Source organism: Medicago truncatula, chromosome 5, assembly GCF_003473485.1.
Source record: "Medicago truncatula cultivar Jemalong A17 chromosome 5, MtrunA17r5.0-ANR, whole genome shotgun sequence".
Lineage (NCBI taxonomy): Eukaryota > Viridiplantae > Streptophyta > Magnoliopsida > Fabales > Fabaceae > Medicago > Medicago truncatula.
In genome coordinates, this window is record NC_053046.1 from 27,963,424 (window position 1) to 28,035,512 (window position 72,089).

The following is a 72,089-nucleotide window of genomic DNA, read 5'->3' on the forward strand; positions in this document are numbered from 1 at the left end:
AAATCAAAATTAAACTTCATTATTATTTATTTTTTTGCCAACAATCGCTCTCTATTTTTCTTTTATCACCACACGCTCCCTCCCTGCTTTTGCAATTCTCCATTCCACTCGAAGGTACTTTAGATTTTCTTTCTTGATAATTGTCATGTTTTTTACGGTTAGCCTGTAGTTTTTCATATAAAGTTCATGCTTCAAAATTCTTATGTTTAATTGAAACAGTTTAATGTGTTTTCTTCTTAGTTTCTCGTTTGGACTCTGATAACTACTATCAAATTTGAATCCCTTTCTCTTTGATAATGAAATTAGGTGATTTGCTAGAATTCTATGGTTAAATCCCTAATTTGGGTTAGCAAAATGTATAATTTAGGTTAGCAAAATCCCCTTCCACAGATGAGGAAGAAAGAGAATGATTAAAAATGATTTAATTTGAGCATAAAATCGCCTTCTGCATATGAAGAAGAAACGACCAAGATGAAAAAAGTGAATAATTTGCAGATGATGAAGAAGAACAGACGACCAAAATGAACAGATGAAGAACAAAAATGAATTTATTTTAAATAAAATAAGTTAATAAATCAAAAGTAATTAATATTTTATACGAGGACTGATTTGCAATAAGATATAATTTAGTCTTACAATGGTCCATCACAAAGATATTAGCTGACATGACATCAACAATCATGCTATTGGCTAAATAAAATGACTTTTTCAAATAAGTCATTTTCTTGACTACACCATAGAGCCCCTGGATTGGAAAATTATATGATCGTGCTTTTAAAGATCAGTTAGTATTTATTAAAAAAAAATCAGTCAGTATTAATTTTTTTAAAGATATTTTTTTCAGAAGATATAACTTTTTATTGTGTTTTTTCTTCAAATATGTGATTTTTTATTGTGTTTTTCTTTCTCTTGAAAAAATTAAAATAAAATAAAAGGATCGAAAAGATTATAGTTAAAAGTAGTGTGTCCGTCTATTTGTTTTTATCAAATAAATTAAGACCATAGTTGGCTTCTATTATGTAAAAAAAAAGAGTTAAATATAAATTAAAAATGAATTAGGATTAATTTAGATTTGGTAAAAATGAATTAGGATTAATTTAGATTTGATTTGATGAGATTCGTTTAAGGATTATATTAGAATTGATTTAACAATAAATTAGAATTAGATCAAATCTAATTTGAGTTTAATTAAAGTTATGTAAATTCAATTATTTGATTAGATAAAGAAGACCAATATTGTGAATAACAAAGTTAAATATCATATGCTAAATTTGAAAAGAAAAAGAATACTGCACCAAAACCTAATATATAGATACAAATAACAATATACTCTAGTTACTTTATTGCGTGGTAGGGCGAAGTGGAGGTGGAGAAGACAGTTGTGGGTGTGGGAGAAGGAAATGTCAGGGGAGTGTATCACTTTACTTTGTAGTCTTTCTTTGCAGTTTAATGTGACAGATACTTGGAGATGGCAGCTGGACCCTTCCGTAGGTTATACAGTTAGTAGCGTTTATCGGCTATTAACTTCTCAGGACACCCCTCAGGTGGATCGCTCAGAGGCTCTCGTCTGGCATAAACATGTCCCACTTAAAATTTCAATTTTTGCTTGGGGGCTGTTACGAAACTGGTTGCATACAAGGTCGAACTTGGTGGATCATGGTATTATTTTTTATGCTGCGGCCGGTTGCTTGACAGGATGCGGTGATACCGAGACTTCTCAACATTTATTCATTACGTGTGATTTTTATGGCTCTTTGTGGCATAAGGTGCGGTCTTGGCTTGGTGTCTCAGGACCAGACCCTCTTAATGTCTCAGACCACTTTTATCAGTTTACTCATTCAGCAGGTGGCTTGCGAGCAAGGCACTCATTTATGCAACTTGTTTGGTTGGTATGTGCGTGGATCACATGGAATGACCGTAATCAAAGGTTGTTTAATAATATAGGAAGTTCCATAGATCAGTTGTTGGATAAAGTTAAGCGTTATTCTCTTTGGTGGTTAAAAGCTAGTAATGCCATCTTCGTTTACGGTTTTAACTCTTGTGGTAAAGTCCTATGGTTTGTTTTAGAATTGGCTAATATTTATGACTAGCTTTGTATATTTGTAATTATAGGGGTCTTCTTGGCTAATATTTTTGGAGATTCCTAACTTTGTTAATATATATTCCATTTTTTATTGTTAAAAAAAAGAACCAATACATTTTCTTCATATTTTTACTCGAATTTGCGATACTACTAGTTTGAAAACTATAGAAATGAATCACATTAGTCATTTTTAATCAAGAACTATGTTATTGCTTTAGGACTATAATAAGATTTTTACAAGAGCTTTAACTTACACTTTAGATTGTGTGATTTATGGACTATGATGTGAAACTTCTAATGAATGTTTACTCTTTATAGATTTTTGAGTGACCCAATTGTAGAAGTTGGAGTTATGATCTAATAAAGAACCATTGGCATTCAAGACCTTACCTTCAACTGTATACAGACACATAACATTAATGAACCGTGCCATATACTATCTTCTCCCCTTCCCTTCCTCACCGACTTTCTAACCATAAGTACCAAATCAATTTATAGCATGTCATGAAGAAGCCAAATTAATTTAATTTATACCAGTCCTCTCTGGTTTTGTTTTGTTGTGCTACATATGTATACTAGTTCAAATGTTGTTGCAAAAGGCATAGAAAGTATTCACATGTTTGACAAATATGATGATTAAAATTTCACATGTTATCTTGCTCTTATATATTACAAGTCCGTTTAGGTTTTGAGACATACTGTAAGCACATTAATTTTCCTATTTTCCTATTGAAGTTGTATTATCACATTCCCAATGTTTTCGAGTTGTGCAATGTTTTCCTAGTTAATGAGAGTGAGATCTAAGTTAATTTAGCATGATACCAAAGTCGGATTTTGTAGGATATATGGAATATGGACGCGAGCTCACATTAAGTGTGATCAGTGGCGGATTTTGAAATTTTTTTCTCAGTATTGTATGAAATATATATCAAATTGTTTGAAGGAAATATCATAATTGTTAACTGGTCCAGTGGTTTATTTTGCTTGATTGCAGAGTAGGGGTCCGGGTTCGAATGAAAAATAAAGAAAGAGGGGATGGCAGGTTCGATCACGCGACCTCCATATGAAAAACAAACTTCATTTCTGCTGCACCAACTGAGTACTAGTGTTAAGATTATGCCTAATTTAATATATATAGAAAACTTGGGGGGTACCATGGCACCTGCCTGTCCCAAGGAAGATCCGCCCCTGAGTGTGATGGTAGGCATTGAAGAAGTATTTTGAATCGCACAATATCATAGTATTTTGAAAGAGAAAATACCATTTTAACATTAAGTTGATATATATTTGGAATAAGTAGTAATTTGGCAATGAGCTTATATTGAGAGACAAAATAAAATCTAAGGGTGTGTTTGGATTGAGGGTTTAGGAGGAGAAGGGAGGGGAGGGTTTACTTTTCGTTTTTAAATTACGGACTATATGACATGTTTTTCTAAAATATATTAAGTGTGATTGAAGTATTATATGGTCGTTTATCATGTTAATATGTTAACTTTTTATAAAACATTTCATAGTGTCTGTAACTTAAAAATGAAAAGTAAACTCTCCCCTCCTTTCCCCCTCATAAACCCTCCATCCAAACACACCGTAAGTGTTGGAGGGAGTAAGTTACACCACCAAGCTCGTTAAGGGTTTAGTCTACATATAGGACAAATTATGTATAAAATAAGAGATTAACGTTAATTAATAATACCAGTAAGCAATTTCCTTTAATTTTTTAATGTAATGAAAAAAATTGAATTCTTCAAAATATCCTTATAAAAATATGTCTTATAAGAACATTTTTAACCGGCCCCTCCTGGAAAAAAGTACTTCAGATGTGGGAAAGTGTACTGCTCCATTGTTGAAACTACCCCTCCAGTTATACATTACCAGAAATAAACAATATCACACTAATAATCAGGAATATAATGTTTTTTCCTTCAAAAGAAAAAAGAATATAATGTTTTTTTTATTTATGTCATGAAAGATATAATTATATTGATCAAACAACCCTATCAGGTATTTAGAATAATGAAATTAGTTTATTAAAATTTACTTATATTTAAGTTCAACGACTTTATTCAAGCTTATATATATTCAAGTAAAAATTGCATACAGCCATAGGGGCTAATCGATATAAAGAAGCTTAGTGTAGTGCATGAGTTTGTGTACTATGAAACATTAGCCACTTGGACAACACGTCATAGTAATAAATAACCAAAGACCAACACCAATTTCGACCTTTCATGTCTTAAAATATTTCAACTACTATATAACCACCTAAAACACATCAAACACTTTGCACACAACTACTGGAGAGAAATTGAGAAAACCACTCTTGTTTATTTGAATATGGTCTCACTTCACAAAGCACTAGCCATGAGTCCAAAAAAAGAATCTTCTACAGATTTTGATGGTCCACAAAAGAAGAGAAAATGGGAAGAATCACCACTTTCTGATCAAGAATTCTTTAAGGATCTTACACATGATCTTGGGAAAAGAAAATCCATCTTTGATATTGAACTTCACCTCAAAACACCTTTGCCTTCAGATAAATGGCAACAATACCTCACTGTTCAGGTATATAATATATCTCACTCCCTTTTTATAAGCACATTTTCGCACTCTAATTTTTAATTAGAGTTCAGGTTAATATATTTCATTTTGACTTATTCAAAATAAATTAGAACCGAGGTAGCAATTATGTTCTTATGAAGTAATTTAATTAATACATATTCAATTTTTCTCATGCAGTCAGGACAAATACAATTGTGTAACACAAAGATGAATATGAAAACACAAGAATCAAAAAGAGAGTACCCTTTACCTGAAAAATCATCTCTTGGTCATTTAAGCTTAGACCTTGAGCTTAATTTGACATGTGAAACATTGAAGAAAAAAGAAGAAAGTTATTATGAAAAGAAGAATAATCTAGTGAATGAATCAATTAGCAAGAATAAAAAGGATTCTTCATCATGGTTATCATCATCATCATCAAATGGTGATGATTACAAAGAAATGATTGCAACAGTTTGTATGAAGTGTCACATGTTGGTAATGCTTTGCAAATCATCTCCTTCTTGTCCTAATTGCAAATTCATGCATCCACCACCAGATCAGAACCCTTCCAAATTTTTGAAGAGAACAAGGTTTAGTTTCTTGACATAATCAAGAACAATCACTTCTAATTGGTCCAATAAATAAGTCTATGTGATTTTTATTTTATATTTTTAGATTATTATTATTATATATTTAAAACAAAAGGGTAGTGTTTAATCTACCTCTAAGGAGTTGTAATTTGACTGGTAGAATGTCAATGTGTGACTTATTAGAAACTAACCTTGTGTATCATAATCATCAAATTTATGTATATATAAGAGTGTAGTTCTTGTTCATCCTAAATTTATGTATGTTCTTAACTCAGTAGTATGTTTCTTAAAGTTGTAAGGAAATGTTTTGTACTATACTACTATGATTTTATTTTCCAGTATAGTGTGAACAAAGTTTCAATATGCTGCAGGGTACTTTATCTTCAATCTCGTAAACTAATTAAGTTTTCTTTAATATGTAATATATAAATAAATTTCTTGTGAAATATATATATTATAATAGCTAGTCTGTGGAAAAATTAGATGCAACACATGTTAATAAAAAACATATACTAATTCTCATTCATTTTGTTCCCTGTCCTACAATAGAATAAAGTTAAATGATTTTCATGTCAAATTAAAGACACTAAATGAGAGTTTTAGCTAGAAAAAACTATCAATAAAATATTAAGAAAACTATTTTAAAAAAATACTGAGAAAATTAATGTTTCTGTAGTATGGTACTACTGCAGTATCTACTCATATTGATATGACAGTATAATCAAATGTAAATACTACAAAACTATGTTCCCAAAATTTGAAGAAAAATGTTGAGAGTGTGATTATGGTAATCCTTACGTTTAAAATTAGCCAATCTATGTACTAGTAGTATTTCTAAAGACCAAGATGATCACTTCACCGCAAAGTTGAGAAAAGACTTATAATTAATGAACGCAAATGAAGATAAAAAAATATGGCAATTGCATTAATTAGGTTACGTCGGTTATAGTACATTTCCATTCACATTAAATGCTTTATTGAGCGTTAAGGTGTTGCGTCATGTTCATTTATACGTTTTCTTGCTCCATAAATTCGAGAGGGTGAAGCAATAAATAGATAAACCTTACTACAAATTTCCACATTAAATAGCCATAATTTATAAGCTTCTATGTTACACAATTGTGGAAAAAGCTTATCTAAATGTAGGATCGTCAGAGTAGTAGCAAGTAGAAAGCCTATCATGATCATATTAATTAATTCATGAATTCAAAAATTTCAATATGATACTAGTGCACTATTGATTTTGTTCACCTTAGAATAGTTTTATTCATAAAATTCATAAACTCTTTTTAGGATGTATGAACTACCAAGGCAGCTACATTTATTGGATGCTTCATCCTCTGTGGTGACGGATAAATTTATGCTGCAGTTAGGCATCATTTTCTCTAGAATTGCTTTTTCTTTGGGCCAAGGAGTAATTAATTAGAAGCTACTGTACTAATTAATTAATGTTGCTTCAAACATGTGGGGCGACTCTAGATCAGTTAGGCATCATTGCTGGTGTTGGTTTCTAGTTGGAAGATCGTTCTTGCAACAAATTCAATCAAGGAAAACTATGTAGGTTTAGGATGTAAACATTCAATTTAATTTTATTAGCTTTTTTGTTTTTGTTTTTATTTTCTTTCCAACTATTAGTTTCAATAATAATAGATTCTTAATATATTCTTTTCTTATGAAAGCTCTCAACATTTAAAAATTCGAGTGTGAATGGTTAATCTCATATTGGCTATTAATGTTATATGAAAGATATATAGTATACGAGAGGAATGATTCATTCTTTAATGTTTCAATGAAAATATCTAGATGTCTTGGTGGTTCTTGTTTATGGCACTCCTTCAACTCCCAACAAGTAGTATCAAGTCATGGTTCGACATAACAAAGGAGCAAGAGTGTGTTCAATTGCAACAAATTCTAGTAGAGTGAATGTCTTTTCGATATCGCGGTATGTTTGATTAGTAATTAGTCATAGTGGTTCAAATATAATGATGATGTGCGAGACTCACACTTGAGGAGGAATTTGTTGAAAGAGAAGTGCTAAAGCAAGCGAAGGAATTCACCACGAAATTATCCCGAACATAAAAGCAACCAATCATATATGAGGATGAGCGGAATTCAAGGGATGCTGTGGAAATAGATGGAAGTAAAAAATAAAAGTTTGCCTAATGTAATACATTCGTTGTGTACTCGTGAGATACTTTTCGCTGTATATAACATTTTTCTTTGTTGAATTTTTTTTATTTTTTATTTTTTTATGGTGGTCGAGATTTGAACCCCAGACCTTGCATATATTATGTATTGACCTTACCAACTGAGCATGAGCTAAACTCACGGGGATAAATTGTTAAAATTATATTTTTTTTGGTAGTGTAAATTATTAAAATTATATAGTATTACATCAAACTTTACGGAAATGCTCAATTTACATTTAAGCGTGTTTTCTAAACATTGATCTCTCTCTGTTTTTTTTTTTTACTTTCTAAAAAAAAACTTATTTTTTTACGGTTACTAGTAGTTTTTATTCTAATTTTGAAGGATACGGTTACGGGTAGTTGTCATCTTGCAATCAAATAATTAAAACAATAAAAACAATTTTGGTAGTGTTATTAAAACAATAATTAAATAAACGCTAAAGAATATAAATAAAATTGGATCTCTCAAAAAAAATATATAAATAAAATTGGAGTATAACAGGTCTTATACTAGTAGAAATGTTTCCAAATGGAACACATTCTAAGAGAAAATGTTCATGACCCAGATTATGAACTTAACATTGCATCATAGAAAATTTGAGTTCTTTTAAAATCATTTTCATTCCTCCAACCGTAGTAGTTGAGGAATAGGAAATTATAATTGCCCATAACATGAGTCGTGAAAGTTTCTTCTACTGTGCTGTAAATCCAAGGCACAGACAATAAGACAAAACCTACTCCAGCCATTTCACCTGTGTTTATTTGCCACTTTGGCTTCAATTTTGGCTCTTCCTCTAGGTGGGATTAAATATTTATTGTGCTCTAGCGTCCACCAAATTTACATGCAACTCATTGAACTCTGGGGTCACGGTCTATTGTTAATCTTAATTCTGACAGAATTTATAGCGTTAGGTGATCCTTGCTAACCATCACACGTGATGAAAAACATCATTGTTTTTCAGTAAAAAAAGAGTTGAATTCTGAGTATTTACAGACGCAGCGATTGCAATTTACAGTTAATACAGTTATGTCAATATCATGAAAAAATTCAGGGGACCTTTTATTCTTTACAAGCGTACTAAGAAGAGACTGGTATGTAATGCAACCCAGCAACGTTGACAAATTACACGGGGAACTCGCATTAGTCAAATCCCTTGTGTGGACCAATAGTCTGCCATTCTGTCATCAGCGGCTGTAGATCAAAACTAACAGAAATAAAATTTCTTCCTGCTTGTGCTTGATGCTTTCAATCTCCACTTCATGCTCAGATCAGGTCTGTTAGCATCAAAAATAGGGAATTAAAAGAAGCCAAATAAAAATCACTTTGGCTCAAAATAAAGATATTTCACTCTCAGCACTGCATTGAGAATCACATGAAAATGTACAAGCATTCGAAAATATATAGAAAGAAGGGGTTAACAATTGTTGGAGATTGAGTGTGTGTGCGCGTGAATGAGTGTGTGTAAATATAAGGAAGACTAAATTTTAAAATAGTTTGTACACCAAATAAAGGATACAAAATTCATGAATTTTATTCCATTTTACCCAGGATAGCATTTGCCTGTCAGATGTACTTATTCAGAGAAAGAAATAAAAACTGGAGCCCTTCGAAGTCCGGGGACAACTATCCACGTGAAATTTGGAGTCAGGATAAACAATCTACTACGACAACTATTCGTTTAATTCCACTGCAATCTAAAACGAAGAATGGCCTACTCTTTTTTAAAGCGTGTCCTACAATTTCTGAGATGAACACAAGGTGTAATCCGAAATCCAATCTGACCCAAACAATTTTCATAAATAGAGATCCAAATGTGAACACAGCCTTTTAATTATTTAATCTCTCTCTCTCTCTCTCTCTCTCCCGCTCCCTCTCTCTCGTCATTAAGAAAGAGATAGAGAACTGTTCGGGGGTCTGGGGAGCGGCAATGGGCTAAACGTCCACGTCCCTAAGAGACCTAGGCACCATATCTTTACCAATATATCCAACATTTCCTCCATTTCTAGTCGATGTGGGACTTAACTACTCACACTTGAATTCCAACAAAAACATTGAGAAAGATTGAGGAAGGTTTGGATATTGATGGAATTCAAATCAGTTTTGGTTGGGATAATTATACAAGCGCCCACTACACCACCAGGTGAACAATCTTCCGTATAATACAGTTTAGGTGCTTGTGTATCACAATTACATGGAAGTCATAAAATCTATCAACAATCCTCGGAATTATGATGACATCTTCATAGTTTCCACTTGGTCTGGTTATTTTTTATGTCGGTAAAACTGTTCATTTATAACTTATTTGTCACTAGCATTTGAGAAAATAGCAGTCCATGCCTAATAGAAAATAATAGCTACATAAAGCAATCTTCAAAGGAAACGAGGACAGAAACTGAAAGACTATTTCTAGGAACCATGAGAAAGCCTTAAGGAACGGTGTATTGGCTAATTTTCCAGATAATTGACGCAAAACAAAAACTGAGAAAAATAAGTCGAGCAAAATAATCAGAAAAATAAGTGGACTTAAAATCTAGCAGGAGAACGAGAGGAGGGATGAAAATTAAGAGGTTTGGACTAGATGGAGTAAAATCACCATACAGTCACTACTTTCAGAAGCATAACGAGGGTAGGGATGAGAAATAAGAGGTTTGGATTAGATGGAGTATAAACACCATGCAGTCACTACTTTCAGAAGCATATGAGACTCAGGCGGGGGGGTGGGATTTGGAATAACCAAGTCTCATCTACAACAAGCCCGGGAACATATGAAGTGGGCAGATAAAAAGAGGATGATCAGAATTTTGAAAAAGTGATAGGATGATTTTGAAGCCACAGATGTACAGGTAGCAAAGTGTAGTTAGGATGATCAATCATAAGCTTGCTGCACGACTTTATGGACCTTGTCAAGTGATAGAAAGAATTGATCCAGTAACTTATAAGCTCGAGTTTCCTTGTGTGGAAATATGCACTCTTATAAAGGATCTACCCACATGGAAAATATTGGCTGCTTGATATATTGTGGAATAGGGACAGAGAACAACAAATTACTTAATCATTTGGAAAGACAATCTATAGGACACTATATGAGAAGACGCTTTGAAAAATTTTAGACTCCAGCCTCAAGAACATGACTGAAATTCAGGCAGGTGGCGCTCAGGGGATGGATGTGGAGAGCACAGGTGTGGAATAACATTAAAAGAATTGATTACTGGAAATATTGTGGAACAGGGGGAGAAAACTAAGTTAGTTATTCATTGAGAAAGACAATTCATAGAAGAGACTATATGAGAAGATGCTTCCAAACTTTAAGACTCCAGCCGGAGAAAATAGCTGAAGTTCAGGCATGTGGTGATGCACATTCAGGGACAGATTAATATTTTAGGGATAAAAAAGAACTCAAAGGAAACTGCAAGTGGAACTAAAATCTGGAGTACAAAAGTGAATATTGGGGAGGAATAAAATTGAAAAGGGCGATATGAGAATAGTGGTGTCAAGTGGGAGGAGTCAGTTGCGGGAATTTTGATGATGGGCACAAATTTCTTCTGAGTGAGGAGCTTTACTTCAGGTTTTGCGGGAATTTTGATGATGGCCATCAATTAGTTATACACTTTTTATCTTTTTCGTGCATGGGGTTCCTATCATAATATAACTTTAACAGACAAAAGATGCTAGAAATTCAGGTTTTCAAAATATTTTCTCATCTCTCATATGGCTGTTCAAGGATATATAGCCATAAAGAATATAAAATTCAGAAGATAAGCCGTAAATATCCAAAGGTTTAGATTTAAACCACTCAACTACAACCTTCAAGGTATTTATTCCCTGGCAGAGGATATGGCTGAGAAAGTCAGCGACAAGAAGTTATAGAATTTTTGGGAAAACTTAATATTCATTCTGTAATAGTTGGACTTTATATCTTTATTTAAGTATATGATTAAAACTTTATACCTTAGAGAAAAATTAGGAAGTTATGAAAGGGCTTCAGTAATTATAGTATGGCTTTTAGTAGGAGCAAGCATCCAGTTTAAACGGAAATAAATTTCAGGATTATAAATATTGATTATAAGTACCTCTAATCAAATGCATAGGGATCATCTGCATATGGATTTAGAGACCCTTCTGAAAACAAATCACCGATATTTGAAGGACGAGGATGGTCTTCAACCCTCTGACTCTGCATCAATGAAATGTAAAAAATATAACTACAGCACAATAGGAACAGCATAACATATGTAAAAGCACTTATTTGTCACCTTATACAAGGTATGTACAAAGATTAGTATTATATCTGATTTGGTTTATCCTAAAGTCTTACAGGAAAAGGGAGAAAATAACATTCATACAAACCTTTTCTTTTCTGTTCGCTTTTAATTATACTATGTCGGTAGCATTACACGAAGTAACTCAATATATATAAGGGTAAACTAATTGGCATAACAACATTTGAAAGCACCAGATTCTCAAAATATGTTATGAGTCTTGCATATCCAAATAAAAATAGTTTACAAATTACAAACCAACAAGGAAAATACTGAACTTCAAAAACAATAATTGGATTAGAATAAATAAAATCTTTAAACTAATAAGATCGTATATGTTCTTAACAATCGTCATTTTTAGTAGCACCAGCATAGTGTGGTAATGAAAATGAAAATATTTCTGTTTGAGATGATAAAATAAATTATCTTCTAATAATTCATCCATATTCATTAGAGTTGTGCATCTTGATTTGTTAAAGGAATAATGCTAAAAGCAATCTATAAATGACATGCCAATAAAAAGGAGAGTTTCAGCTGAGTTGATTACCTTAACAAAAGTTCTAGGGGTATTTGTTTTTGGTGTATTTATCTTTTGTTTTCTTGGATCCTGATAAACAGAAAAATTCAATATTTTCAGGCAAATAAGAAGTTTGCACTTGAAAGCCAAGCCATGTGGTGTGGAAATGTAATTCATGTGTACATCTATAGGATTGATTGCATTTAGAGAGAAACAGATACATGCCTCGAACAAGACAGTGCTTCTTGTTTTCCTTTTCTTTGTAATTGTTCTTCCATTAGAAGTCTCAACTTCATATTCATGGCGAGTTACCTGCTCATTGAGTATAGGAGCAAAGGTAATTTTTAAATATGATTTCAGACAACCATTAAAAGGCCTAAAACATTTGTCATTTTATAGAAAAGTAACTCACCTTTCTATGATGCTTAGGAATGCCTCCTGCTTTTCCTGGTTTTACGTTCTCCACTTTCTTCAACAACTTCGGCACTGGTGCTTCCGTTTCTTCAGAGTAAGGAGATTCCTATGGAGAGGAGATAAAAAACAAAACAAATGAGATGACTTGGATGTATTAAGGAGAAAAATAAATTGTCTATTCCAGTTAACATTCTTACTAGTTCATGCTGACTCCTTTTGCCACCAAAAGAACTCCTTCTTTTAATCGATGAAACGGAGTATTCCTGTCACACGAACAAAATAAAATGGTTAACTTTGCAAATTCATTCAACATTCATTGGAAAGATCAATTAAAAATGCACAAATTCAACTTGGATTAATGTATTTTAACATATATCTCCCATATTGTCATAATATTTATATATGTTCATTACATTTCCTATTAATGAAGACCGATTAGATCTTTTAATTACTCATCCTTAATGGAGAGCTTTTAATGATCAGAAAAAATATTATGGCTATACCATTACATGCAGGAAACTACCAAGACTCTTTCTTTGATCTTTTAATAAATCATATTTCATCTTTAAAGGTGAAAATAGAATATTTTAATCAAATTTCTCTTTATCTCTTAAAACAAAAAAATAGAATGCAGTCATTTTTTCGAAAATATATTTATTTTTTAAATTATAAAAAGTTAAAAATTCATGTAATTAAAAAAATATATATTTAAAGCTAATTTCATTAGCCAAATACATAATTAAGATAAAACATAATATAGAGCATATTCGCTTTTACAGAACAGAGAACATATCTTTATGTACCAAAACATGTTAAAATTATAATAAAAAATATTAGATGAACTTATCATTTCAATAATATCATCTCATTTCATTTGATAAAAATATTTAAAAATTATAAATAGTAAAAAATAATATTCCAATTTTTAAGATGATAAATAAGTTGAAATTAGTATAAAAATTAATAATTATATTAAATTTATTGTACAAAAATATAAACATTTCCTAAAACTTGAAATTATATCAACTTTTTTTCAGCTAATATCTTTTTGCTAAAACTTAATTGATCTACTATCAATTACCTTTATGGTTGTTAATTAACTTATCCTAATTGTACTAAACAAAGCCTACGTAGCGAATTCTACTACTTTACTGTAGCAGTTGTCTTTATACTTCAAAACTTGAAACAATTTATGACTAGTGACAAATACCATTATATAACAACTGATATGCACAAATGATAATCAAACCAATATCTATTATCATTATTTATCAAGAAAACAAGATTGCTGCTTGGGAGGGAGCTCTGTGTTAACCTACACCCTTTTATATGCAAAATCGTCCATAAAAATTTTCAACTTAAATTTCAATACAGCTGCAAGAAACCATCTAATAGCATGCTAGTAAATTGTCATTACAAAATAGTCAAGCTATAAGAAACCATATTATGCCTATATGTGACAAGATAATCATAAAGAATATAAATATGAAGCAGTGCATTCTTATTTCCATTATTATTCCGAGCAAATAAGTTCACAGCTGATAGGATTGCGTAAAAAAATATAAAGAAAATTGAAGCAATTTTAGGTTACAATTGAACAAAAAAATATCTTCTCATTTTCCTAACCTTGTCGTCATTTCCGGAACCTTGTCTACCAAAAGATCCCGCATTGGCCAGGTATAGCCAATGTACCCATTAATGACTTGGCCAATCGTTTAACTTTATATTAGGCCCAGTTAATTCATAATTCTAATACACTAAACTGACAGTATCCCTACTATTCCCTAGAGCCTGTTGAGTCAGACAGATCATTACCGCAGACAGTAGCGACCTTATGTGAATATAATACAAAATGACTATTCTTGATCCAATGCAGTTAGCAATCACTAGTTAATTTTCAATTCCAATAAATTAAACTAACCGGTATTCCTACTATTCCGTAGAGCCTGTTGAGTTGACAGATTATTACCAAAGACAGTGGCGACCTTATCTGAATATAATACAAAATGACTATTCTTGATCCTATGCAATCATTCAATCACTGAAATAATATATTCACATGATTTAAACATAGTTAAAATTAAAATAGAGCCACAATATGAAAATTGATTAGTTCAAATTATAATTGCATGATTAATTTGAATCATCGAGTTAGCTTCAGTGATATTTTTGGGTTACAGCAGACATATATATTACAAGATATAAAAATGATCTGACAAACATAATATATTTGTATACTAACATGCAAATAAACTAACGGAGACAGACACAGAGAGACTGGTTACACAAACCAACCTGTTTTGAATTAACTTCTGGGTCCTCTTTTGGCTTGTCACTCATCACTTTCCATTGCAACTGCAGCAAAGCCTTTTGCCTTTCTTCCTGGAAATATTGCAAAATAATATAAAAAAACACAGTTTGTGATGAGATTAATTTATCATAGGTATTCCATACTTTGGATTTCTGGAGATGCAACTCCTCTTCTAGCTTCCTACACTCATCTTCAAGTTCACACCTCAATGCTTTAATCTGAGCTTCATGGTCATTCCTCATAAACATTGTTTTCTACGTGTAATCAAGGTATCAGGATATCAGCAGATGAAGTAAATTTGTATACATATTATATAGCTCAGGTCTTATTTTGCGAGTGTGTGAATATTACACCTCTCTCAGTTCATTTTCAGCTTGCAGTTGAGCACGCTTTAACTTTTCACTGTGTTCAGCTTGCAGGCATAGTTGCCTCTTATCATGTTCCTGCTGCATATGAGTAACCTGTAGATTGGACAGGAAATAAGCTTACCTGGTGTTTGGATGTTTCTCAACTTAATGTTAAGCAAATCTCATACTAAGAAAGTAGTGATGCAATAACATCGTCTCGTCACAGCACACATGAGGTACATAACCACCCCAAAAAGAGTAATTTACAAACTCTAATTCACTTCGATCAAATTACACTATCACTTGATTGAATAGTGTAAGTACAAATTACGAAATATTTGAATTGTTTAAATAAATAGGGGTTATTTGAATTATTTTCATAAAGACAACTTTTAATCTTAATCAAACACCAAAATATTGTAAGAAGTCAATAATTTTAATTCTATATTTTTTTAATAGATACCAGCTTAGCATGTTCCTCCTGAATGTGCATCAACTGCTTCCTTGATTCTTCTTTGCACTCTGCAAGTTTTTGGTCACACCTTCCCTCAATTGCTGCAATAGCCTTGTCAGCCTGGTGGTTAAAATTGGTCAAAAATGTTTCAGTGGAGAGTAATTGCTGTAAAGACTAATATATCATATCAAACCTTGTCTGTTTCCAATTTGACAATCTCCATCTTCTCTAATTCATACTTCCTTTTAATGTCATTAATAGCCTGTTCAAATGCATGTTATGAGAACTTATTGCACAGTACATCAAGCACCTATTATAGGTAACCAGTTATATGCAACACCTGATCATTTCTTTGAGATATTTCTTTTAAATGCTTTGACAATTCCAACTGCTTATTCTCTACCATTTGATCGTATTGATTTCTAGCTTCTGCAAGTTTACTTTCAGCAGCAGTTAATAATGACCGGTTCTGCAAAGGCATGCAAAAAAAATTATATGGTATACAAACACCAGTCAGGAAATTGAAGCATGCACTATATTTTTCTCTAAAACCTCTGTGATCTGATCTTCCAGCTTCTTTTCCTCTTCTGTATGCTGCAAAATGCATTGTTCTTTTTCCTCTAAGATGTTCCGAAGCTGTAGGACTTCCTTGTCAAAAGAGTCTGCATTCTGCTCTATTTTCATCCTCTCCTTTTGCAGAGTATCAATTTCCTCTGATTTCTTCAATATGTCTGCCTGCATTCTTTCCATATTTTCTTTGCTTTCAGTCTCTAGAGCTGAAATTTTGAGCAGTAGACCTTGCTGCAAAGCATTAAATATAAAAATAACGAACACAATGTTTGTTGATATTCTGTTAAATAAAGCTGATTAACGATAATACCATTTGGTTCTCCGATGATGTAACACTTCCTAACAGAATTTCAGCTTTCTCCTCTAATTTGGAAATTGTGACTTCTGTTTCTGCCTTTTTTGAGATTAAAGCTTCAGCTTCTGACTCCAAACGCTGAATTCTCTCAGCAGCTAATCGACAATCCTCTGTATACTGTGCTACAGTGGCCTCTTGGACTTTACGAAGATCATTCAAACTACTTCTTAACTCTTGATTCGTCATATGAATTTCATCTTTTTCTGATGACAATACCAAGAACTTAGTATGAAGCACGTCATACTGGTTTTGAGCATGCTTCGAGAAAGTGTCTCTTTCGTGCTGGACCAAGTTGAAGCAGGAAGTATAGAGAGAGTTCATTTCATCAAACTTGTTAACAAGGTTCAAGCTTTCTTTGTCTAAATTCAATAAATGTGCAGCCATCTCCTGAAGTGATCCTTCAAGATTGTTTATTTTCTGAAGTGACGTGCCAAGCTTTTCAGCAAGATCAGCATTGCACAATTGCAGATCACTTTTTTCTTTATCCAATTTCTGTTCACTGTTTATGTGATGTGTAATTTCTTCATCTTTGACTTTTATTTGAAGGTGAAGCTCTCCCAACTTTAAGTTCAAATTCTCTGTAGCCAATCTACTAGAAGTTAACATGTCTTCTAAATTCTTTATCATGGTATCTGCAAACAAATTAGCATTCCATAAGACAATACAAATTAGTAGCAACTTGAAGATTATGAATATTCACTATGATGAAGTTATAAGGATTTAAGGGAAAGCACGAAAATATAAAAGAGACCAAATAGTTTAATATTAATATTGATTTGATGTAATATGATGTGGCACAGAAGGAAAATCCTGAACCTACTACCACGTGAGACATCTTGAACATTTACTATGTTATCTTAGTCCATGACATTTACTATGTGTCTCTCTAGAACATATAAGGAGACATCTTTATGTTTTTTTAACATTAAGTCAATTTTTAAACATCTTATTCAGCCTTTTCCAAGTAAACATCAAAGAGTAGTTTACTTTTACATGTCAGTTCTTAAGGAATGCAACATAGTATTAAGTTAGGAAGAAACTCTTACATGTAAAGGCATTATCAACTTGTAGTACACATTAAGCAGAGAATTTAAGTATTTGTTTAGTCATAATATCAATAGAAATAGAGTTATATGGTCTACACATGTATAAAACAATTCTAAATCTTTAACAAAATGACAAGAATTGTTTGGACTGAGGTGATGCTGTGAAAGTGTAGATCGTCCTTAAACCTCACTAAGAAATAAGAAGACGTATGATAGTAGATTGAACCAAATTTATGCTACATTTTTCGTCCTTCAAAAACATTTTATGATGCCTGGAAAAGGTTTAAAATGGTTATGCTAATGATATACTGCCAGCTGTATGAGTCAGGCCATAGCCTAGCACACTTAATATGTCTGACCGTGACCTACCTAGTTACCTGAACAAAGTACAGACCATCAATGGGGAGTTCTAGATGGCTCTGCTTGTTGATGAGGAGAAAGGTCATGTTTGAGATATTCATTCTCCATGGTCTCCAAAAATGCGCCAATTCAATTCAAAACCAGACTATCGGTAATTCTAACATCCGGTTCAGTACCCTCACCAGAAGCATTAGTTAAAGATGACTTTCAAACTACGTCAGTCTTCTGCTTCAGTCTCCTATTTAGTGTGTTTGAAGTAGCTAACGTTTTGATGCATATGCAAAGCATCCCAGATCAAGAGCTTTGATAGCAACTTGAACGGTTTGACTAATCTGAATATTATTGATTAATGATACAAATTACAGGCTCTATTTTATAGACTATTTCTATATTTTTACCTTGAATAAGTATGACAAAAAATACTTCTCTAACATGCCAACTCACAGAAATGTCTTCATGGTTTGAAATCCAGACAGAGAGATGATTAACACTACTTTATGCATTGGTCAAAAAATAAAAAAAATTAATAAAAACACTATTTTATGCGAACTTCCACTAGAGTTGCATAATGAAACCTTAGATTTTTATATAAGAAAGAGTATCCATACCACTAAAGCAGACTCACTAAAGAATAAATACTACATATGATAAACTATCAACAAACAATATATATTGTATGCAATTTATACAATAAAACTGAATGTAAGACCTTGGGTGACCAAAAGCTCAGTGACCTTTCTAACATGAAACTACTTAAATATATCTTTTATTCCTAAATTCATTAGACACACGCATACAGAACTTATGAACCTGCTGGACCAAAACTTTAAGACATGCTTCAAGTTTCACTATATCATTCATTGTTTATTCCTATTCTTGATATAAAACATTCAATACATTGCATATTATTTCTTCAAAATAGTCATTTGCAATTTAACTCTCACCCTTCTCTTCTATAACATTTGCAGCTCTGCACTTTTCATCACTGTGAAACTTTTCCCTTTCTTCAGCAGCAAATTTCAGCTTCACTAGCTCATTATCACCTTTAATAAGGATAACAATATATTTCATTAGAATTCAGAACCTCAAACCAATCAACTTTTCATATCAACTTTTTCACTAAATTTAAAACTAACAAAAAGAACTTACGAGCTTTAATTGTTTCCTCTGTAGAATCTAGCTTCAAGGACAAACCATTCATCTGTTCATTCAAACTCTCAAGAGCTTCTGAACTTGCTGAGAGTTTACTTTCCAACTTCTCTTTATCTTTTTCAGCTATAACAAGACGCAATAAAAGAAATAATTAACTAATTACATACTAAAAAAAGAACAAAAAGCAAAATAGGAAAAACCTAGTGAGTGAATCTTCATACTTACCATCTTGAACGATACCAGCCAACTGTTGAAGAGTCTCAGTAAGTTGATCACACAAAGTCTTAGTCGACGAGAACTTAGATTCAAGTCCTTTCCATAATTTCTCATCTTCCTTCTGCTTCACCTTAAGCTTCGCGTTTTCGTTAAACGCATTCTGCAATTTTTCTTCTAATGCACGAATATGCTCCAGAGATTTCTTAAGCTTAGTATTCTTCAAATTAACAGCAAGAAATTAATAACCGTTCATTACAACAACAAAACAAAACCCTGAGTTTCATACATTTCAAAATTCAAGCATTCTACTTCTTAAATTACATGCAGAATCACAAATTAGAATCATATCGTACCGCAATATCAAGATCTGTTTTCACCGAAGCTTGATCTTTCACTAATTTCTCTGCAGACGAAGAAATCAAACAACGCATTACAGCATTACGCTCAAATTTTCCGATTACGATCAATAGAAGCAGAAAGAAAACGAAAATCGAAGTGAAATCAGAATCAAAACCTGCGGTTAGCTTCAAATTCGCGAAACTTCCCGATGAAACGGAATCTGAAGATTGACGCGCAGAGATTGATGATGATAACGGTTTTGCGGTTCCGGACGCTGAACCGTACAACGATTTGAATCTATCGAGGCTCTTCGAGATTGGAAATCCTCCTAGCTTCTGCATTGCGATGGCGAAGATCGAAACGGAAAACGAGAAATGAAACCCTAGAAATCTGAATGAAAAGTTTCAGGGTTTATATTCTCTCTCACAGTATTCTGTTATCGCTCTGCAGAGAAGATTCAGTTCAGTGTTGTTGAAATGAAATTAGGCGCCATAAAACAGTGGTGAAGAATTTATATTAACGCGCGAGCGTTCTCATTTCGCTTTTTTGCTTTCCACTTCCACGTAAGCACTGTTCGTGGCATTAACTTGTGATGTTAGCACCGACTTTGCCACGTCAGTGTTGTTGCATTGACCTTTGACTTGTCAATAGGTCTCTTTGTTGACTTTAAACGATGGATGTTGATAATTATTTCTGTTTCAAAATGAACGTCATATAAAAAAATGTATAAAAAACACTTGTTAATAATTTTTATTTCTAATTATACAATAATAATATTATAAAAAATATTTAAAAATTAATAATTTTATTTATTTTAATTTTGTCTAGTGTGCGACATGGCGTGAAATAACTTTTCCACGCAACACACCGTTAGATTTAACATTTTTTTTTTAACTTGAAGTTAACAGAAAGACCAATGCCAAATCTTTTACAAAGTAAAGGGACTTAAGTCAAACAAAAACAATGCAGGGCTCAAAGACACAAAATGATGAAAGTGTATGGATCAATTTAAGCATGATTATTATTTTAGAATAACACTTGATACACTAACTTTAAGCATTTTAAATTAAGTAATTATTTTTTTAAAATAATAAACTTTTCAATTTCCAATGTACTGATTACACTAACTTTCATAAAAATTTACCATTTTAGGTTCTTAACTAATGCCTCGGGCCACCGATTAACATTTTCTTTTTAAAAATTATGGTTCATTCTTAAAAAATAAAATAAAAAATTATGGTTCAAATATTTTAGTTTAAATTAATACACTATCTTGTTACTATTATAAGCAAATATCTACATTTTAAGTTTATTCAATAAAAAAATAAATGATTTATATGGTCTTTAATAAAGGTCACATGCATAGTTCAATGAATAAATCTAAAATATAAATTTTTGATTATAACAATAATCGGATGTATACGATAAAAATAAAAATAAACAATTAAAAACAAAGTATGTTCGAACCTCGGATACTCTATTTCTCCACAATTTGATTGTATGAGCTCTAAACCACTAGATTACTTGAAGAAGAAAAAAAAAACACAAAGTAAGCCGCAAACGCAAAGGGAATGAAACAAACAAAATTGGCGAGGAGAAAGTCGATTATAGTCGCAACCCCAGTCAACATTTATGATTTATGGAGGAAGTGGAATTGGCGGTGAAGAAAGAACATGTACAAATTGGTGTGATTTTGTGGTGGATTCTAGGGTTGTGGATGAAGCAAAGAAGATTAATTGGTGTGATTTTTGAATGAATGAATGAGAGTGAAGAAGCTTTCTTCCAAGACTGTGATGATTCTTCAAGAATCACATTGTTTCAGCCTTAGGAGAGAATCTCAAATACTATTTGGTAAACGGAATAAAAAGGGGGAAGTTATCGGAGAAGATGGATATGCTATTTCGTAATAACATACAACCTGTTGAGAGCGATTTTTCATGATTCTGGTATCATGGTTCAAGATTCTTAAAGAATTACATTGTTACAGTCTTAGTGGAGAATCTCTAATGCTTCAGGTATTTTTGAGCTGCATAATATTTAATTATTTACATAGTATTTTTGTTGAGTAAATATCACTGTTCAAGTTGTTTATACATAGTTAAAAAGTTTCTCCAAATTAAATGAGTATTGTCCCCGCAACTACCTGATTGCTATATATCTGTCCATGTTTTGGATTTGCTATCAATGTGTAGAAATCTATCCGATTGCCTAGTTTGCTTTGAGATGAAACCAAAACCAACTGCTTAGTCTGAACTTTTTTGAAAGAAATCTATCTGATTCTTATTGAGACGTTTCATTTTATTCTCTTCGCAGTATCTGTTTAATACATTAAGAGCTACCTGTCTTACCTTGTGGGCATAGCATACATTTTGAGTGTCTTATAGAGAGAGATGGAAAAACATCATAGGTAAAGCCATTTATGTGTTTCTTATGGGTGATTGAGATGTTATATGGATCCTATCATTTAACACACAATACTGATCTTAGTGTTGTATACGTGTTGCGATATTTGGTATCCCAGAGAATCACTGTCAAAAGGTGCTGATGCAGCCTGTATTACGATTGTGAAGACATCAAAAGTCTAGATGTTGCAATACAAATTGTCGTTGTAGACCTATTATTTATTTAGGAGAAAATAGAGTCGCACTGTTTTGATATGAGACAAATAAGATGCTATTCCTAAGGAAAAGCAAAATTGAACGGTCAAGCATGTCATTTGGTTTCTTATAGTTTGATTGAAGGTCGAGATATCCAGTATTCTGCTCCGAGATTATTATTTTATCTAATGTGAACACAAATAGTATAGTTCAGGCGTCAACAGTATGAATCTTGCATGTATGCCACTCAATAGTTAGCTCAGTGCATCGACTGCAGCACAACTCTTTGTTGCTATTGAACATACATCATTTGCGAACATTAGATATAAAACCATCAACGGTTCATGCTCCTCCTTGTAATAGTTTTTGGATGCTTGCCATCTCATTCTTCTAAATAAAGCTGAATGGTTAGTAGGTCTATGCATTGTCTATGCTTAAAGCCTAATGGAATCTTGTGTGAGGGGTGTGTAAGAGATGAAAAACCATTCCTATGAGAAAGTAGTTTGTTGACAGGTTTAGTATATGTGTCATAGGTTAAAACGGTCCCTTGACTGTTAAAATCTTTAGTGACAAACATGCAAGTTCTTTTGCCTAAACCAAGAGCTTAAAATAGGAGAGGTAGTTGTCCAAAAGAAAATTGAGGAGGGATTACAAAGTAAAGCCACCAGGTTGGGAATAGACTGCAATGATTTCAGAGGATGAGAACTCCTTTCTTAAGAAAGAGGGAAAATTAATTAATCAATTTTGTTGACATTGCTATTTTAACCATATTCCACTGGCTTAGGCAAATTGCAACATTACATATTCTCATCATGTATCTGATTCCTGTTCTTAGAAGTTAGAATGATCTTCTTGTTATAAAATTTCAAACTTTATATGTCGATTGATGTGCTTCCTATATGCACTCTTACCCTATAATTGCTAGCGAATAGCGATTTGTTGAATGTGCAAAATGGTTTTGTAGGATGATGCACTGATCTGTTAAATCTAATTCTAAGATTTTAGGAAGCTACTGTTTGTTATGTAATCTTGTCTGTATTGCTTTGTGTCATATGGGATGAGACAAGCTCCAATGTTAGGGAATCAGACCTTATTTATCATATGATGGGTTCTGAACAATAGTGTATTGGGACTAATGGTTCTGGGTTTAATTTGCTTTCAAGATGATAGTTGTTGTAGTATATTGGATATAAATAAAAACTAGGCTGTACCGAATATGATATTGTAGAAGAGGGACATGTGTTTTTGGGCAATTAAACAATGGAGAAGCTTCAGGGTATCTTTTGGACAAGTATTAGTTATTTAAATTGCCATATTTTTATAATAAAATGTGTTTGCTTGTTTTTATAGTAACCTCTTATTATGATTTGATTTTACAAACTTTCACTACCCTCCTTTGACCATAGTGCAATTAAATTCGAGTTTCGGAGGACATAAAAACAACACCGTGGAAATGGTTGAAAGAGGAGTGTGGTGGATACTCTCTTTTTAACACTCTCTAAAATTCACTTTCTTATTGGATGAAATTCATGTGGGCACCGCACTTTGGAAAGAGTCTCACATAAAGTGGTGAGACCCACGTAAATTTCACCCAATAGGAGAGTGAGTGTTAGAAAAAGAGTGTTTCTAGCATTTCTCATGGTTGAAAACAAAATCAAAAGATTTTAACTATCAAATTACTCAATGGTGTAAGAATCCTATTGCATGCCTTGGCTTGAGAAATCTGTGAGGAATGAATGATTAGTGTGGTCAGGGAGGGCAAGGTTTCCGGTGCTGTTGGGACTTGGGATGCTAAAATGGTATATTTGGCCGTCTATCACAGTAGTACAGTCGCTTCTTGTCAGTAGCAAACCCGAAAAAGGAAATTGGAATTGTTATATAATTTCTCAATTGTGGCTGAGTTGTTCTCAGAAATGATCCAAATAGTTCAATTCGAGAGGGGGGTGTTTCACTTGTAGTTAGGATTAGACATGGATGAATTTATGCTTACTTGTATATATGTCTGCATACTGTAACTATTATGCAATGATACCATTCTTTACTACCTTTGCTTGGGTTTGTGGTGATTCACTCGTGATGGGTAATAAAATATGCATGTCCCGTGCTTGGGTTTTTGATGGGTAGTAAAATTTGCATTGCTTTTTCAAAATAATTAGAATTGCTTAATTCCTTTTTTAGACTTAACACTTTTTATACTCTAATTATGCAATTCTTTAAGAAGTTGAAATAGGTCCAAGAAGTAATTTGACTGTTTGCTTACACAAAAAAAAAAAAATTCTGACTGTTTGCTTATATCTTTATACTTTACGTAAGCATATTACATTTTATTTTTCAGAATTAGTTTTTTTTTTTTTTTTTTTTTTTTTTTTTTTTTTATCACAAAGGTTTTAATAGTGATAATGCAATATTCTCTAAGAATCAGTTTTGAAGTTTAAGAACCTTCTCACGATTTATTATCTCAATATCGTAGGATCGCTTGGATGAACCTGTCATCTCGCACAATTCAGTATGTGCCAATCCTTGGTAAAGATCAAAAGCCGGTTGAAAGCGACTTGCATGATTTTGGGATCAAGGGAGAGGGATGGCTGTAGGGGTTGCAATGAAATTGAAAAAAAATGGGTTTGTAAATGCTTGCTCCCAAAGTGAGTGTCTTCATTCTTCATAAATTGTATTATTGAACAAGTTATACTGGTTAGCTTGATTTATTGTTTGATTCAATAGTTGTAGACTTTGCAACTGAAATTCATTTATGAATTTTTCGCTTTGGTCTGTCTTTTGTGCTGGCACTTAAAGACAGGCAGGCAAGCATGAATATAGAAAACTGATTGCAACAAGATTGATCAAACCGACTTTTTTATATTTGGTCTAGTGTATGATTTTGGCATGAATATAGAAGAAACCATTATGTATACTTTTAAATTTCATATTTTCTATTTGGACCCTCTTCCATACTCGGATAATGGATTTTAAGGCTTACAAACTTAAAAGAGAAATTATAAATTCAAATTCTTTTCATTGAACTGACACTTATTATTTGATAAAAGAGAAATTATTATTAATAATTGTGGTAGCCATTTTACAACTAGTGAAGATTTGAACTATTTTATATGAAGTTACAAATTCAAATTATTTTCATTGAACTGACACTAAAATACAAATTCTATCCTCTTTTATTCGCGCGAAACTTTTGGCTCCTCCTCTTCCTTTGTATTAGACAGGCAATATCTTCAACAAACCAAATTAGCCATTGTGGTTTTTCAATTTGGAATACAATGTAACCCAATAGTATTCCAAATACCATTCCACTAGCATATCCAATAGCCACAGCTTTCCATCCAGATAAAAATTCTTCGTCATGCTCAAATGAACTTGAATCTCTTGGCTGTTCTTCATACTTGTGACATGGTTTTGACAAAGGAAGCCCACAAAGCTCTGGATTTCCCTTATAGGAATCATTCTGAAATGTATTGAACTGGTTCCCACTTGGTATGGCTCCCTCCAGCTGGTTCAATGAGAGGTTTAATACTGAAAGAGAGTAAAGATTGGTCAATGCCTCAGGAATCTCACCTGTGAGTTTATTTGAGGAGAGGTCCAACCATTCCAGATTTTCCAAACCAACAAAGGATTGTGGAATAGGACCAGTGATTTTATTAAATGAAAGATTAAGTCCTATGAGTGACTTCAACTCTCCAATGATTATTGGAATCTCTCCTTCAAATTTATTCTTTGATAAATCAAGAGTTGTGAAAGTAGTCAAGATCCTCTCTAGCTCTAAATCGAACCCTTTTATTGTGACCACAACAGAATCGTAGTAGCTATATCTATTTGAATTAATCATATATTGCAAGCCATCATTCACATTAGTCATCACCATTCCTTTAAAGTTTTTGATGTACGTTGTGGGCAAAGAGCCACTAAAATTATTGTTGGAGACATCAAAAACCCTCAACTTAGGAAATGTTTGGTTGGTTTTCAAACATGAGATGGTACCATTGAACCTATTCGCACGTAAAACAAGGACTTGCAACTCTGGGAGAGACTCTAACCAACTAGGAAATGAGCCCTCTATGTTATTTTCTCCTAGATCCAAAACTTCCAGTTTTTTCCATTTGGCAATAACATGAGGTAATGGTCCCGTCAATTGATTTCCATTCAAAATCATAGTCTCTAAAACTCTCATCTCAAAATAGATTTTGGGTATGATTCCAACAAGGTTGTTCTTTTGTAGATCTAAAACTGAAAGATTTTGGAAAGTTCCAATGCACTGTGGAAGCTTGCCAGTGAAGTTGTTGTGAGACAGGTTGAGTATCTCGAGGGATCTAGCATTGCAAATTCTTGAAGATAAATCTCCAGTCAACTTGTTGTTTGAGATTGAAAAGAAAGAAGTGCCAAATGGTGGAAGTGGAATTTCTCCTTCCAACATGTTAAAGCTTAGATCAATATAAGAAATGTTCATATGTGAGAGATTCCCAGTTGATGTAAGAAGGTTATGAGAAAGGTCTAAAGAAGACAAAGTTCCATTTCCCAAATTATTAAACCAGCTTGGAACCCTTCCATTGATTTGGTTGTAAGATAGATCTAAATTCTCAAGAGTTTTTAACTCATTGAGGAAGCTTGGGAAACTCTTGAGTTTGCATGATGATAAACTTAATCCAAGAAGGTTGGGTAAGGTGAAGTCACTTTCATTGTGTAAGCTAAAAGGGATAAGATTAATTTGAGAAAGGTAAAGGTAATGCAGAATCCATAGCTTTGAAAATTTGTGAAAAGCTACACTCAAGTTATTTGATGATAGGTCCAATAATACCAGATTTTTCATATCAAACATTGAGTTTGGAATATTACCATGTAGCCTATTATGAGAAAGATCAACTTCTGTCAAAGAATAAGCAGAGAATTCACCAATGGGCCCTGTAAACTGGTTTCCACTGAGATATAACTCTAATAATGATGATAAAGAATAACACCATTGTGGAATTGTACCATTCAGTAAATTATTGGACAAATATAAATATTTTAAATTTGAAAGTCCGCTAATTTTATTTGGAATAGGGCCAACCAATTTATTGTCCCCACAAGATAAAAGTTCAAGTTGAGTTAGACCAAACAATGATGATGGCAATTGGCCTACCAATTGGTTTTGGTAAAGACGTAACAGTTGTAGTTTGCTAAGCTTACCAAATGAATCAGGGATCTCCCCTCTAAAGTTGTTTGCTCCAAGATTCAAAAAAGTTAGTTGGGTTATGTTCCCAAAAGACGGAGGAATGACTCCTGACAAAGAAGTTTCATAGAGATCCAAGTGCACGAGAGAAGTACTCCAATTAACTTTTGAAAGTTCACTTTTGAGATTAAAATTCGAAGCTAGATTAAGAAATTGAAGATTAGGTAAATGAAGCAGGTTGCTTGCTAACTTCCCTTGCAATTTGTTACCTTCTAGACTAAGGGAGACTAGAGAGGCTGAATAATTTACAAGCAAAGACAGAGAGCTTGGTTTAATTGAAGACATGTCTATGTTGTCAAGCAAAAGCTCCTTTAAGTCAGTTGTATTTTTAATGAACTTTTTGAAGGTTGATTGTTCAAATATAGTTCCATCTAACTCTGAAAGATCAAGCGAAACTAATTTTGACAAACGATAGATTTTGGTAGAAATAACACCATGAAAACAAGAGGAAGATAAGTTTAGATGTGTGAGAGCTTTAAGATTACTGAATCCAAAAGATATTTGAGACTTGGAAAAATCATTGAAAGCTAGGTTCAATGTTTGAAGATGATGAAGATGGAAGAGAGTGCTATTGGGATGAAGTTTACCTTGAAGTGAACCGCAAGTAAGGTCGATGCCAATCACGTAGCCTGATTTTGTGTCACAACTCACTCCATCCCACAAGCAACAATTCGTACCATTTTTCCATGATTTTGTCCTTGGATTGTAAGCAGGCTCACATTCCTCCCTAATGAAGGAAACATTAGGACTAAAAGAATTCTTGAATTCAAGCAAGGCAGAGGAATCATCATGGTTGCACAATGGCACCAATGAAGAAACCCATGAAGGAAAAACAAAAAGAAACAAACACATGGAATGAAACACAAACCACCCCATATGTACGTAAAATAATATTTTATAGAACAAACTTTAGAGCTTTTCTTATACTCTGGTTTTCGAAGTTGTAACAAAAAATGATGGCTATGGAATGTATAAGCAATTGCTGAACGAACATTTGCTTATAACAAGGAACATATGGAATGTACTATTAAAAAATGGGAAATGTTAACGAGTGTCTTTGTTAAGGAATTATAAAATGAAATATCTTTTTAGAAATTGTGTATTCTACTTTTTAAAAGTTAAAAAAGTGTTATTTTTAATGCAAAATTTGACTTTTCTTTCTACTTTTAAAATCTTAACTAGTGCCCCGGAGACACTGCATTTAAAAAATTTATTGCGAAAATTCCTTTTTTTAATCATTATGTTTTTTTTTTCTGGCACATTAATCATTATGTTTTTTAATCATTATATTTTTATCAAAAAGGTCAACAATTTACTCAATGTTACTTTGAAAAGAAAAGAAAAACATTTTGCTCAATTTTGAGAATTGGACTCTAGCAATTGAAAAGACGCGTCAAAATAGTCTATAGGTACGGTGCTTTAAAACAAATGAAAAGATATTTCTTCAGTTTTATATTATGTGACACTTCTGTCACGTATGTCAATGTACAACTTTGAACTTAAATATTTTTTATTATCTATTAAAAAAAATTATGAAAATTTGATATATTGATAATATTCATCGAGATGAATCCAACACCATCTTATATCCTATATTTTGTCGTTATATATTAGTAGAAAAATAAGGTTAAAGCATGTTAAATGAACAATACATATTTTCAGATTAGATCATTTAAAATGGGACTGAGGAGTAGTGTTCTAAACAAAATTCAACTAAATTGTTTTCTTCATAATTAGTGCTTGGGACACTCTTTAAAAATTTTAAATTAAGAAATTATTTTTTTAAAAATCAAATATTCCCTCCGGTTTTTATTATAAGAAGAAAAACTAAAAAAACATCAAAACCAATACAATTTCTTTTTTGAAAATTTTCTTACATATAGAACCGGAAGGAGTATTACAATTTTTTTTTAATCGAATACCCAAATTTCCATATAAAATTATTCATGCAAGGTTTTAAAGAGTGTCTCGACTACGCTAGTTAACGTTTTCGAAAGGTAATAAAACCCCTATTCAACCTATAACATAGTAAAAATCTACTACAAATTTAGGATGTTAATATTTTTATTTTTTTGCTCCGATCAACTACTTTTGATGATAATATCTTGATTTATAGATATCATTTTGAGATAAAAATAAAAAAATAACGTCATTTTGAAGGTAGAAACAATGTCTATAATACGTATTAACATGATTCATAAAAATAAAACAATATTTGCTGGAAATGAGTTTGTAGCAATTATATTGACATGTGGAATTATGAGGCTCATTGTTTTTGGTTTAAACGTTCATTACACGACGCATATAACGACTACACACATTACATTGAAGACTTGATAGCTTTAAGGGGAGACTTTAGTTGTTTCTTCTACGATGATCTTTGCAAATGAGTTTCTAGAAATTTAAATTGACATGTGGAATAATGTTGCTTATTGTTTTTGGTTTATATGTTCACGAGTTACACAAAGCAAATTGTTGACTATAAATGGAAGACTTGAATAACTTAAGACGGAGACTAAGAATTATTGGTTTCTTTTGCTTTATGAAACAAGAACACATCCTATAAAACATGTGGAAAGAATATTTTGTTTTAGCGAGTGACAAAAATTCACCTCTTAAATTGCTTAAGTGATAAAAAAAAAAAAAAAATCATTTAAGATGAATATACAGGGAATTCATAGTTTAAACCTTAACGTTGCATAATACAATATCCCTGTCAGTTGATTCATGCTCACAAAAACCAATGAAAAGAGTATTATAAACTAAAAATTGCCTTTCTTTTTTCCTAACATTCTCATGAATACTTTGGTCATAAATACTGAAAATTGTAAATATTTTTAAAATAATATATGATTAAGTAAACTTTCATTTTTTCTGAAGAGGTTGGTAATATGATTTAAAAAAAAGTCATCATTATGTTTTCTAAAAAGTCATAGAGTGAACATCCAAATTAGTCTTTAAGGGGAAATAAAAGTCAGATTTAGTACTTGGAGAAAAGAAAGAATATAAAGTAAAAAGCAACAATCAATACGTACAATGTTTCAAATTTAATTTTCAATATAATAAACTTATAAGATATAAGGATGACTTGGTGATTGAGATTGAGGACTCACTTAATAGTGTGATTAGGAGGTTCTTTAAAAAAAAATAGAGTGATTAGGAGGTCATGAGTTCAAATCCCACTCTCATACTAAGAACCCATTTGAAAATTATTCTTTAAATTTTTATTAAAAACATAAATTATAGATGAAAAAGCATCCAATTAAAAAACTAAATAAGAAGAAACTATGCACGTTAAAATAGCTTTTCATTTACATGATTAGAGAAACAGAGACACTATGAATTATGTTTCCTTGTCTGTTCTATTATTTTGTTAAGTTAATCAAAACAGTTATTTCATTTTTTTACTCAAAATTCTTGAAAACAATTATTTTTGAAAAACTTTTATGCACACACATAATTAAAACTTCTAGTATATTTTATTTTTAAATCCAAAACAACACGGCACTTAGTAGCATTTCATGACTTGTTGAGGAAAGATCGCAACACGTCGAGCTCTTTTCTGCCAAAGAATTAAGAGTCCGTTTGGTGCGCAGGATATGATTATCATATCCTGAGTCAATCCGTCGTTGGGTGCACCAATAGAAAAGAATAAATTTAACCTATCTTTATTATATATATTTGCCTTAATTTTTTTGAAGAGTACACTTGGTACTCTTCTATGTAAAACTTCATTTAATGTATTACACACCTAGGCATCACCAATACACATGTGCACCTCATCATCTAATTCTGTAATCATTGTCTCACATTAACACATATTTGACCTTGCAATTTATTACAATTGATACCGATATGAATGCCAATACAAAAGTGGCATCCTATAAGAATATGCTCTCTATTAAACCTAAGACTTATTTAATTTTGTATGTGTATTTCCACCGATTAAACAATCACCCTTTAATGTCCATAAATGTCTTATAATTACATGTGAAAAAAGTTCTAAATTAAGATCTGCATCAACAATTGTATTGCTCAATTTTTCTCTATAAATATTGTTTCAACTTTCACCATTTCATATTCATTCAAAGAATTCATAATTATTTCCACATGTCGGAACGTAAGTTGTATATGATCGTGGTTCTGGTAAAAAGGTGTTTTCATTTATACTATTTTGTGTTCATTTTTTCTCATTGCATTGTTTTTTATCCCTTTTTGACAATATTTTTGGTCTCATGTACCTTCATGTGCTGGTTTTGTGCTTCACGTGGCGTGATATCTTTCAGATGTACACAGGCTGACGTTAGTGGAATTTCTATGTCATTGTAATATCATTGACCAATTGCAATAGGCGCATTCTCTTCGGCTCCGAAATTAACACTGCCTAATACATTAAGGTGTTTATCTACTGAGACTTCAGTTTTTCTATTATCTGATAGAGCAACTCCAATATTCTGATACTCAGTTTAATTTTATTTATAATGTCAGTGTTATCATGGTTTTTGGGTGCCAAGCCATTAATTGGACTTGAACCTTTTGACCGTTGATATTCTCTATTTTTTCTTGGGAAGGGCAAAATTGAGAAAAACCCTTAGATTCTAAGTTCGGGGGTCGTTTTCGCTACGGGAAGGTGTTAGGCACCCGGAGCGATTATGGTATTCCATAAGAACCGCTCTCCTAAGTTTATTTCTACGCTTATTTTTACTTACTTTTGAAGATGGGAGGTTTATTTAGTTAAGAATGGGGGGAGAGAAGTTGTAAGACTTTTGATTTTATTTCGGCTTGGATGAGTTTTGACTCATTGCCTACGTACCCTTTTAAGGGATCAAAACCGTTCGTAGTTCTTACTAAACAAACTTGTTTTTTGTTTTAATTGTTTGATTTTAAGTTTTGAAAAAAAAGTTTTGAAGAAGGAGATTGGGAGGCTTCATGAGCATTAGATTTAGCAAAAAAGTGAGGTTTGATTAGTGATTAGAAAGAAAGTCTAAATGATTAAGATGAATTGAATTTTTTCTTAAGAGAAAAGAAAGGAAAAAATGAAGTGTTGACTTCATATTTATTATGAAAATTTTTGAAGTGAAGTTCAATTGTTTTTTTTTGAAAAAAGGATGGATTTTCTCTAAGTGTTTAAAACCTAAACGCTTATTTAACCATACAATCCTATACATACATCTAAGGTGAGTGTGTGCGTGTCGGTGCGCCATAGTGTCCATAGTCCATATTACAACATTTCCTAAATACATTCTATGGCCTCTTTGCCAAGCTACAAACCAATGGTAAATTACATCTCTAAGTGAATTAAAACTTGCAAAAATAAATGCTAGGCTAAAGAAGGCAGAGGGAATACTAAATGAGATGCATGAAACATGGAAATAAACTTGTTAGTGAAGAGAAGAAAAAGAAAAAAAAAAAACATAACAAGTACTAAGAAATAAAAGCATGCAAGATGGCACAAAAAGTTAACAAAATGACATTAAACCCTAAAAACTTAGGTATGAAACCTAAAGCATTCTTGGCCTCTAATTCTCATGCTCTAACAAATTTTGAAAGAGTTTTCTTTATCTCAAGTTATAGCATGGAATTATTGGAAATATGCAAGCATGGTTTCATGCCATATTTTCTAGAATAAACTTGGCATTTCATATCTTTCAAAATATGCATATATTGTTCATAAAATCAAGAACTTATGAACCAAATCAAAACAGCAAATCAACATGAAATTATAAGCACAAATCTCTCATATTATCATATCAAGTAGCTTTTATCACATATTCTCACATCAAGGACAAATGTGTGAAGAAGAATCCATAACAAATAATTCAAAGAGAATTAAAATGCTATGAATTAATTATACAAAAATTTCATAGATCCTTAATGTTCAAAAATGTCATAAAAACACTAAGAAAATATCAAGAAACATGTGATAATTTTTCTAGGAATTTTATCACAATTTTAATCAAGACATAGGTGCAGGTAGCAAAAAATAGGGGTGTGAATAGCACAGGAAAGACAAAAACGTAAAAAAAACTAAGCCCAGACCAAAGCCCAATCCTCAAAAGGTCCGGATGCACAGGGGACGTACGATTGATCCAGGGTTCTGAAACCCTAGATCAAACGGCCAGGAACAAAGGGACTGGACCGGTTCTGGACCGGTCCGGTTCACTGGCTATAAAAAGGGAGGAGCTCCGGTTTACTTCATTTTGCTGCCCTCATTCTCTCTCTAACTCTTCTCTCTTCTCTCACCTCCCTCCTCTCACCGGATTCTGGAAAAGATGGAAGATCTTCATCTTCCCCGGTGAGGCTTGTTCCTCCGGCACGGTGGCCGGCCGCCCAAGGGTGGCGGCGCCGCCGCCGGAGTTGAACGAACTTCACCATTTTTTAAAAAAACTTACATTTCCGGACATCCTTTTTCATCCTAAACACGAATATGGCATTGGATTCTTCATGCAAGGCGTGAATCAACGTAGATCTACGTTTTTGTGTCACGGTTTTGAGAATTTTTTTTTAGGTTTTCAAAGAGTTTTTAAAAGAAACTTGTAACACTTCAAGATCTACATTGATTCTGTGTTGGCTATCTCTCTGGCACTCGTCCTTGCTTACGACTTCTGGATTTCTATGGATCTATGTTTTGCTTACGGTTATGATTTTTTTTATGATTCTGGAAACTTCTTGGATTCTGTTTGCAGGTTTAACTATGATTAACACTTTTTGAGGGAGGAAACGAGTTTTACGTGTTTTTACCTGTGGTTTTCGATTCGGAGACTCTGTAGGAAGAGCTTCTGGAAACTTTGATCTGGTTCTTTTGTGACTTTGTTGCTTTGAAACTGGAAACAACACGGTGTTTCTTCACTGATTCATGCTTTTTCTTCTTCTCCACCGGTTCAATCTTCTTCGTTTTCTTTCCCTCTTCTTCTCACTGTTATCTCTGCGATCGCGCCTGGATTCGTTGCCAAACGGTGACGGAGCTGCGCTTGAATTGCAGAGGAATTGGTTCTATGATGATGATTCCTCAGGAATCTCTGAGAGTCAATGGAAAATTCAATGAATTTTGATGATTTTTTTGGTTTTCTGGAAATCTAGGGTTTGGATTTTTGTGCTGTGTTCTTGATGATTTCTGTTTTGATCTGTAACTGCTAAGAGAGAGAGAGAGTTCTCTGTTTGTTGAGGTGGCGTGTGATTAATGGCTTTGAGTGGCACTGTGCACCTTTTATAGCATGACATGTGTGCCTCTGAACAAATGAGAAAGTGACACCTGGACCTGGAAAAAAAGAATGACACGGCCTTGGACAAAAATGAAATTTGGACCTTCTTGCAAAAAACAAAACTTAAGGACTAAACTGCAATTGACCAAAAAAGGACTAAAATGAAAATTGGAAAAGAAACTGGACTGAAATGTAATTTTGGGACCTCAATTGAGGGACCAAAATGTAATAAAAAATAAAATTGAATAAAAACGTAATTTGACCAAACGTAAAGCGAAACAAAAATAAAATTGACAAAACGGACTAAAACGAACCAATGGCCTAAATGAGGTACTTCAAAGTAACCTCCCCATGCCAAAATTTCATGTGAAATGACCAAAATGCCCCTAGGGCTAAAAATGACCTAAACCAACTCAAATTGACTTGACACTGACTCAGATGCAAGTCTGAAATGAATTTAACAAGGTTTACTGATGAAATGTTAAAAAAACAATCTGAAAAGACTCAGAGACAGTCACAAGGATGAAAATGGGTCCCACTGCAGGAAATGACCAAAATACCCTTCTGTATGACCTTTTGCAAATTTTGAAATAAACTGTAGAAAAAGCAATGTAATGATTCAGAGACACTTTTGAATGACTTACAAGACAAGTAAAGACATTTTGAAAGGTTTTATGCAAGAAAAACATAGGTAAAAATGTGATTGAAAACACTGCGTAGCAGAGACAAATTGAACTGTGCAGTTGAAATTTGACATTTGACAAAGTTTGAAATGAAATTGGGCCCAGTATTTTTAGGTCCAAAAACAGGGTATAACAGTCAGTATCATTCTGATCTTTCTCATTTTTTCTAATGTAAGTTGTGCTCTTTCTGTGACCATATTATCAACTATATTTTTTCTCATTTATACAATCTGCTATATATCCGTCTTTTTTTTTCTTTGTTCTTTGGAGCGCCTATGTCTATGTGCATGCACATGACAATTTTGTAGTCCCTTTTTCAAGCCTTTTCTGTTGTGTTTTTGTTGATGGCTTATTTTATAATATGCTTAGTTAAAAAATGTGATAGATAGTTGGTGTCTGTGTCGTTGTTTGTTATACTTATTTGTTACACGATTGAATAATTACAAATTCGTGTTGGATGTTAAGATGAATCTAGTGCATGAACGATATTAACTTTGTATATATAAAGGTATCTACGATTGAAATCATGGAATTTGAAAGAAAATATATATAAGGGCATCTGGTAGAGACGATTCGTTGGGTAGGGACAATTAATTGTATATGCAGTGGTAGGCCTCGAGACTCCAACACCCCCAGTTATATGCAAAACATCTAAAAAAAAAAAAGACTCATGTTTCCGTGATTAATTTTAGACATCCGTGTAAAATATTCTGGCATTAAATACTAATATTTCGACGTTACATCCGTTAAATCATTCCTGTTTAACGACACTATACGAAAATCCTAATAATTGTATACGCATTGATATTTGTATATAATATGCAATTGAAAATACGATAACGATGCGTTCTATTGATATATTGTGTATAAAATAATGAATTTGACGTTTAATTAGATTTTATAAAAATAAAAATAAAAAATAGTCGTAATTCTAGCCCGTGCCGGGTTTCCAAGCTAGTTTCTTTCTAATCATATCCCACTCCCTCTTTGATATTTTTATCCTTAGTTTTTAATGGGTTAGCAACATGATAGCATATAGCTATCACACGCGTATCCAATGTTCACCACAATACATGCTTAGACTCCCACCACTGCTTCTATTTCTTCATGTTTTGTTATTTTTTTATTCTTTTTCCCAATTTCCTTGTTCCAACATTTCAATTCCAACGATTTCTTTCCACAACTTCTGCCTTTCTTCCCAATCGATTTGAATTGGCAACACATATCAATTCCTAGTCTGATTTCAATTGATATGAACAACTTCACAACTTAAACTCTTTCATCCTCTCTGCAAATTCAATTAATGGAATGATGAAGAATTTTATTTCAACGAAGCAATTGATTTCAATGAAGCAATTGATTTCAACGAAGGCATATTCAAATTGCTGTGATGAACGATTTAGAGCCTGTTTGATTGTGTTTTCAGTTTTTGTTTTTTAAAAGCATTTTATAAATCAGTTTTTAGAAACTATTTTTAAGAAGAAAATAAAATAAATACCTGCTTGGTAATCTTATTTTTAAAAAGTGTTTTATAGATATTAAAATTCTGTCACTTATTTACGAAAATGCCATTAATGAAAATATACCACATTTCCGTGTTTTTAGTTTTGGAAACTGAAAACTGAAAATCAAAACACTATTCAGCAGTTCTCATTTTTTAGTTTTAAAAACAGCCAAACATAAAACAATTTTAGGAAACAATTTTTAAAAAGTAGTCAACCAAACAAGTTTTAGAATTTTCAAATTTTAGAGAAGAGAAAACAGTTTTCAAAAACGGAATCAAACAGGCCTTAGTGTTTCTTTTTTATTATAGGATTTGGTGTTATCTTGAGATTGAGATTAGGATTATATTTTGCCTGGTGTATAGGTCCCAATTAATTTTAATATAATTTCATATTTTGGCCATAAAAAAATTAAAGGATATGGATTTTTCCCCAATCAATTATAATTGGCTATTGCACGTGAATTGGCGGCGGCGGCTTCGCAGTTGGTGGAGTTAGGAGTTTAGGGTGAGGTGCTTCGTCGGCTGAAGATGGAGGCTCGGCGACGGTGGTCAAAGACAGTGAATCTGGTATGATAGAATGATGTAGGAGACGAACGACGGAGATGAATATGGTGTGATGTTAATCTTTTCTTATCATGTCAATAACAAATGTGCAACAAACACATGATAGGATAAAATAATGATATCATCTTTCTTATCATATGTGCACCAAAAGCATGATAGGATAAGTGTCTATCATGTCACTATCATATCATATTTTTATCCATTTTCTAATCTATCCTATCTCTGTCATATCTTGCGCACTAAACGGATCCTAAAGGTTATGCTAATAAGGCACTTGATGATTTATAAATTTTATGTAGAAAAAATTTCTTTTTAAAGTTTCAATGTTTTGAATACACAATTTTTAAGAATTTTTTTCTTCTTTGGACTTCTAAACAAGTGCTTGGAGGGCACTTATAGATGATTGACTATTTCTAAAATATTTAAAGTGCGTTTGCTTGCGTGATGGGTAATGCGTGATGTTGCACACATTTGCAAAGATCATTTTTCTATTTTTTTTAAAAAAAATCAGTTATTCAATGTACTACAAATTTCATACCATTTATAGTGTGTTTGGGTTTGTGGTGATTCACTTGGGTTTGCTTTTTAAAAAATAATTAAAATTGCTTAATTCCTTTTTTATGAGCCCTACTGGACCACTTTAAGAATCAGTTTTGAAGTTCAAGAACCTTCAAAGCATTTTCCATTGTAAATACTCTTAATGCTAACTGCTAAGATGGTTCTTGATTTTAACTCCCATTATTTCAAATCAATTGATCAGAAACCTTCTAAACATTTTCAGTGGATAAATGTATACTGTCTGCTTACTAGTATGTATTGAATTCTTCTTATCATTTATTATCTCAATATCATAGGTTAACTGGGATGAACTTGCAATCTCGCAGAATTCGATATGTGCCAATCCTTGGGAAGATCTAACAGCGGGTTGAAAGAAACTTGCATCATTTTGGTATCAAGGGAGAGATCAGTTTTAGGGTAATTTGATGAAATGGTTAGCCAGCAATCTGGCAATCTCAGTGAACAATAAATTATCTTTTGCAAGGACACATGCAAAGGCCATAACAACACCAAATGCAAGTATAGAAGAGAATGGAGTTGTTTTTATAATGAGGAGAAATAGGAACGTTTGAGGGTGCCTTGAAAGTTGCAAAGAGAACCCATACATCTCTTATGTTACTCACCTGTCAATAGCAGAGTTATATCTCTTATGCAAATTTGCTATCATTTGATAAAAGAGAAATTATTATTAATAATTGTGGTAGCCATTTTACAACTAGTGAAGATCTGAAATATATTATTTGAAGTTACAAATTCAAATTCTGTTCATTGAACTGACTCTAAAAGATAGATTCTATCCTCTTTTATTTGCGAGAAACTTTTGGCTCCTCCTCTTCATCTTCCTCCGTATTAAACAGGCAATGTCTTCAACAAACCAAATTAGCCATTGTGGTCTTTTAATTAAGAAAACAATGTAACCCAATAGTATTCCAAATACCATTCCACTAGCATATCCAATAGCCACAGCTTTCCATCCAAATAAAAATTCTTCTTCATGCTCAAATGAACTTGAATCTCTTGGTTGTTCTTCATCCTTGTGACATGGTTTTGACAAAGGAAACCCACATAGTCCTGGATTTCCCTTATAGGAATCATTCTCAAATGTATTGAACTGCTTCCCTATTGGTATGATCCCCTCCAGCTGGTTTAGTGAGAGGTTCAATTTGGAAAGAAAGCTAAGATTGGTCAATGCCTCAGGAATCTCACCTGTGAGTTTGTTTGAGGAGAGGTCTAACCATTCCAGACTTCTTAAACCACCAAAGGATTGTGGAATAGGACCATTGATTTTATTACATGAAAGGTTAAGTCCTATGAGTGACTTCAACTCTCCAATGATCGTTGGAATCTCTCCTTCAAATTTATTGTTTGATAAATCAAGAGTTGTGAAAGTAGTCAAGATCCTCTCTAGCTCTAAATCGAACCCTTTTATTGTGACCACAACAGAATCATAGTAGCTATATATATTTGAACCAATCATATATTGCAAGCCATCATTCACATTAGTCATCACCATTCCTTTAAAGTTTTTGATGTACGTTGTGGGCAAAGAGCCACTAAAATTATTGTTGGAGACATCAAAAACCCTCAACTTAGGAAATGTTTGGTTGGTTTTCAAACATGAGATGGTACCATTGAACCTATTCGCACGTAAAACAAGGACTTGCAACTCTGGGAGAGACTCTAACCAACTAGGAAATGAGCCCTCTATGTTATTTTCTCCTAGATCCAAAACTTCCAGTTTTTTCCATTTGGCAATAACATGAGGTAATGGTCCCGTCAATTGATTTCCATTCAAAATCATAGTCTCTAAAACTCTCATCTCAAAATAGATTTTGGGTATGATTCCAACAAGGTTGTTCTTTTGTAGATCTAAAACTGAAAGATTTTGGAAAGTTCCAATGCACTGTGGAAGCTTGCCAGTGAAGTTGTTGTGAGACAGGTTGAGTATCTCGAGGGATCTAGCATTGCAAATTCTTGAAGATAAATCTCCAGTCAACTTGTTGTTTGAGATTGAAAAGAAAGAAGTGCCAAATGGTGGAAGTGGAATTTCTCCTTCCAACATGTTAAAGCTTAGATCAATATAAGAAATGTTCATATGTGAGAGATTCCCAGTTGATGTAAGAAGGTTATGAGAAAGGTCTAAAGAAGACAAAGTTCCATTTCCCAAATTATTAAACCAGCTTGGAACCCTTCCATTGATTTGGTTGTAAGATAGATCTAAATTCTCAAGAGTTTTTAACTCATTGAGGAAGCTTGGGAAACTCTTGAGTTTGCATGATGATAAACTTAATCCAAGAAGGTTGGGTAAGGTGAAGTCACTTTCATTGTGTAAGCTAAAAGGGATAAGATTAATTTGAGAAAGGTCGATGCCAAGGACGTAGCCTGATTTTGTGTCACAACTAACTCCATCCCACAAGCAACAATTCGTACCGTTTTTCCATGATTTTGTCCTTGGATAGTAAGCAGGCTCACATTTCTTCCTAATGAAGGAAACATTAAGACTAAAAGAATTCTTGAATTCAAGCAAGGCAGAGGAATCATCATGGTTGCACAACGGCACCAATGAAGAAGCCCATGAAGGAAAAACAAAAAGAAACAAACACATGGAATGAAACACAATCCAACCCATATTTAAAAAAATATTTTACAAAACAAACTTCAGAGCTTTTCTCATACTTTAGTTTTAGAAGTTGTAATACAAAAAAGATTGCTATGGAATGTATATGCAATTGATGAACCATTTTTTTGCTTATAATGAGGAACATATGGAATGTACCATTCAAAAATTTAATGCAAAATTTACTTTTTTAATCATTATGTTTTTAGTCATTATGCTTTTTAATCATTATGTTTTTATCAAAAAGATCAACAATTTACTCAATGTTGAAAATTGGACTCTCACAATTATAAAGACGTGTCAAAATAGCCAATAGGTAAGGTGTTTTAAGAGTTAAAATCCTCTCTATTTTGTATCTTCTCCCTTTTTTTCATTTTGAGAGATATAAACACAATATAACTTAAAAATAATTAATGATGGTGGGATTCATTTGTTTGTAGGATCCACAATAGAGGATCCTTACTTGTGCTTTAAAATAAGTAAAAGGATAATATTTTACAAAAAAAAATCAACTAAGTTGTTTTCTTTATAATAGTTTTGCTAACGAGTGATTTGGAGCCGTTTTTAAGAATTTCAAATTAAAAAATTATTTCTTATAAAAAGGCAAATACTACAATTTCATATACAATGAATACACAAGATTAATAAAACTTATCGTAAGGTCCAGTGTTTCGGGAACACCCATTAACATTTCCTTTGTATAATGATTTAAAAGCTAATAAAATGATCTAAAACTCTATTGCTTGTAGAAAAACCAAATTCAACCTATAACATAGTAAAATTCTACTGCAAATTTAAGATGTGAAATTTATGTTTGCTCTGATTATTAACTACTTTTGATGATAGTATCTTGATTTATAGATATCATTTTGAGATACAAAAATTACGTCATTTTAAAGCTAGAAGCAAACTCTATAATTCGTATTAACATCATGAAGATAAAACCAAAATTACGTACTGGAAAGGAGTTTCTAGCAATTAAATTGACATGTGGAATAATGATGCTCCTTGTTTTTGGTTTAAACGTCGATTACGCGAAGACTTGATAGTTTTAAGAGGAGACTTTAGTGGTTTCTTCTACGATGATCACTGCAAAACCCTAAATTTTTTTGAAAATGAGTTTCTAGAAATTTAGATTGACATGTGGAATAACGTGGCTTATTGTTTTTGGTTTGTATGTTCACGAGTTACACAAAGCAAATAACTGACTACACAGATGGAAGACTTGAATAACTTTAGACGGAGACTTAGAATTATTGGTTTCTTTTGCTTGTTGAGACAAGCGGAAGGAATATATTTTTTCTTTTAGTGAAGGATTTTACTGGTTAGAAATTCAGCTTTTAAGATAAATACGTGGGAAATTCAGAGTTTGAACGTCAACAATCCTCCTCTCAATCATGCTTACAGGACAAGTGAAAAGAATATTATGTTCTAATAATTCAGAGTCTAATTATTAGGAATATCTAATTAGTGTTGGGCACTAATTAAGGACCTTAAATGGTAAACTTTTATAAAAATTTGTGTAACCAGCGCATTGAAAATTGAAAAGTTTGACATTTTTAAAAAATATTACTTAATTTAAAATGTTTAAAGACTGTTTCGAGAACATTGGTTATAACAAGATCCTTAAATATTTGCTACTATTACTCTTAGTTGCGGAAACATCTAGTGTTTTAAAGTAAATTCAATTGAACTAAGCAATTGGACTCAATTGATTAATTGAACTTTATTTATCCAATGAAAAATTGTTAGAAAAACATAAGTTTGATTCTTGAATGAAACAGTGATAGATTAAACAATACCTATCTAATAACGGTACTTCGGATTATCACGAGTTACTTCCCCTTAAAACTTCAGGGTTAACAAAAAAAATCAACTTAGATGTTGTTTTATAATGATTTAACACGTAATAAAACAATCTACAACTCTATCATTTATAGAAAAACTAAATTCAACCTATAACACAGTAAAAGTCTACTACAAATTTAAGGTGTGATATTTCACTTTTTACTCCGATTAACTTATTCATGAAAGCAAATTTACAGGAATAGATTTTGGGTATGATTCCAACAAAAGGTAATGGTCCCGTCAATTGATTTCCATTAAAATTCATAGGCTCTAAATACTTTTGCTACAAATAAGGAAAAATATAACAAACTAGTAACCAACTAAACTAATTGTGATTACTATGTGATCTTAATCAAACAGTTTTGACTAAGTCACTGAACACTTATTCAAACTTGAATTATTAAAACTAACTTCCTCCCTTAATTCAAGTTTCCACTTCAACCATACCAATCATGCTCCTTAGCTTGATGAATATGTCAACCTTCAAAGGTTTAGTGAATATATCTGCAAGTTGCAGCTCAATGGAACAATGAACAATTTGCAATGCCTCCTTGTTAACTTGTTCCCTCAGAAAGTGAAACTTAACTTCAATGTGTTTACTCATTCCATGCAAAATTGGATTATTTGCTAAGTTAATAGATGATTTGTTATCTATGAACAATGATATAAGTATGTTAACTTCTATTTCCATATTCTTGAGTATATTTTCAAGCTAAACTGCTTGACAAGCTGTCATACATCCTGCAATGTACTCAGATTCACAAGTTGACAGTGCTACAACTGGTTGCTTCTTAGCACACCATGAATGGATCGCATTTAGAAACTTGAATAGGTAATCTGAGGTGCTCTTCCTATCTTGCTTATCCCCACACTAATCTGCATCAGAATAAGATATCAATTCCATAGAGTTTTCATCCAGACATTTAGGAAACAAAATGACATACTCTAGTGTTCCTTTGATGTATCTCATCACTCTTTTAGCAGCTAGCAAATGAGAAACTCTTGGTTCACTCATGAACCTACTAATTATACCAACTGAATATGCAATATCAGGTCTACTATTGCATAGATACCTTAGTGATCCAACAATCTGCTTGAATAATGTAGGATCCACTAATTCTTCTTCATTCATCACTAGTTTCAAACTAGTCTCAACATGTGATGATGATTGGTTGCAGTTCACCATATTGAACCTCTTCAATATATCAGATGCATACTTCATTTGATGCATAGCAAAACCTTCATGAACTTCAGTGAATTCCATGCCTTGAAAATATGTAAGTTTACCTAAATCAGTCATTTCAAACTTCTTCATCATTTGAGTTTTGAATGATTCTATCTCAATCAAGTTGCTACCAGTTACAATTAGATCATCAACATGTAGACACATGAGTATTTGATTACCTCTTTCTCCTTTCTTCACATACACGCCATACTCAGACTTACATTTTACAAATTCTTGCTGCACAAGGAAGCTGTCAATTATCTTATTCCATGCCCTTAGTGCTTGCTTTAAACCATAAAGAGCCTTGTGTAACTTGTACACCATATCTTCCTTTCCTTCAATTTTGAATCGTGGTGGCTATGTAACATACACTACCTCATCTAATGGACCATTCAAGAATGCAGACTTCACATCTAGATGAAATAGAGGCCACTGGTGCATACACTTCAAAATAATCCATGCCAGTCTTCTGCAGAAATCCCCTTGCTACCAATCTTGCTTTGTGCTTTTGGAATAGGCACCTCATGTTGGGTACTTTAGACAATGCTTTTTCAACTAAGTTTTGCACACCCGGGGATCACAAGAGCATGCCTGGGGCGCACAACACCTTCTTCCAATGGGTTTTTGTCAGTTTCTTCATCTTTTTGAGTGTTTTCTTCCTTGAAACTTGTGTTGGGGCTTTTAATAAAGTTTATCCTCTTTGTATTGTCTTAAGAGGCATCTTGAATCTTCATCTATTGTCTTCCCAATTCTTCATAAGGTGTTTTCCTCTACTGAATTACTTGATTTTGCAGTGAATTGCATCAAAAGCACCTAAGAATTGCTTAGTTTCAGGAAAACTTGAATTACATAACTCAATATGAAAACATTACAAAATGTCTTTTAAACCATTTGAAATTATTCTACAACTCCACTAATTTGGGTCAAATCATAACTAAAATGACTGGAAAATATGCTGAAAATAATGTAAGACGACCTGTCATCACAACTCCAATACTAAATTATCATTAGGGTTAAAAAAAGATGAAGTCTTTACCTTATTCTGAATCGACCTCCCTAATTTTTCTACTTGAACTATCAATTAACACCTTGAACAAGAATCATTAAAGTTTTCTAGGTTTATAAGGTTGAGGATTCTCTCCATTCTAAGCAAAAAGGTGCAAAACAAACAAAACAGAGAAGAAAGATAAATGAGAAAGAAGGAATAACGGGGGGGCTTTATGAAAAAATTCACGAAATCTTGAAGTTGTTCCCACTGAATGGCTAAAAGAAGGGAGATTTGACGTAAATCCCTAGACTTTTGGGGGAAATCTGGAAATCGATCAAGAAGTTTGCAAAAAGAATCTCAAAAGTTCAAGTGAGGTTTAGAATATTCTCAGCAAATATAACAAAAAAGAGTATAAGAGTTTGAAAAAGAGTAATGTGAGGGATTTTATTTTCCCCCTTTAATAGGATTTGAGTAAATGGCATCTATAGTTCAAATCAAGAAGATGATGACAAGTGCAAATCCAACGGCTGGAAGCATCCTTGGAAGTCGTGGAAGTACATGAGTACTGAAGGCGTGTGGGCATCACTATCAAGATGCGTGTAAGACACAAAGATGATACTTGGAAAAGCAAAACTGCAGAGACGTCTCATCAAGTTCCCTCAAGTCACGTCGTAGATGCCAACTACGTCCACTCGCAGTTTAAGTGTCGCCTAGAAGTGTTGCACGAGTTCACCATGCATAACTCAAGACAACATAAAGCCCATGAGGGTGACCACATCGTGCATGGAACAAAATAACAAAACAACCACGAGGTCATGAGCTTATTATACCAGAGATGCCGCCAACGATAGTGAACCCTGAAAAAATTCCATCACATCATAAAGACAGTAATGACTTGGGAGGCAACTATTCCAGACCAGCATAAAGCCTAACAAGAGCGACCCAACAAGCTAAGGCCCACAAAAGTGTATAGAAGGTGCACATGAAGCTCTGTTCGACTTTCCGCAAAGTGGCACACCCAAAGTTAACAGCTACCATTAGAGCCATCCTTAACGGCTTCCACATATCACACCGCAAATCATAGAGGCAGTTGTCTTCCCCCTTGACTTTATAAGCATGACTCAGCATCAGGCTCACGGTACGATTCAATTGTTACCACTTCTTGCAATAATCCACCTCTTTTTGGCACTGACTTGAGCGTTTGAGTGCTAGTTCCATGCAAGCATCATTCTTCTCTGTCGTATAAGCTTCATCTCCTCAACGCCGGAATGTCGCGTGCCACCGCTACGAAAGCCATATCTACCAAAAATACATTACAACATTTCTCTGATTTGCGCTGGACATGACAATATTATTTTTACAAGTTTATCGTTCAATAGAGAGATAGTTAGATTATATTTCCATTATATATATATATATATATATATATATATATATATATATTTCGATGAACTATATTACCATCATATTTTTTATTTTTTATTTCAAAAATAAATAAAAATAATTAGGAGTAAGTTAGTAAAGAAAGAATTAATATAGTTAAAAACTTAAGATTAATATAGTTTAAAAAACTATATTCCCCCCTTCAAAAGTTTTTTGGATTCGTTTTGGTTCATACATGTAACTTTGTTGTACTCCAACTTTTTTTTTATTTTTAAAACTCCGCTTCTTATCATGAAAGGTTAAAAACACAATGAAAAATTGGTTAAATAATAATTAATTATAATAATGAATTAAAAACACAATGGAAAATTGGTTAAATAATAATGAATTCTCATAATAAGAAATATTTTATGTGAAGTCCTTATTAAGTGTGCTAAATGGACAAACATAACACATTGACTTGCTTAAGAGACATTTAATAATGACTTTCATGTTACGAAGGGTTTGTTAACAAGTTTATTAGTTCAAAAAGATTTTTAATTGTTTTTAGTACAGTACGAGAAGTATTCATTTTAAAGTGATTAAATCTTAGTTTTTTTGTTACATGCAAATAGCAATTAATTAATATGGACGAAATTCTCAAGTTTGTTTATGCTCTAATTATATTTGTTTCCTTATTTCTTGCCGCAAATAACGTTGATGGTAAGTAATTTTTTTTCTTTTTTTCAATAAAAAATGTTAGTAATTGGTTGTTAGATTGATATTTTTTTATCGTTTTTCGAATTTTCTTTTTTACTTAGTAGTTCATACACAATTTCTTATCATGTTTTATTAACATATTTGAATTCTCATTTTTCATTATAGCAAACATTACTAATTGTCAGTCTACATTTGATTGTCCAAGGGATATGTGCTCGCATATTCGTGATGTGATTTGCATTTTTAAAAAATGTAAATGTGCTGGTGGTCGTTACATGCCACAAGTTCCATGAACACCAGTCCAAGAGAGTACACGAACATCCATAAAGAAAAAACAATTTCTCTTAGTAGCAAAGATCAGGAAAACCTATATGGATTTGTACTCTGAGATGATAATGGTTATCAAATAAAATAAGACAAAAATTATATTATTAAGATAGTCTTTTTCTCTCTTAATTTTGTAGTTATTTCCTTGACCTCCAACTTAAGAATATCAAAGTTTCTTTTCAAGCCCTCTGACTATTAGAATTTTCTTAAATAGGTAAGTTTAAAAACTATATTTTATTTTACTTTGAAAACTATAAATTTTATTTTTATATCATAATATTTTAAAGGTTATGAGTTATCTCACACTTTCAAATTATATTTCTCTTTTCTTTATATTTTACTGACATACTCAAATGTTTTGTTTGCTTCTAGAAAATATGGAAAATTATTATGTCACTATAATAAAATTATAATTAACTACCCTTTAGTTTGTTGAAAGATCGTGTAGCTCAACTTCAGATAAAGGTTAAGAAGTTTGAGGTACTATGTTCAAATTCAAAAGAAAGAGTACATATTAATTTAACAACTAACTATTAATATTTATCATTAAAAAATTCAACTCTTTAATTTTTTAACAACCTATAGTTTTTTATGAAACTTTTAGAATAAGAACGAGATTAAAGAGAAGTAGAATAGGAGAGAGAGAAAGAGAGAGAAGAGAGAGAATTATATTATTTTCTTGTAGTGTACAATTATATTACATGTGATCTCTATTTATGGAGACGTACAATGATATTACTCAAGAGTTAAGTAATTAAGGGATAAACAAAAAAGTGTGACTTAGGAGATAAGTAAAATCATTTCACTTAAGAGATAAGTACAAGGGTTTGTGGACATCCACTTTTGATATTCATAAAACTCACACTTGGATGTCCATCGAGGAAAACTTTACCAGGAAAACACAAAGGGATAAAACCATGGTTAAGGATAAAAAAGGGAACAACACATTATCTCTCGTCCCCTCATAAAGGTAATTATTTATGAACAGGGACGGATCGAGACTTTAGGTACATGTTGAGCTAAAATTTCAAAGAAACAATTATGCAAACCATATTAAAAATAAGAAAGAACATTGTTTGATACAATACATTACAATGAAAATCGTGTCCTATCCATTTGTTGAAAATGAGCTAAAATGAGAGCTACTAATTGTTAAAGGAATATCTCTTTATATATAAGTTACAAGACAGTCATTTAGCCACCACTTTTAGACAAAATTTTAACAAAAAACATGACAAAAAAAATGCTAGGTCCTTAGATTCACCATATTCAATCCAATCATACAAATTAAACCAATTCTTACAAAATCAACGTCTTTGTCTACTATGATCAGACCAAGGGTAAACGAAATTGCTAGAAAGCACGGGAAATTTTTTTGATGGTTCTTGATTAACCGAAGAACTAGCTTTGTCTCTTGAAAGCACGGGAAAAAAAAAAATCATCCTATAAAACACACAATCATTGGTACAAATAACAAGAATGTCATTAGTCATTATAGTTTAATAGTGAATAATCAAATAATTAATTGGTACCGAATAATACAATTGGTACTACAGTCTACACAATCCTGGACAATTGGTACTATCTACACAATCAAATAATACAATCCTGGAGTTAACCCAATTGATTATATCAATATTGAAAATACGATTGAAACCAACCATAGTTAACCCAATTGAATTTATGATATGAAAAAAGAAATATGCAAAGCTTGTGGAACAAAAAGAGCATACACTATGTGACTGTGACTGTAACCAACCATAGCGGAATCCATCAATAGATCGAATGCAAAACAATGGATTTACAAGTTATGAAACCCTATCATCTTGAGTTATTTCTTTTATTAACCTATGAAATCTAACCTTACAAATTTCTTGTATGTGTAAAATTATAATCCTTAATGAAAGAGTCTTTTTCACTTCCTTGATGTAGTTTTAATTTTTCAAATGATCGGATGATATTGTTGTTTCCCTAAGATACAAATGATTGACTTTGTTCCAACAACACATATACACTTTAAACCATGATTTTCATTATTACTTATTACATATAGTATTATATGATATGCAAAAACACATCAATGTTGACTTTATTTTGGTTCCATCTCATTCCATTTATGACATGATTTATTGACATTTTTCATTCATGACATAATTTATCGAGATCTCTTTATTTTCATAAACTTCAGGTACCTAATTAGTTCTTCTGAAACTTACAAATTTATTGTGTGAGAAAACCCTTTTAGAGTTTTTATATCCTCATCTGAGTTATCTTTTCTTTTAGCTCTCATTCTTGTTCTAGGCTTTTTATATTTGAAACTGATTGATCCACCATGTTTCATGCTTGGTTAAGACTCATTTGCAACATTATATTATCCGACATGTAGATCTATTTCATTTGGAGCATTAGTACAATATATTTGATTTCTTTAACTTTGCAAATGAGTTATATCTCGAGGATCAAAATTTCAGCTGTTTATTATCTCCATCTAATATTGGAAAAACTAATTCATTAATTTATAATCAACCTACTGTGTTGTAAACAAGTTGGCTCAATACAATTTATGATAGATGAAGATTCATATCAAATGTATTTTCTTAATATTCTTTCAAGATTTATCTTAGTGCATTATTTTGGAGCAATTGTGATATACACAACACATCCAAAATTTACTTAGATGAAAAATATAATTAGGTTGTTAATCTAAAACCAATGATAAATTAAGGGGAGGACTTATATATTGTAATGTGATGGCTTGATGCGTTTCAATATCTCAACATACAAGATGGTTCATTCCCAAAATAGAGTTTAGAAGGTATTGTCTCATAAGTATCAATCATACAATTAACTTTAGATGGCTAAAGAATTGATATTCAAGTCCATTTTTATGAGCATATGCTACAAGCTATTCAATATCAACTTCAATTGATAAATGATACTTTTAGTCAAATTTGTTGACAGAATAATCACACAAACTTCTGGTTCTGATTTTGAGATTAATCATACATGTGATATTTTGTTGATGCATCAATTGAAGTCATAATATATCTAAATGATCCTCATTATTGGTGTATCGGTTTATAAATATCACCTTATATACGTTTACTAATATTGAAAGACTCAAATCCTTAAATTTTCAATTTCCTTTGGGAACTAGTAACACACAAAAGATACGGAATTGAAGAATCTTGAGGTTCTTCAATAAATATACGTAATTTTTCTTAACTAGTTTGAACATGGTAATAGATATGGGATGAACCCAACCGATCTTGCCAACGATAAATTTAATATGATATGTAAACTTTTGTTTACAATAATGCGTGATTCAATATCACTAATATTAATATAGTACAAATGAAAGAAAAACAAAACAAGTATTTTTTTTCCACTACACTTATTTTTTCAGGCCGTATGTCTCGTAATTTAGAGATATTAAGCATCTCCTTTTTGTTTTTGTTTTCAATATGATGTCCATAATTTAGATGGTATCTTAAAACTCAATGAATTTTTATTAGACTTAGAGAAATATAACGTAATTTCAACGTGTAACTTTGTTTCTCATGTAACAATACAATAACTCTTCACGAGCCTTCAATAATCAAGTAATTATTCGAGAACTATATCACTAATGATCAAGATAAATCATTGGTTGAGAAATCCTTAAGGGACTTTTTATACACTAAAAATAACATTTGAAACATGATTTGTAAACTTCTAGTTCACAAATAATATAAGATTCATTTGTTCTAATCCATTTGAAACAATAATGAACAACAAAATAATTATGTTCAAATGAAATTATATAATAAATCTTCTGAAGCCTTAATTTTTCTTTTGCATTACCATAGATATATCAAATATAAAAAGAATTAAACACAAAACTTCTTCAACAAATAAAACTTTAAAAATCATATGTATTTTTCAAGAGAGTAATTAGCCAACACAAATTTTTATTAAAATATATTTTCAAAGTTTGACATATCCCCGTGTATATTATATATAAGATCTAGATCAAATAAATTTATTGCATATCTCCCATATAATATTTATGAGATAAAAATCTCTTGAAATAAGAAAAAAATCTTCAATGATTCTAATAAGAAAAAAAAGTATATAATAGAACTTTAAAATATGATCTCATTAAAAAAAAATCTTTGATGAAATAATGGAATAAACTAAATCTTTGATCAAATAATAATTTCTCATCTCATCTATATGTTCATATTAATGAAATTTTATGATCTTTACATGTATCATATCAATAGTTATCTCTACTAAATCAATTACCATAACCACAACATTGATTATATAAAATAAATAGTTAGTCAATGAGTCATTCCATTATGGGAAGAGAATGACGTTCAATGTAACCTTTCACCGTTTTAATCAAGAACCAATATAATTTGTTAAATTATAAATGTGACTAAAATCTTACAAAAATACTCTTGAAGATATTTACGATCAATTTCTATCTTCAGGAGCATATTTGAGCGGTATAGAAATTCATGTATTTTCTCATTTATTTATTTTTCCAGATCAAATATATCTTGTAAATTTATATCATATTCTAAATGTGTTATAAATGTACCACTTTAGTAACTCAACATCAAATCGATCTTTGTGAAGAAGATTTCGTTCTAACTTAACTTGGCTGAGTTTTGATGATAACAACATCACATAGAATAAAGTTTATGGAGGCTCAAGTTGAAAGATGACGAAGATGAAGATCAAGACTTAGGCATCATAGTTAAATAATTTGTAAGTATGGCCTTTATCTTTTGAATTATCATTCTTAACATTTGATATAACTTAGAATGCTCAGAAAATATTTTAAAGTCATTTACAAATCATTTTTCTAAGTTTAAGTTTAAAGTCCATATGAAGCAAGCACTGAAGTGTGCTTTGAAAAACCATTAATGGTAGCCAGTTACACCCTTTTGAATGTTACATTAGTGTAATCGGTTACACCTTATATGGCAACCGGTTACCACTTTCAGAAAATTGTGTTTTCCAAAGCAATACCATTTTGAATTCATTTCTTTTCATCTTAAACCCTTTCGGAAAGAATTTCTTGCTTCATGAACAATGTTTTCAGCCTCTATAGGTTCAATTGAGACCAAAGCAATTATCGCAACAACTTCCGTAATCTCAATTGTCATTTTCAATATCACTTGGATTCTCAAAACCTTTATGCACTTGTTTGGAAAACTATGTTCACATTTTAACGTTCATAAAAGAAAATTTCTGAGCGCCAAGTATTATTGTGTTAGAGTGATATTGATTAAAGATAGCATCCATACATTTTATTCTTCATTACTTTTGTGTAAAGTTTTCTCATCATTGTTGGTGGAAATTGTTGTAAAGATAGTGGGGTGTTATCTTAATTTTGTAATAAAAGATTATTAAGGGGTTTTGGGTTAAGGTTGTTTGTAACAAAATTCTTACATAGTAGAATTTCATCACGGGGTGTGAAGGGAGTCGATGTACCCTTAGATAAGAAAGGGAACCACTATAATTTTTTGCGTCCATTTTTCTTTTCCCTACACTAGCTAACATAAGAGCTTTCCACTCTACCATTCTTCTTCGATATTTGTTTTTCTTTTTGCAAAGTCTCCTTTATTCTCTTATAAGAATCACTAACTGGAACAAGGTACAATCAAGATTTTAATAACTTCAAAATTATAAAATAATTGACGATGGTAGTTTGACTTCTTAAAAAAAAATATTATTATGAAAGTGAGAAAGAGCAAAATAGCTTTCATTTGTCATAGATGTAAATGAGGATACATCAGGTATTTATATGGTAGAAGAAAAATACAATGAGCCTAATTACATGCTAAGTAACATGATTAAGCCTAAGTAAGATAAGAAACTAGTAGCTTAAGTAATAGCAGAACTGTGTTCTTTCTTTTGTTCTTCTTCCTCTAATAGTCCCGCACAAGCTGGAAAATGGTAGATATTCAACATTCCCAGCTTGAATAGAAGAGTATGAAAAGGTTGTGGAAGCAGGGGCTTTGTAAAGAAATCTGCCAATTGATCAGCAGAGGTCACAGGTAGGAGCTTCATGATGCATGCTTGTAGTTTTTCCCTAACCAAGTGACAGTCAATTTCCAGATGTTTTGTCCTTTCATGAAACACTGGATTTGCTGCAATGTGAAGAGCACTCTGGTTATCACAATAAAGCACATGAAGCTTAACAGTGGTAACATGAAGATCGTGGAGAAGATAGAGTAACCACTGCAACTCACAAGTTGCTGCACCTAAAGCTCTATATTCAGCTTCTGAGGAAGACCGTGAGACAGTTAGTTGTTTCTTAGTTTTCCAAGAGATTAGTGAGTGACCAAGAAAGAAACATTGACCAGAGATTGACCTCCTAGAATCTAAACAACCAGCCCAATCAGCATCAGAATATCCGGATAAGAACAAAGAAGAATCTCTGGGAAAAAATAAACCTTGACCAGGAGACTTTTTCAAGTACCTCAGGATTCTAGTAGCAGCTATGTAATGTTTCTCAGTAGGGGAATTGAGAAATTGGCTGAGTTGTTGAGTGGCAAATGTGATGTATGGTCTAGTGTTGGTGAGATAAATCAATCTGCCTATGAGTCTCCTATATGAGGGAATATCAGAAAAAGGAGGACCGCCATCAGCATGGAGTTTACAAGATGGATCAGATGGTGTAGAAGCAGGTTTTGCAGCAAGAAATCCTATATCAGTTAGGAGATCAAGACAATATTTTCTTTGGCAAAGAGAGATGCCTTGTGAGGAATGAGCAACTTCTAAACCAAGAAAGTATTTCAATTGGCCAAGATCCTTAATTTCTAAAGCAGAATGCAGAATGGCTTTGATGTCTTGGAATTCAGAGAGTGAAGTACCAGTGATGATCACATCATCAACATAAACAAGCAAAGCTGTGAATGAAGTATATGTCTTCTTAATGAAAAGAGAATGATCAGATGTAGATTGCAGGTAGTGGTGATGAACAAGAAGAGAGGTTAATTTTTCATACCACTTTCTGCTTGCTTGCTTAAGACCATAAAGAGACTTGATAAGTTTGCAAACTTGATTTGATTTAGAGGGTGTGATGCCTTGTGGAACAATCATATACACATCTTCTTGGAGGTCACCATGCAAAAATGCATTATTGACATCCAATTGATGAATGTGCCAGTTATTCATATATGCTAAAGCTATAATGGTTCTGACAGTTGTGAGTTTAGCAACTGGTGAATATGTATCAAAATAATCCAAACCCTCAATTTGGTTGTAACCCTTTGCAACAAGTCTTGCTTTGTATCTTTCAATTGAGCCATCTGCATGATGTTTGATCTTGTATATCCATCTGCAAACTATAGGTTTGACATTAGGTGGCAGATCAACCAGTTTCCAGGTTCCAGTATTCTCAAGAGCAGACAGTTCAACTTGCATAGCTTGCTTCCAACAATCAAATTTGCTTGCCTCAGCATATGTGGTGGGTTCAGTGTGAGAATCAAGAGACAAAGCAAAGGCACAATGAGAAGAAGACAAGTTATTATATGACAAATAATGAGAAATGGGGTACTGAACAAATGAAGTATCATCAGAAACACTACACACATAATCTTGTAAATGAGTAGGTGGTTGAGTGATTCTAGAGGATTTTCTGATGACAGGTGGTTGTGGGATAGGAGAGACAGAGTGGTTGTCATCAGAAGGAGGTGTGTCAACATCAATAAAAGGTGGAGGAATAATAGGTGAAATGGTGGAAGACTTAGGAAGGGGATTGCTAGCAGAACAAGAATCAGAAGAAAAATAATCCCAAGTAGTAGTTATAGTAGAAGGATTGGTAGGGTATGGGAGAATGTGTTCATGAAATTGAACATGTCTAGAAATATGAATTTCTCTGGTATGAATGTCTAAAAGAACATAGCCTTTGTAACCAACTGCATACCCTAAAAAAACAGTTTTTCTGGCTCTAGCAGATAATTTTGTTCTATGCGATTGGAGAGTAGTAGAATAACACAAAGAACCAAACACTTTAAAGGTTTGCACATCAGGAATAGTACCATGAAGAAGTTGATAAGGAGATTTGTTATGAAGAGTAGGTGAAGTAACTCTATTGATAATGAAAATGGCATGTAGCAAAGCATAAGACCAATATGAAGAAGGTAATTTGGATTGAAATAACAGAGCTCTGCCAACATTTAAAATGTGCTGATGTTTTCTTTCAACCCTCCCATTTTGTTGGGGAGTCTCAACACAAGACTTATGATGAACTATACCTTTGGAAGCATAAAAGGAATTGAGTAAAAACTCAGGGCCATTATCAGATCTGACAACTTTAGGGGTGATATGATATTGAGTATGAATGAGATTTATAAAATTTTTGACATGTTGAGAAACTTCATATTTAGATTTCAACAAAACAATCCAAAAAAATATGCTATAATCATCAAGTATAGTAAGAAAGTATCTGTGATTATGTATGGATGTAACAGCTAAGGGGCCCCAAATATCAAAGTGTAAAAGCTCAAATTTACTAGAAGCAACAGAAACACTAGTGGGGAAAGATAATTTTTTTTGTTTTGCAAATTGACAGATATCACAGGTGGCATGGTTATCAACAGTGAGAGTAGGATAAAGATGAGACATGTGATTGAGTCTCTTATTGGAAACATGGCCCAATCTGAAATGCCATAAAGCAGACTTAGGGATAATGAAATTGGTATTGGTGGTAACATTATTGACAGAAGTTTTATTGGGAAAATGAAATTGAGAAAAACTAGTCTATACAGACCTCTAACTTGTTCACCCAAACCAATCATCTTCTGGGAGTGAAGGTCCTGTAAGAAACACTTCTTGTCATGAAATGAGGCATAACAGTGCAAAGATGAACACACTTTGAATATAGAAATCAGGTTAAGAGTGAAAGATGGTGAATACAAGACATCTTCTATATAAAAATGAGGTGTGAAGTGAATTGTGCCAGCATATTCAACTAACACAGATGTACCATTAGGCAAATTAACAGGTTTAGGGTTGATTTTGTGAAAAGAAGTAAACCAATGCGTACTAGAGACAATGTGCTCATTAGCACCAGAATCTAAAAACCAAACATCAGATTTAGAAGATATAGAGCAAGAAAAAATGGATGATATACCTGACTGTATGGGGAAAGCAGAGTCTGAAGTAGATGAAGTATGGACATGGTTTGCAGTGGCTGATGAAGTAGGTGTGGAAGCTACAGGAAGCAAATTTACTTGTTGTAACAAGCTGAGAAATTGATCATACTGCTCTTGAGAGATACTAGAACTTGAAGGAGAAGCACTGCAACTTCCTGGTTGAGCCTCAACATCATCATTACTACTAGAGGCATTCACTGATGAATTTTGTTTTGGAAAATTAGGATGTCCATGCTTCTGATAGCAATAATCCACAGTATGATTGCTTTTGCCACAAAATGTGCATTGTCTAGGAGGTTTATAACCATTAGAATAACCTCTACCTCTACCTTGAGGTTTACGTGAATCAGCAGCATTCACAACAGAAAAAGGTTCAGTAATTGAAGAAGCCAGAGATAGATTATTGCTTTCTTCCTGAACAACAAGATAATATACCCTGTTAATGGAGGGAATAGGATCAAGCATGAGAATCTGTGTCTTCACTACGTTGAATTGATCATTCAAACCAATGAGAAACTGCATAACTTGATCTTCAATTCTATACTGGCGCGTTTCTCTCATGGCAGCACAGCGGCAGGGATGAGGACAAGTGCAGTGAGGCATAGGCCTATGGGAATTCAACTCTTCCCAAAGAGTTTTCATTTCAGTGAAATATTCTAACACTGATTTAGAACCTTGTTTCATGTTATTGATCTTAGAACGAAGTGAAGCGATACGAATTTTATCAGCTTTGGAGAATCGTTCTTTAAGATCAGACCAACCATCAACGGCGTTTTCATGGAAAACTAGGGTTTGAGCAATCGGAGGTGAAACAGAGTTGATAATCCACGATTGAATTAGGTGATTGCAGCGTTCCCAAGCGCTACGATTCAAATCATCTTCATCTGGAATCTCCATATATCCATCAACAAATTTCAATTTGTTTTTTACGACAAAAGCTCGAATCATGGAGCGACTCCATGCGAGGTAATTCGTTCCATCCAATAGAGGTGTAACCAAAACAGAATTCGGTCCTTCGCTTGGATGAACGTAAAAGACCGATTCAGTATCTTGTTGATTCTGACGAGGCATTGCAGAGAAGAAGAAAAATCAACGAACCGAAGAAAAACGAAGAAGAATAAGCAACAAAGGAGTGAAAAACACGAGCAATCTTCAAACAAAAGTGAAGATCCAAGAGAAAAAGATGAAGATGAAGCTGCAACTAACTTTCTACAACTTTCCGCCATGGATGGTGGAGAAAAAGCTCTGGATACCATATTATGAAAGTGAGAAAGAGAAAAATAGCTTCATTTGTCATAGATGTAAATGAGGATACATCAGGTATTTATATGGGAGAAGAAAAATACAATGAGCCTAATTACATGCTAAGTAACATGATTAAGCCTAAGTAAGATAAGAAACTAGTAGCTTAAGTAATAGCAGAACTGTGTTGTTTCTTTTGTTCTTCTTTCTCTAATAAATATCGATGAAGATTTTGACAAAAATTAAGGGTCTTGACTATCATTTGATCTTGGGTTTTGCAATTTCTTCAATCAGATATGTTTTGGTGCATAAACCAAATTCACCGGTAAAGAGAACATGATACAGGGATGGCGACATACATGACCTTTTATTGTGTTTTACTAGAATCATGTTAAACTATTTTTAATTTAATGGATGAGATTTAGTATCAACAGATTATGACCTATATATATGTTACGGAACGAACTAATGCACCAAATCACACTTTTGTTGATTCATTTTGAGCTCTACTTTAGGAACAAGCCCTTATTCTTCCACTTGAACTTTTTTACACAGTCCAAATTCTGATGATCAAAAGCATAGCAATACAAAGCTTATGGTACAAGCAACTTAGATAGGGTAGTACAATGTGTACTTTCTTGTAGTACAATTCATATTAGCAAGTACAATTCTCAATTGTATATATACATTGATGTAACACATTTCCAATTAATGAATCAATTCACTTTTTCACACTTTCTTAATATGGTATCAATTTTTCTTTCTCTCTCCTTTTCATGAGAGAGTTAGTTACGATCCGTTTTTTCCTTGCTTCCGCCATTGTTGCTTGTTCTTCAAGCTTTCTACTTTTCTCCAATTTTCTTGATCTTTTATTGAATCCTTCGTGATTCTTCTCCCTTTCTTCTCGATCTTCTCGTTTTTCTTGTTCTTGATTCTTCTTTTCTTCGCTCTCTTAGCGAATTGCTTGATTTCTGCATTTTCTCATACTCTGTTTTTCCCTTCATCTTCTTCGTTGTTTTTTTCTGGTTTTTCACCATGCCACCTCGTGCAGCTCCTATTATTCATCAACATACTGACACTGATTCTATTTACTATGTTCATCCTAGTGAAGGACCAAACTCGGTTACGGTTACACCACTTCTAACCGGTCCAAATTATCTTGCATGGAATCGTTCTATGAAACGTGCTCTTGGAACGAAGAACAAATTCGTTTTCATTGATGGATCTGTTCCAATTCCTCCACTGGATGACTTGAATCGTACTGCTTGGGAACGTTGTAATAATCTCATTCTTTCTTGGATTATTAATTCTGTTTCTCCTCAAATTGCTCAAACTATTATCTTTCATGAATCCGCCATTGATGTCTGGATTGAATTGCAAGAGCGTTTTTCTAAGGTTGATCGTATTCGTGTTGCTTCACTGCGTTCTTCCATTAACAATCTGAAACAAGGTGATAAATCTGTTCTTGATTACTTCACAGAGATCAAATCTCTATGGGAGGAACTTAATTCTCATCGTCCCATGCCTATGTGTACTTGTCCTTATCCTTGCCGTTGTGAATCCATGCGCGCTGCTCGTGATTTCAGAATGGAAGATCAAGTTATTCAATTTCTTACTGGTTTGAATGATAGCTTTTCAGTTGTGAAAACTCAAGTTCTTCTTATGGATCCTCTTCCTTCTATCAACAAAGTATATTCTATGGTGATTCAAGAAGAAAGCAACATTATCCCACCTACTTCACTAGCTTCAAATGAAGATTCTAGTATTTTAGTTAATGCTTCAGATGCAAGAAAGCCATTTCTGCGTGGTAAATCTTCTGGTACATCTCAATCCAAAAACAATTCTAGGTATTGTACCTTTTGTCACAGAAATAATCATACTGTGGAGTATTGCTATCTCAAGCATGGTTTTCCTAATGCAAATAAACCCAATGCTTCTTCAAATGTTGTTACTTCTGAGCATGTTGTGAATTCTCATACCTCTAGTGAAGGAACTTCTTCTTCTTCTCAGACTGGTTTGACTCAAGAGCAATATGATCATCTTGTATCCTTGCTACAGCAATCATCTTTGGTGCCTTCAGCAACTTCTCCTAACCCTTCCAGCACCAATCATGTTGCTACATCCTTCCCTTCTTCAATTGATTTCACTTCAGGTATAAACACCATTTTTTCTTGTTCTTTACATGTTCCTTCTGATCATTGGCTTATTGATTATGGAGCCAATGAACATATTTGTTCCTCATTACATTTATTTCATTCTTATTATAGAAGTAAACCTATATGTGTAAATTTACCAAATGGTTCATCTGTTATTGTTCAATATGCTGGCACAGTTGTTTTTTCACCTCATTTTCACATCACACATGTCTTATATTCTCCTTCCTTCAAAGTCAATCTCATATCAGTTTCTAAAATTTGTCAATCATTACCTTATCATGTTCATTTTTTGCTCTATACTCATGTTCATTTTTTGCTCAATACTTGTGTGATACAGGATGTGAAAACACAGAAGATGATTGGTTTGGGTAATCTCTGTGATGGTCTTTATAGATTGCATCCTTTTTCTCCTGCTACACCTCAAGCTCACTTCATTTCTTCTGCTGTTTCTCCTGCTAATAAAATGTCTTGTAATTCTGTTTCTTCCAATAATAATGTTTCTAGTATTCCTTCTAATGCAATCTGGCACTTTAGATTAGGACATTTGTCTAATCAAAGATTGTCCATGATGCATAGTTTGTACTCCTCAATTACCATTGATAATAAAGCTGTCTGTGACATTTGTTATTTTACCAAACAAAGAAAATTACCTTACAATTTGAGTACCTCTATTGCTTCATCTAAATTTGAACTATTGCACTTTGATATTTGGGGTCCTCTTTCTGTTACTAGTGTTCATGGACACAAGTATTTTCTCACCATTGTTGATGATTTTAGTAGATTTTTATGGGTCATTCTGCTCAAAAATAAATCAGAAGTCTCAAATCATGTCAAAAATTTTGTCACATTGATCCATACTCATTATCACATTACTCCCAAGTACATAAGATCTGACAATGGTCCTGAGTTTTTAATCCCTGACTTTTATGCTTCTAAGGGAATCATACACCAAAAATCTTGTGTTGAAACTCCCCAACAAAATGGTAGAGTTGAAAGAAAGCATCAACATATTCTTAATGTTGCTAGAGCTTTACTTTTCCAATCTAAACTTCCCAAAATTTTTTGGTCATATGCTGTTATTCATGCTGTTTTCTTAATAAATAGAGTGCCTACCCCTCTTCTTAAACAAAAATCTCCTTATCAACTTCTTTATGATTCCTTACCTGACATACATTCCTTCAAAGTTTTTGGTTGTCTGTGTTTTGCTTCTACTCTTCTTGCTCATAGGTCAAAACTTCAATCTAGAGCAAGAAAATCTGTTTTCTTGGGTTACAAGTCAGGATCTAAAGGCTATGTTCTTTATGATCTTGATAACAGAGAAATATTTCTCAACAGAAATGTTGTTTTTCATGAACTCATTATACCCTATAATTCTTCCAATCCATCTTTTACATCAAACTGGAAATATAATTCATCTTCACCTTCATCCCTTGATATGAATAAACCACCTTCATTTCCTTTATCTCCCACTATATCACCTAATCTTTCTTCTGACCAGACCATCAATTCTACATCACCATCCACCCTTAATCCTTCTTCCACTCTTAGAGTCTCCTCTAGAACCAAGAAAAGTCCATCTTATCTGCAAGACTATATATGTAACCCTTCCACTAATGTTGATCTTCCTTCACAAGTTAAACCTATAGGATGCAAATGGGTTTACAGAATCAAGTACAATGTTGATGGTTCTATAGAGAGGTATAAAGCTAGACTGGTAGCTAAGGGATACAATCAAATTGAAGGGTTGGATTATTTTGATACTTTTTCACCAGTTGCCAAAGTCACTACAATCAGACTTGTAATTGCTCTAGCTTCAATTAATCATTGGTTTCGTCATCAATTGGATGTCAATAATGCATTTTTGCATGGTGATCTTCAAGAAAATGTTTACATGAAGATTCCACCAGGATTATCCACATCCAAACCAAATCAGGTCTGCAAATTATCAAAATCATTATATGGTCTCAAACAAGCCAGTAGAAAATGGTATGAAAAACTGACCACTCTCCTCATTTCTAATGATTATAAACAAGATGCATCTGATGCTTCTTTGTTTACCAAATCAACTCCTGAGACTTTCACTATCATTTTAGTCTATGTTGATGATATCTGTTATACCCTGTTTTTGGACCTAAAAATACTGGGCCCAATTTCATTTCAAACTTTGTCAATTATCAAATTTCAACTGCACAGTTCAAATTGTCTCTGCCTCGCAGTATTTTCAATCACAATTTTACCTATGTTTTTCTTGCATAAAACCTTTCGAAATGTCTTTACTTGTCTTGTAAGTCATTCAAAAGTGTCTCTGAATCATTACATTGCTTTTTCTACAGTTTATTTCAAAATTTGCAAAAAAAGTCATACAGAAGGGTATTTTGGTCATTTCACACGAAATTTTGACATAGGGAGGTTACTTTGAAGTACCTCATTTAGGCCATTGGTTCGTTTTAGTCCGTTTTGTCAGTTTTATTTTTGTTTCGCTTTACGTTTAGTCAAATTACATATTTTAATTCATTTTTATTTTTACTTTGCATTTTAAATCCTTCAACTTTTTAAAATTGCATTTAAGTCCAAACTGTCCAATCTTTATGTTTTTTAGTTCTATTTTTAAAATTGCAGTCCAGTCCCATATTTTACAAAATTGCAGGGAGGTCCTCAAAGTCCAAAACTGCAAGGCCGTGCCATTTTTTTTTCCAGATCCAGGTGTCCTGTTCTCATTGGTTCAGATGCACACTTGTCAGCTATAAAAGCAACACAGTGGCAATGAATTTCACACGTTTTCCATTCATCAAGTGCCAACTCATAAACACAGAATCACACTCTCTCTCTTGTCAGTTACGAATCAAACAGAAAAAGCTTCAACATTCATCAATGGCGAAAACCTAAACCACTTCCAGAACGCAAAATCCAGAAAAGCTGAACTGGTTTGTTACTGCAATTCTCAGTGATTCAATTGAATCATCATCACTGAATTGCAGACTCTGCAATTCGAAGCACGAGCTCTTCACCTATGGCAAAAAGCTACGAGTGCTGATCGCAGAGATTCGAAGGAAGAAGAAGGAAAGAAGTTAGGGTTTACACCGAAGAAGATGAAGATTCAAGGCTAGCAAGGACCACACTGATTTATTTTCAGTCTCCAGAAACGAAATCAGATCAAAACAGAAACAAGATTTGAAGATTTTCTGAAGAAATCAACAATCTCCATACAAACTCAGGTAAACACGTGAATCTTCATCATTCTCATCATCAAAGTCAATAACAAACTCAGAGAAGATGTAGATCTGTGAAGTTGAAAACATTTAAGCCAAAAAACCTAAAAGATTTCCAAAAACCGTAACACCAAAAGCGCAGATCTACATCATCCAGACCGTTAATCTCTTCATCTTTTCGTAAAAAGGACCATCAGTACGTGAATCAACAGAATCTCAAAAAAGATTCAAAGAATTTCATCAAAAAGAGCAAACCCTAATTTTACGAAAAACGTAAGTGAGAAGACCAGATTCACGTTGATTCACGTAGTGTTTGTAAAAGCCAAGGCCAGAACCGTAATCGCAATGAAAAGACGAAGAGAATGATGTGATTTTCATCAGATTCTGGGTTGAAAGCTCGCCGGAACCCTAGGGAGCTCACCGGAGAAGATGAAGGTTCCGGCGAGCCTACGGTGGCTCCAGCCAGACCTTCATCTCTCACGGTGGCTCAACCCAGAATCCGGTGAGCTTATGTTAGAGAGAAGAGAGAGAAGCTCTGAGTGTAGAGAGAGAAAGGTTTTGTAAAAATGAAAAAACCGGTGCTAGCTTGTTTATATAGGCAACTGAACCGGACCGGTTCAAGACCGGTCCAATCCCTTCAATCCTGAGCGTTGGATCTAGGGTTTCCTTCCCTGGATCAATCCAACGCTCCCTGTGCATCCGGATCTTTTAGTGATTGGGCTTTGGTTTGGGCTTAGTTTTCCTTTACGTTTTTTTGTTTTTTCTGCTATTTGCACTGTTTTTCTTTGCTATTTGAACCTATGTCTTGATTTAAAAATCTTGATAAATTTCCTAGAAAATCCATGCTTACTTCTTGACATTTTCTTGATGTTTTATGGCATTTTTGCACGCTGGAATTGGCAAAATTCTTGTATGATTAATCCATGGCATTTTAATTCTTTCTTGGATTATTTCTTATGATCGTTTTGTCAATTCTATCATTGATTTGTGAAAATGTGATAAAGGCCATTTGATATGTTAATGTGAGGTGCTCACACCTACGATCCTATCTTGATTTTGCTGTTTTAAATGGATTCATGAAACCTTGATTGTATGAGCAACGTATGCATATTCTAGAAAGTAATAAGATGCTAATTCTATCTCAAAATTGGCATGAAACTAAGCTTGTTTGTTTCTAATGATCCCATAATTATAGCTTGAGGTAAAAGAAACTATTTCAAACTTGCTATAGCATGAGAATTAGAAGCTACAAATGCCTTAGTTCTTATATCAAAATTTTGGGTTTTTATTACCATTTTATTACTATCTTTATGGCATTTTATGCGTCTTTGCCTCTTGCTACTCTTTATGCTTTATTTCACTAACAAGTTTATTTCCATGTTTCATGCATCCCATTTAGCATCCCCTCCACTTTCTTTAGCCTAGCATTTATCTTTTGCAAGTTTTAATTCATTTGGTAATGTAATTTGTTATCATTGGTTTGTAGCTTGGCAAAGGGGCCATAGAATGTATTTAGGCAATTTTTGTAATATGGACTATGGACACTATGACGCACCGACACGCACACACTCACCTTAGATGTATGCGTAGGATTGTATGATTAGATGAGCGCTTAGGTTTGAACACTTAGAGAAAATCCATCTTTTTCCAAAAAAGAACAATTGAACTTCACTTCAAAAAATTTCATAATAAATATGAAGTCAACACTTCATTTTTTTCTTTTCTTTTTCTTAAGAAAAATTCAATTCATCTTAATCATTTAGACTTTCTTTTTAATCACTAATCAAAACCTCACTTTTTGCTAAATCTAATGCCCTTGAGGCCTCTCATCTCTATTCTTCAAAATCTCTTTTCAAACTTAAAATCAACCAATAAAAACAAAAAACCATTTTTGAGAATGAACTACGAACGGTTTTGATCCCTTAAAAGGGTACGTAGGCAATGAGTCAAAACTCATCCAAGCCGAAATAAAAATCAAATTCTACTTCTTCTCACCCCCCATTCTTAACTAATCACACCTTCATTTTTTACAAATAGTCTCTAAAAATAAAGCGTAGAAATAAACTTAGGAGAGCGGTTCTTATGGAATACCATAATCGCTCCGGGTGCCTAACACCTTCCCGTAGCGAAAACGACCCCCGGATTCGGAAACTCAAGGGTTTTTCTCCTTTTACCCTTCCCAAGAAAAAAGAGAGATATCAACGGTCGAAAGGTTCAAGTCCAATTAATGGCTTGGCACCCAAAAACCATGATAACAGAAATGGCGACTTCACTGGGGAATTCTTTTTAGCGGGTCGCGCCTAGTTTTCATTAGTTTATATTTACGCTTTGTTTTATTGCTTACATATGTGAATACTTGTTTACTTTCATTCAACGTGTGGGGTGAGAATATCAAAAGTCCTAACCCGGGCTGAGTGAACTTATGTTTAGGTAGAGATATAATCGACAATTCGATCCGGGGGTTGCCTCGTGTATTGGATTATGCGATCAATCTCACATAGCTGAGGCATTTTGAAGGTGATATTGTCGGCATGTGTTGTCATGCTTAGGCACTTCACTTTCAATTGTTCGACGAAGCTATGAACCGTAGTTACCAAACCCATCCTAGCCTTTTTAGGACGTAGTGCGGTGGCTAAATTGAGTGTTGTCTCAAACTTTAGTCGTCACGCGATACTACACTCAAACTAGACCTTCTCACAAATAATCATGGAACGGGTGTCGTCCTGTACTACCATGATATATGTGAGAGAGGTTGCAGTTTGGGAACTGTGTTAGAACCTTGGTTACTACTATCCAAAGCCTTAGTTCACCGGACGCCGTGTCCATCCGTGGCCCCGTTACTTTGAATCTCAACCCACATTGTAACTAAACAACACAATCATGCATACATGCATTCATGCATAAACATTTTTCATGCATTCATCGAAGGGTTTAAACAAATGGAAATTTTTGTAAATAATCACAGGTATGAAGAAGACTAAGTGCTACAAGTTCAAGGAAGTGGATTTGGTTAGTTTGAGAGAGTTGGCCCTCAAGGTCAAGAGTCAAACAGGGTTCCGACTCCGGTATGGGGGATTGCTTACTTTGCTCCGAACCGATGTGGACGAGAAACTAGTGCACACTCTAGTGCAATTTTATGATCCGAACTTCCGTTGCTTCACTTTCCCGGACTTCCAGTTGGTTCCTACTCTCGAGGCTTACTCCAATCTAGTGGGTTTACCTATAGCCGAGAAGACGCCTTTCACCGGTCCCGGGACTTCTCTTACTCCTCTGGTTATTGCTAAGGATCTCTACCTCAAGACTTCCGACGTCTCCAACCATCTTATTACCAAGTCTCACATCCGGGGTTTCACTTCGAAGTATCTTCTTGATCAGGCTAATCTCGGTACTACTCGTCAGGATACACTCGAGGCTACTCTTGCTTTGCTTATCTACGGGCTCATTCTCTTCCCGAACCTCGACGACTTCGTAGACATGAATGCTATCGAGATCTTTCATTCCAAGAACCCGGTTCCTACTTTGCTAGCAGATACTTACCACGCCATCCATGACAGGACTCTCAAGGGCCGTGGGTATATCCTTTGCTGCATATCTCTCTTGTATAGGTGGTTTATTTCGCACCTTCCGAGTTCCTTCCACGACAACTCGGAAAACTGGTCCTACTCGCAGCGGATTATGGCCCTCACTCCTAATGAGGTCGTCTGGCTCACTCCTGCCGCTCAGGTGAAGGAAGTCATTATGGGTTGCGGAGACTTTCTCAATGTACCTCTTCTTGGTACCCGTGGAGGAATCAACTACAACCCCGAGCTTGCTATGAGACAGTTCGGTTTCCCTATGAAATCGAAGCCCATCAATCTTGCCACATCTCCAGAGTTCTTCTTCTACATGAATGCTCCCACCGGACAAAGGAAAGCTTTCATAGATGCTTGGTCCAAGGTTCGAAGGAAGAGTGTGAAGCATCTAGGTGTGAGATCCGGTGTCGCTCATGAGGCCTATACTCAGTGGGTGATAGATCGAGCTGAGGAGATTGGTATGCCTTATCCAGCTATGAGATACGTGTCTTCATCCACTCCGTCTATGCCTTTACCTCTACTTCCCGCAACTCAGGATATGTATCAGGAGCATCTAGCTATGGAGAGTCGTGAGAAGCAAGTGTGGAAAGCTCGGTACAATCAAGCCGAGAATCTAATCATGACTTTGGATGGTAGAGATGAGCAGAAGACTCATGAGAATCTGATGTTGAAGAAAGAACTAGCTAAGGTCCGGAAGGAATTGGAAGAGAAAGACGAGCTGCTTATGAGGGATTCCAAGAGAGCTCGAGGACGACGAGATTTCTTTGACAGATACTGTGATTCAGATTCCGAGTCCGATGATCTTCCGACTACTTCCTATGCTTGAGAGCTTTATTTGTTTACCTTGTTGAAAATGTTGTGTAATTTTGATTATTTGCAAGATTTCTAATTTGTTTTAAAATCCTTCGATGAAAAAAATAAGTCTTTTGCATTCGCATTTGCATATCATGCATCATATGCATCATGCATTGGTCACAAAGGCTTCCAAGTGCTCACTATCTCCTGGTTCCTCTGCCGCAGTGTGAAAAGTGGCTCGTGCTCAGAGAGTTTACGAACCAGATAGAATTGATCGAACCAGAGAATACAGAAGAAAGAAAAGGGCTATGGAAGAAGAGAACGCTCAGCTTCGCACCGAGTTAGCCTCTCTAAAGGAGGAATTGGCTAAAGCTAATGACGTCATGACTGCTCTACTAGCTGCTCAAGAGCAATCAGCTACAGCTATCCCTACAACCACAGCTGCACCAGTAACTACAAGCGTGCTCCCTACCACTTCTGCAGACAATCGCTTTACTATGCCAGTGGGGTTTCCGTATGGGCTTCCACCGTTCTTCACTCCCGTTGCTACAGCAAGCACCTCGGGCACTGCTAACAATGTTCTGATCCCTGCAACAAATGCCGCCTCCATCATTGCTACTTTGCCACAAACAACAGCAGCTGTCACTGAGCCTCTGGTACACACTCTGCCTCAAGGTATTAACATCAACACACAGCACAGAAGCATCCCCGTAACCAAGACTATGGAAGAGATGATGGAGGAACTTGCTAAAGAACTCCGTCACGAGATCCAGGCCAATCGAGGGAATGCAGACTCTGTCAAAACTCAAGACCTTTGCTTAGTGTCAAAAGTGGATGTTCCTAAAAAGTTCAAGATTCCGGACTTCGACCGGTACAACGGGCTAACTTGTCCTCAAAATCACATCATCAAATACGTCCGGAAGATGGGCAATTACAAAGACAATGATTCCCTTATGATCCACTGTTTTCAGGATAGTCTGATGGAGGATGCCGCAGAGTGGTATACTAGTTTGAGTAAGAATGACATCCATACCTTTGATGAGTTAGCCACCGCTTTCAAGAGCCATTATGGGTTTAACACTCGACTGAGGCCAAATAGGGAGTTTCTCAGGTCCCTATCTCAGAAGAAGGAGGAAAGTTTCCGTGAATATGCGCAAAGGTGGAGAGGGGCGGCTGCCCGTATCACTCCTGCTTTAGATGAGGAAGAAATGACCCAGACGTTCTTAAAGACGTTGAAGAAAGATTATGTTGAGAGGATGATCATCGCTGCCCCGAACAACTTTTCGGAGATGGTCACCATGGGAACCCGCCTTGAGGAAGCCGTCAGGGATGGGATCATTGTGTTTGAGAAAGCTGAATCCTCTGTGAGTGCATCGAAGAGATATGGTAATGGACACCACAAGAAGAAAGAAACTGAAGTGGGGATGGTGTCAGCTGGAGCCGGTCAATCAATGGCTACTGTTGCTCCTATCAATGCAGCTCAAATGCCTCCGTCATACCCATATATGCCGTATTCTCAGCATCCGTTCTTCCCACCGTTTTATCATCAGTACCCTTTGCCGCCGGGCCAGCCTCAAGTGCCCGTCAATGCAATTGCCCAACAGATGAAACAACAGATGCCGGTTCAACAACAACAACAAAATCAGCAAGCTAGGCCTACTTTCCCTCCGATACCGATGTTATATGCTGAGTTGCTTCCAACTTTACTCCAGAGAGGGCATTGTACAACTAGACAGGGCAAGCCCCCACCTGATCCGTTGCCTCCAAGGTTCAGGTCTGATCTCAAATGTGACTTTCATCAAGGTGCCTTAGGTCATGACGTCGAGGGGTGTTATGCTTTGAAGTATATCGTGAAGAAGCTCATCGATCAAGGGAAGCTGACTTTTGAGAATAATGTCCCACACGTCCTCGACAATCCTCTTCCAAATCATGCCGCTGTGAATATGATCGAAGTGTGTGAAGAAGCTCCGAGACTTGATGTCCGCAACGTCGCAACTCCTCTGGTACCTCTACACATCAAGCTGTGCAAAGCTTCTCTGTTCAATCATGATCATGCCAAGTGTCTGGGATATCTCCGTGATCCTTTGGGTTGTTATACTGTTCAAGAAGACATCCAAAGCTTGATGAATGATAATCTTCTGACTGTCAGTGATGTTTGCGTGATTGTGCCAGTTTTTCACGATCCGCCTGTCAAGAGTGTACCCTTGAAGAAGAATGCTGAGCCTTTGGTGATAAGGTTGCCCGGACCGGTACCGTATACTTCAGAGAGGGCTATCCCGTACAAATACAATGCTACTATGATAGAAAATGGAGTAGAGGTGCCTCTAGCCTCCTTTGCCACAGTAAGCAATATTGCCGAAGGGACTTCTGCAGCGCTAAGAAGCGGGAAGGTTCGTCCGCCGTTATTTCAGAAGAAGGTAGCTACACCGACCATTCCACCAGTTGAAGAAGCAACTCCAACCGTTGTCTCACCCATTGCTACAGATGTGAACCAGCCTGGCAAATCTATAGAGGATTCAAATTTAGATGAGATTCTGAGAATAATAAAGAGGAGCGACTACAAGATCGTTGATCAATTGCTGCAGACTCCTTCGAAGATATCTGTCTTGTCATTACTCTTGAGCTCCGAGGCTCACAGGAATACCTTGTTGAAAGTGCTGGAGCAGGCTTATGTTGACCACGAAGTTACGGTAGATCGTTTCGGTGGCATAGTGGGAAATATTACTGCTTGTAACAACCTCTGGTTTAGTGAAGAAGAGCTGCCGGAAGTGGGAAAGAGTCACAATCTGGCTTTACACATCTCGGTGAATTGCAAATCAGACATGATATCGAATGTGTTGGTGGATACAGGTTCCTCACTCAATGTAATGCCCAAGACAACTCTAGATCAGTTGAGCTACCGTGGGACCCCTTTAAGGAGGAGTACTTTCTTGGTCAAAGCTTTTGACGGGTCTCGAAAGAATGTGCTGGGGGAGATAGACTTGCCGATAACCATTGGCCCTGAGAATTTCCTGATTACCTTCCAAGTGATGGACATTAATGCATCCTACAGTTGTCTGCTGGGAAGACCGTGGATACACGATGCAGGTGCGGTAACCTCTACCTTACATCAGAAGTTGAAATTCATAAGGAATGGAAAGCTTGTTACCATTCATGGTGAAGAGGCATACTTAGTCAGCCAGCTATCTTCCTTTTCTTGTATTGAAGCAGGGTCTGCTGAAGGGACTGCTTTCCAAGGTTTGACCATTGAAGGTGCGGAGCTTAAGAAAGCTGGGGCTGCTATGGCTTCATTGAAAGATGCTCAGAAGGTTATCCAGGAAGGTCAGACTGCCGGTTGGGGCAAGGTGATACAGCTCTGTGAGAACAAGCGTAAAGAAGGTCTCGGGTTCTCCCCGTCATCAAGGGTTTCCTCAGGAGTCTTCCACAGTGCTGGGTTTGTTAATGCTATCTCTGAAGAAGCAACTGGATCTGGTCTCAGGCCTGCATTTGTTACACCAGGAGGCATTGCGAGTGATTGGGACGCCATTGACATTCCTTCAATCATGCATGTTTCCGAGTAATGCGTCTTGTTGCTTTAGCGCTTTGTTTTCAAAAATAACAATCCTCTCGTTCTGCCCAAAGCGAGAGTGATATTTTTCTGTAAGGGCGTGTTTGTTTCGGCATTGCCGTTTGATGAATAAAAATTGTCGTTTCTTTCACGACTGCTTTTTTTAAGTGCCTTTTTCTTGGAAAAATGGTAATGCCAGAAAAAACCAAAACGTTTGTATTTTCTTATTAATTTCAAAAATCTGCATGAAAAAAAAAAACTCTTTCTAAAAATCATCCAATCATTATATGCAGGTTGAACCATAATAAACCCGTTGAACACAGTAATTCTATGCCTCTTCCAAACTTTGAATTCCCGGTATATGAAGCCGAAGATGAGGAGGGTGATGACATACCGTATGAGATCACTCGGTTACTCGAGCAAGAAAAGAAAGCCATTCAACCTCATCAGGAAGAGATTGAGCTTATCAACATAGGTACCGAGGAGAACAAACGGGAAATCAAGATCGGTGCTGCTCTAGGGGAAGAGGTTAAAAGTAAGATCATCCAGCTCCTCCGGGAATATCCGGATATTTTTGCATGGTCCTATGAAGATATGCCAGGTCTAGACCCTACGATTGTGGAGCATCGGATCCCCACCAAGCCTGAATGTCCTCCCGTCAGGCAGAAATTGAGAAGGACTCATCCTGATATGGCTCTCAAGATCAAGAGCGAGGTCCAAAAGCAAATTGATGCGGGTTTCCTCATGACAGTTGAGTACCCTGAATGGGTTGCCAATATTGTACCAGTGCCAAAGAAGGATGGTAAAGTCCGAATGTGTGTTGACTTCAGGGACTTGAACAAAGCCAGTCCAAAAGACAACTTTCCGTTACCTCATATCGATGTGCTTGTTGACAATACTGCTCAGTCTAAGGTGTTTTCCTTCATGGACGGTTTCTCCGGTTACAATCAGATCAAGATGTCTCCTGAAGATAGAGAAAAGACGTCTTTTATCACTCCATGGGGTACCTTCTGCTACAAAGTGATGCCGTTCGGCCTAATCAATGCTGGTGCTACCTACCAAAGGGGAATGACTACTCTGTTTCATGACATGATTCACAAAGAGGTCGAAGTATATGTGGACGACATGATTGTGAAGTCAACAGATGAGGAGCAGCATGTTGAATATTTGACAAAGATGTTTGAAAGGTTGAGAAAATACAAGCTTCGATTGAATCCTAACAAATGTACATTCGGCGTCAGATCCGGGAAGTT

The 72,089-nt window shown here is 34.1% G+C and overlaps 4 protein-coding genes and 2 long non-coding RNA genes across 7 annotated transcripts; 3 read left to right on the top strand and 3 right to left on the bottom strand.

Moving 5' to 3' along the window:
* The first annotated feature begins 4,321 nt into the window (after positions 1–4,321).
* Positions 4,322–5,577, top strand: LOC11442297 (uncharacterized). The gene is made up of 2 exons (XM_003615052.3): positions 4,322–4,645; positions 4,820–5,577. The coding sequence occupies exons 1-2, from the start codon at positions 4,418–4,420 to the stop codon at positions 5,231–5,233; spliced, it is 642 nt and encodes a 213-aa protein (XP_003615100.1). The 5' UTR covers positions 4,322–4,417; the 3' UTR covers positions 5,234–5,577.
* Positions 5,578–8,009: 2,432 nt separating this feature from the next.
* LOC11432120 (synaptonemal complex protein 2) lies at positions 8,010–20,351 on the bottom strand. Its single transcript, XM_024783874.2, has 19 exons — positions 19,920–20,351; positions 19,759–19,808; positions 19,415–19,622; positions 19,187–19,312; positions 18,982–19,080; positions 16,587–17,263; positions 16,259–16,507; positions 16,047–16,175; positions 15,900–15,968; positions 15,716–15,826; positions 15,259–15,366; positions 15,049–15,159; positions 14,890–14,976; positions 12,792–12,857; positions 12,593–12,700; positions 12,406–12,492; positions 12,211–12,270; positions 11,475–11,578; positions 8,010–8,678 (listed from the first exon to the last, which is right to left on the bottom strand). Exons 1-18 carry the CDS (start codon positions 20,083–20,085, stop codon positions 11,477–11,479), a joined length of 2,613 nt encoding a protein of 870 aa, XP_024639642.1. The 5' UTR covers positions 20,086–20,351; the 3' UTR covers positions 8,010–8,678; positions 11,475–11,476.
* Positions 20,352–21,280: 929 nt separating this feature from the next.
* Positions 21,281–25,252, top strand: LOC112421852 (uncharacterized). Its single transcript, XR_003012184.2, has 2 exons — positions 21,281–21,759; positions 24,812–25,252. It is a non-coding gene; the product is annotated as an uncharacterized lncRNA (long non-coding RNA).
* Positions 25,253–25,371: 119 nt separating this feature from the next.
* Positions 25,372–28,533, bottom strand: LOC11432121 (receptor-like protein 6). Of its 2 annotated transcripts, XM_039834794.1 has the most exons (2): positions 28,287–28,533; positions 25,372–28,256 (listed from the first exon to the last, which is right to left on the bottom strand). In XM_039834794.1, the coding sequence occupies exons 1-2, from the start codon at positions 28,433–28,435 to the stop codon at positions 25,502–25,504; spliced, it is 2,904 nt and encodes a 967-aa protein (XP_039690728.1). In that variant the 5' UTR covers positions 28,436–28,533; the 3' UTR covers positions 25,372–25,501. The 2 variants fall into 2 exon arrangements, with proteins under 2 accessions (XP_039690728.1, XP_003615102.1); XM_003615054.4 differs by having other exon boundaries at positions 25,372–28,533.
* A 10,253-nt stretch (positions 28,534–38,786) lies between these two features.
* LOC11432747 (receptor like protein 22) lies at positions 38,787–40,775 on the bottom strand. The gene has a single exon (XM_003615056.4). It carries the CDS (start codon positions 40,697–40,699, stop codon positions 38,864–38,866), a length of 1,836 nt encoding a protein of 611 aa, XP_003615104.3. The 5' UTR covers positions 40,700–40,775; the 3' UTR covers positions 38,787–38,863.
* A 5,897-nt stretch (positions 40,776–46,672) lies between these two features.
* On the top strand, positions 46,673–47,340 carry LOC11423499 (uncharacterized). Its single transcript, XR_003012256.1, has 2 exons — positions 46,673–46,833; positions 46,996–47,340. It is a non-coding gene; the product is annotated as an uncharacterized lncRNA (long non-coding RNA).
* Positions 47,341–72,089: the final 24,749 nt, after the last annotated feature.

Coding starts and splice junctions, on each gene's coding strand:
- LOC11432121 (XM_003615054.4), bottom strand. CDS start 28,435: ATGGGGTGGTTTGTGTTTCATTCCATGTGTTTGTTTCTTTTTGTTTTT.
- LOC11432747 (XM_003615056.4), bottom strand. CDS start 40,699: ATGGGTTGGATTGTGTTTCATTCCATGTGTTTGTTTCTTTTTGTTTTT.
- LOC11442297 (XM_003615052.3), top strand. CDS start 4,418: ATGGTCTCACTTCACAAAGCACTAGCCATGAGTCCAAAAAAAGAATCT. Junction 4,646..4,819: donor AACAATACCTCACTGTTCAG/GTATATAATATA, acceptor TTTCTCATGCAG/TCAGGACAAATACAATTGTG.
- LOC11432120 (XM_024783874.2), bottom strand. CDS start 20,085: ATGCAGAAGCTAGGAGGATTTCCAATCTCGAAGAGCCTCGATAGATTC. Junction 15,827..15,899: donor TCAAATTGGAAACAGACAAG/GTTTGATATGAT, acceptor TTTAACCACCAG/GCTGACAAGGCTATTGCAGC. Junction 15,160..15,258: donor CTGAAAATGAACTGAGAGAG/GTGTAATATTCA, acceptor GATTACACGTAG/AAAACAATGTTTATGAGGAA.